A 60948-nucleotide genomic window follows, 5' to 3' on the forward strand; every position below is an offset into this window, starting at 1 on the left:
CATAATAGATCATGAAGAAGGTTGGGACAATGTTGTCTTGTTTATAGACAACAAAAACACACTGACGTATACCTTTCGAGATTCTATCCAACTCGATGCTCTTGTGGTTTTCCTCGAGTATATACCAAAGATTAAGCCAGCAAGTGAGTGTGCAGTAAGAAGGTTGAAAAAATCATGGATAGAGGAAAAGATAGGCTGCACAATATGTTTAGACGAGTTGGCGGTTGGAGCCGAAGCCTCTACTTCACCTTGTCGGCATCAGTTTCACAGGGGATGCATCGTCGAATGGCTGCCCCTTGTGTCGTTTTGCATTACCTGCCCAACCCTAATGTAATAAGTTAGTGGGTTTAACATACGTTTAGTAAGTTTAAAAAATCTCATTTTGGTTTTTTCTTTAATTATGATATCTGATTGACTACATATGTTTTTGTTTTCTGCTGCCCCAAAACTCTTGCACTCTTCTTTTGCATTTAAAGTTTCAGAATTAATAATACTAAACCACTTAGTTTTTTTTTTCTTGTGATTCCTCAACTAAAAATATATTCAAGCATTCTGGTAATAGCTACATAAATCAGCGAGAGTTTGTTAAGTGGGCTACAAAAATGAATCTCGGTAATCTTCTTAATTAGCAAATGAAACAACAAAAGCATATTAGAGAAGAAACATCCAACTGACCCTTAGACAGAATTCATTATCAAGCAAAAAAGAAAAGAAAAGATGTTCTTATACTCCCAAAGAGGAAGTAATTCCAAGGGTGCTCCACAATAGGATTAAAAAGTCTTATGTCAAGGTTGCTTTCTTTACTTTTTTGGTTTTTTGAAATTGTTTTCTTCTATATTTGCCACCCTCTTTTTGCATGGCTGGAGCTCTCTCTCCCAATGTTGAAGCTGTCCCCATGAACAAATGTTGCACCACCAGTAGTGTTCAAGGCAATGGAGGTAATCAAATCTATAATCTTTTTTTTTTTGTCAAATCTGTAATCCTCTGGAGGAAAAAAGAAAACCAAAACAAGACTTAAAAATGTTTAATCTTTACTGGGATGACATAAATTCTATCAATCTTAACATAATGAACATAGGTAATTAATATGTCACCTTTTTATGCTTGAGGAAGCATTGCATCAGATATTCAACTTCAATTGCGTTAGTTCTTTTCCATTGATTCTCTGCTTTTTTTTCCTCTCAAGAACAAAATTTCAATACATTTTGAAAAGTCTCACTAACAAAAACATTTTGAAAAAATGTTCCCAGCTTGTAAACTAACCAATTTTATCTCAGATGCTTCATAGATTTGGTCAAGTTTGGCTTTCGATAAACCAATGACTCCAGAGGGGTTCTACATGCAATCAATCAGAACAGATTCATGCAACGTCCAAACCAAAAACTAAATAGTACTGAACCAACGAATGATGCCAAAATGAAGCTGGTGTATATATATACCTCCGAATATGTTTCATCAGGCAACTAATGTCACGGACCCCAGCATCTTGTAGGCTTCCTACATTTCGAGCGTTTATCAGATCATGGGCAATCACTGGCACAAGATTTAAGTCAGCTAGAGGTTTGTTTATTCAGACGTTTATGCTCATAAGTCAATCTAAAACTGTGCAGACCAGAGTCATGATTCCCAAACTTAGACGTATAAGATCGATATCCAGCAGATTAGAGTAATGATTCCATACCCAAATTCTCAATTCAATAAACGCAAATGCATACTACAATCGTAATTTCAGTTACGATTTAGTAGTAAAGTGTGGATTTAAAGTATAGATTAATGTACATTATTACATTTTTATTTAATTAAAAAAAAATAAAAAAAAATTAGAAATTAAATACTAAATGGACCAATAAGGAGAGAGTGAAACCGTATAAATCATATGAAATGCAATAAAAAATCCCAAATATTAATTTATTTTTTAGTCTTTTTATAATTTAAGCTATATTACTAGGTTAAATTCTAATGATTTCCTCTTTGTAGTAAAATTTTGGAAATGGAATATCAAATTGTTTTATATATATATATATATATATAAAATCATTAAATTTCAAAAAATTTAATTAAATAAACATGATAATGATCTTTATAGAATTATATTTTGGGTCACAAGAACTAAATATAATTATGAGTATACAAATTCTCAAAAAAAAATTGGAGGTAAGAGAGAGTTAAAAAAGTTTATTTAATAATTCTATTATAATAGTTTATTTTGTTAAAATATTGCATACTTTTAAAACTAAAATAAATATACATGAATGAAGATGATTTGTTTAGCTTGATTCTCTCATTGAGCTTTAATCGAAATTAGTATTGTTGAATCTGCATCAATAATTGTTTTTTACAGCCACCAAAATTTTATCATACATATGTAATTACAAATTAAAAATAATAAGAAGAGAAATAAGGAAGGAAGAAATACATAAAAACAAAGAAATAAAATTGAACAAAATATAAGATAAATATAACAAAATATATAATCACACTCTTACCATGAGTTTTGAACTCATACAAGAACATAAACAAAACAAAGAAAATATTTAGAATTTGAGATATGGTGGATGATGATGTGAGAATATTTATTTATAGGATTTCAAGGGATGCAAGTTACATTTCTAAAATATTTTATTATACATATGTAATTGAAAATTAAAAATAATAAGAAGACAAAGAAGGAAAAAAGAAGTATATAAAAACAAAGAAATAAAATTGAACAAAATATAAGATAAATCTAACAAAATGTATAATCATAGAATTTGAGATATGGTGGATGATGATGTGAGAATGGTTATTTATAGGATTTCAAGAGATGGAAGTTACATTTCTAAAATAATTTAATTAGAGGAGTTACAATTATAATTTATAGTGTATTTGAATGAAACTAAATGGAAAAAATAGTCAATTCATAATTCATAATTTATGTAATTTCAGTTATAATATAGTAGTAAAGTGTGGACTTAAAGTATATATTAATGTGATTTTGATTTCTCTCCATCACCATCTTTTGTTTGAGGGGGTGTATAGTAGAATCGAAGTGTCCTTATGATATATAAAGATATTAACATATTTGTATCTATCTAACGAAAAAGTTCCCAGACCCGATTATTGAGAACTTCCTTTCAAACCTCTTTCTCTGGCGCCGGTGAAGCCATGGCTCACCGGCGTCGGGACCTCAACTTTTTCCATAGCTTTGAGTCTAATTTTTCTGCGGTTTCAAGTGTTTATCGAATCTTTTCTCAACCTTTTAAAACTTTGTTCTCCTTCCGAATCCTCTGCAAATCCCAAAGCTTCCATGCTCATTCATTCAATAGTGACAGAAGGTGGAAGAGATGTCTGGTAACCCTTTTCCAGACCCAACCTCTGCTCACAACATTTTTGAAGCAACTTTTACCCCCAAACCCGTCCTTTAGCCTCAGATATGCTTTATGTCGAATATATGCTGAACCTATGCTAAAGATCCGGTGTAACAAGGGCTTGCGGTTGTCGGTTACTCCGGCGACGTTCATTTCACGGCCAAATCTCTGCTCGCCTCTTAGCCGCCGCAGCTACCTAACCAAGGAGACATTAGGGTTTCTTTTGGTGGATCTCTACCCACTTTTGGGCCTAATACCAAATTTTCGGCTCATATACAAAAGCTTTGGCCTAATCTTTTCCTGCCTTTGGTCCCCTTTATTCCTTGTCAAAACCTCTCTTGCTTCAACGATTCCTCTCCTCCAGTGGTCGAAGACTCCACTTGGTTTGGGAATTGATTCCACGAGATTTGTGTTGGCACTATCATACGAAAATCCTGGCATCATGTTTCAATCTTGCCAATCTTTGTGAAAGGTTATTCTTGCTGACCCGTTATCGACGTTGTAATCTGGGACTTTGGTCATCTCTGCCCAAGTTTAGTTTATTTTACTCTCTATCAACCTCAACCCCTTTAATACCCTTTACTTCTGTTTTGGCTGGTCGTTTCCATGCTAGAAGAAGGTTAGTATGTCTAGGGTGTTTTGATGGATCTTATTCTCGAAGGCAGTGGAAATGGTTGACGAGAAACGGCATTATGACCGCACCTCTAAGGAGCGTTGGTTATCGTCTTCTCCATAACCATCTATCTTTGTATCCCTTGGTTGCCGAGTTCACTTATTCAAAAATCATTACTGCCAGGGATACCATTTTGTCACCGGAAAGTTCAACGCTCATGTATGTTCCTACTTTGCTAGTATCCAGCCGAATCCAAACCTTCTGTGGACTCCTTAATCTCCATGGCTGAGGCTTTTATGTGAGAGAGGATCCACCTGGTTTGGTACAGCTCTATACCATCTATTTGCAAATCGTGGCTGTTGCTCTCCCTATGATCTTGAGTGCATCCATTGCCCATCCTCCAACAAGATCTGCTGACGCCATCACCGCCCACAAATGCTTTGGTCTGTCTGAGCCAAACTCCTACTCTTTAGCAACGTTACCAAGCAACCTCAAGCACAAAGGAACCATCACTTTAGTCCAAACCTTTGCCAAAGCACTACCTCGAGTAGTTTCTCTCGTGCCGGCGAGACACCCGTCTTTGGCTCATTCATCAACGCCAAACCGTCATTTGTTTATGACTATGGCCATTTGTTCATCCATTGTTTCGTCTTTGGAAGAATCTTCGATAATCTTTGATCTCACATGTATTAAATTGCCTCCTAACTTTTGGCTCATAGCTTTCAAAATGTCCTTATCGATTAGCTTTATCTACTCAACTTTCTATCTTATGTTGGCTATGGAAACCTTGTATTGTTGTGTTTTAAACCTTGGGATCTCATATTCCTTTTATCCTTTGTATTTGGTTTCTACTTAAGTGAATGAAATCAAGCTTTTGTCCAAAAAAAAATGGTGTATATTAATGTATATTATTATATTTTTCTTTTATTACAAATAAATATTGTTTTTTTAGAAATTAAATGCTAAATGGACTAATAAGGAGAGAGTGAAACTTTACTTCTTATATACTCCCTTTGTTTCATAATATAGGATGTTTAGAGAAGTTTTTTTGTTTCATAGTATAGGATGTTTTCAAGTTTCTATGTAACTTATAGATTAGTTTAATACTTATATTATGCAGTCTTGTTTGTGATTGGTTAAACTTTTGTAAAGTGATTATTTCTTAATCTGCGTGTTTTACTCAAAACATCTTATATTTTGAAATGGAGAGAGTATATGATAGCATATTTCCTAAGTAATTCTAATTTCCCCTTGTTTTTTTAATTCATATGTGGTATAAGTTTTTCCTAGTTAAAAATTTACGTCGATGCAAGTATGTTCGTCGTATCCTCTATATATTATAACTAGCAATTGATCCGCGCTACGCGCGGAAGTTTCATTAGGTTCTTTTTATTTTTGTTGTTTTGTTAGTTTGATATTTTGTATGTTTTTTCTCATTTTTCCGTGTGGTTATGGTGTTTTTATATTGTTCTTTGTTTTTTACTGGTTTTTTTTGGGTCTCTTTTTTTCAAGTTTGTATTTTGTTTTCTATTTTAGAAATCTAAAATTTACTAAAATCATGATGATCTTTTTTTGGATTCATAAAATATAGAATTTGAAGTTAAGTTTTGTATAGTTATTGTTTGTTTTATTGGTTTAGTCTTTCGTTTTGGTTTATTAATTTAATTTCTCATTTTCTCGTTCCATATTTTTTTACTTTTCTTAGATGTTGTTGTAGGTAATGTTTTTTGTTTTTTAAAAGAAAATAATTAACCTGTGGTAGTTGTTTTTTTCAAAATGCTTTTGTTTTTGGAGTAATGTGTTTGTGGTTTTTGATGTCAAATGTTTTACCAGTTCTGTAATTTTAATTTGGTTCTTTTTCTGTTAGACATTGGGCTTTAATTTCTTTAATAATTAGAATTCTGTTGGGCCGTTAAGTTGTTACTGGTTTGTCCTTGATGTGGGAATGGCTTTCTTCCCTTTCAAAACATGAGGTCGTGTGAACGGATAGCGGAGCGGAGAAGTAATTTTCCCGATCTACAGTATTATTAGAGTTTTGAAAGTATTTCCTTCATCATGCTAATCCTTCTTCATTCAGCCCTTTCAGTGATGAATAATTTACCTCTCTGCGCTTTGCATCCGTACGGGTTAATTGGCTCTTCTCTGCTGGTTTTGTTCCAGTTAAGTGTTTGTTGGTCTTCAAATCTGGCGTTTATTGATTTTTTGTTTTTTCGGTTTCATTTCAGAATTAATTTGTGAATTGTAATGCCGATTTTTGTTTTAATTTTGTTTCGTTTGGTCTCCAGAGTCTCTGTTTCGATCGGATGTGAATTGTGTGTTGTTAAATTAATGAATAGAATTTCTAACTTATTTATTTGTGTTTTGTTGTTTACGTTATTAAATTTTATTTTCTTATGTTTGTTTTGTTTGTTTGGCAAGTGATTCCTGCGAGAGGTGGGCAGGATAGAAAGATTCAGTGAAGTATTTCTCACTTAGCCATGGTTGGTTTTGTTTTCCATCTGCAACATGTGATTATTTAAACATATGAAGATCACGGATGTGAAACTTGACACAAGCTTTAACATGTTTTTTTTTATTTACAAGCTTTAACATATTAAGATGAGCATATTAGAGTTTACTTCTCTTGAATTTTGTTCTGTCTTTTACTTTTCTGCATTTCGTTTTCTGCTTCTTGCTTCCTTCACCACTCACTCTTTCTTTCAGGTCAGGTTTTATATTTTTCAGGAATCCTTACTTTGTGAAATGTTTGGCAATGCCGAAGACTGCAGCTGGAAGGTTATCTTACACAATAACATACACGTTTCAGTGTTACGAATGCGTGGATGGTTGTAATAAGAGCATGAGCGTAATAATAAAGTGGATCTTAGTTATAGAATTTGGAAAATGCACATGTGGGTTCGTTCATCAATGTATACATGTTCAATCTTCTGTATACCATGATATGGTTGACCAAATATGGAATATTTGATCTTCAAACTTGGTCAAATAACGGTTCAGAAATCTTCTCCTCTTTTCAGGAAGATCGAACTTGTTTTGTAATTAACATGTCTTTAAATACATTGTAATCTTGATTGTAAAGACTTAGAGAAATACAAAGACTTTCAATGGTTCTGTAGAGTTGAGACCTTTAGCCTGTTTGATAGTCTAATTTTGGGTACGTGTAGACAAAGATTTTAGGAATATGAAAATTAAATGGATTACAAAGAGAGACGGTTATTACATTTCTACAAAGTCCCTTGTTGTCACAAACTCCCCATCAAAATTTAGTCCCTGATGTAACATTAAGTTAAAGTTCACCGGGAGAGAAATGATTGGTAAGTGTGTTGCAAGGTTGACAGATCATAATATTTGAGAAGACCATGCACATAGTATTGACTACACATAATCAAGAATAGGTAGAATATGATCTCCGATTCTCTGAATATCTTGGGGTTGATATTGGTGGGTAAATTATACAACTCCCTCCATCTTTCTCGCTATAAATAACCTCAAGCGTGGTCGCGTGTTTGTTCGTCAAATGCGCTAACTCGAACTCTCTCACCGCTGCTTCTCATTGCAGCAGTAGTATTGAAACATGTGGTGATGTAATATGGGTAAGTCATGGGGGAGGGAGAGTGTATGTTTAATGAAACAACTCTAAACAGACGTGGTTTGCTAAGAACTTAAACCTTTCAAGATGTATAACGACTAACATCCTCTCCAACGTTTGTGTGACTCCATTATGATACGCATGTGTTGAACAAACTTGGCCCATGTGAAGAGAAGGTTAGTTTTTGAAAGTATAAAAATATCGGAACTGTTCAATATATTAGGTTCCAATAAGAAGACGTACCCGAGAGTTTGGAATTTGTGTTTCCAAGAGAGAGTAATTGTTTATAGAGATATAGAAATCAGTGAGTTTAAAACGTGGGTTGCTTCTTGTGACTTCAAGACCAGATATAATGTAGATTTCCCCATGGCCTCCATCGATCAAAGATCTCTCAAAATTTAGAAGGTGGAGAATGTTAATTGACCCCTGCATCATAGTAGTCTGCAACACACATTACTATTAAAATAGGAGGAATAGGTGACTGAGAGTCAAACATGAGGAGCAGGAGAATACCTTTTCGTCAATGAGAGAATGAAGTCAACACCCATGAGTTGGCTGACGCCGGATTTTTAGCATTACGGGCAGGCCAATAAAATGGAGCAATCTACCCACTACATGTTGCTCTAAACAGCGAGGTTTGAGCTATGCAAATGAAATGTAAGGAAATAATCATTAGGCTATAAATTCATGAATAGAATAAAATAACAACACTGTTAATCAACATAATATAGAAAAGTAGAACAAAGACGCCCTGTACATCATATAGAAAATTTGTCTATTTCTTTTTCTAAATTAAACGAAAGCGCTTAATAATGGAAGTTTTACTTTTAAGAGATGAACACAATATAGGAGACGGGCAATATTGAAAGAGTTAAATCCTCGGCTCACCTGGAAGATCTATATTGGTATTGGCAAGAGAAACCAACTGCTGATAAGTAATGAACCTATAAAACTCTTCCGGAGAAATACCGAAAGACTCGTGGACCTGATGAAAAGCAGTGGTTGCTATGAAACGTATGGAGAAAGGGGAATCAGTTAGTTTAAAACGGGTGTTGCTTTTGGTGACTTCAAAATCCGACAGAATATATATTGCCCCATCAGACAGCGACTTTTCGTGTTTTGAAAGATGAGTGACATTGATGGATCCTTGGATGAAACAACTCTGAAAAGAAGAAAGTCAAATTAGAGAAAGAGATTGTAATCGAGTAACTGAAAAATGTAGTTGAGATCGATACAACCTTTTGATCTATTAGCAGGAAATCTACTCCCATTAGTTGGCCTCCTTTTTTGACTTTGCGGGCAGTCCAGTGGCGAAGCAATCTTCCAACGATCTGCTGGTGTAGGCGGCCAGCTTTGAGATTTTCGAATGAAACAACAGTGGAATCCATGTTAGTAAAGAAAAAAATTAGAGAGAAAGAAATTGTGAGAGGCATGAAGTTGGAGGAGAAGGCATTATATAGGACTTGACCTTGCACGCATTGAAGAAAAATTAGTGCGGCTTCAATTGAATGACAGAGCATTGAAAGAACTTGAGTAACAGTTGTAGAGGAAAACTATCCGATGGAGATAGAGAAAGGGTTTGAAAGATAAGCGAGTAAAGAAACAATGAAGAAGATAAGGGACGTGTGAGGTGATAGAAGGGAATCAAGATGGGGGGACGGTTGAGGTCGCACATTAATGGCGGCGGAGTCAAGCTACCAGGAAAAGAGTTTTCTTCGATGAGCAGATTGAACAGATAATAGAGATGGATTCGAAATGGGCTTAGAAATTCAAATTAAAGAATGATATAAGAATTGCTTACTGGATTGTCTCCTAAAATTGGGCTTCAAGAAAATGGCCTAATTTAATTGAGAGAGGTGATGACGTGGCAGCACAACTAGGGGTGGGCATTTCGGTTTAAGTTCGGGTTCGGTTTGGGTTCGGTTCGGTTTGTTTAATTCGGTTTTCATAAAACTCTAACCATATTCAACCATTGTTAGTTTGGTTTGGTTTGGGTTCGGGTCGGTTTATATTCGGTTTGGTTTGGTTCGGTTTGGCTTTAATTCAGTTTTGATTTTATTCAGTTTAAAAATCAATTAATGTAACAAAACAAAATTCATTGCCCTTTGTAAGTTGAATAATTCAAAGCATCCATGAAACTTTTACTTAAAAATGATAACTATATCAGTATTAAATGTTTAGTAATTAGGAAAAAATGAAAATGAAACAAACTAAACAACGTAAGAAGATAAAAAAAATATAATTTCTTGTAAAACTTTTTATAAGTCTTTACAATTTTATTCTTTAAAACCTATGGTCAAAGTTTTAGAAATAATTAAATCTAATCTAACATAAATGAATTCATAAAGAATAAGATTATGAATACATATTATACACCAATTATGTATATTATAAATTATTTAATTAATAAAAAGCATATTGGATTATCGGTTTGGTTTGGATTCAAACCAAATCAAACCGAACCGTTTGGGTTGAGAAGAAACTTAACCAAATGGTTTGAGTGTAGGATTGGGTTTGGTTTGGGTCGGTTTCAGTTCGGTTGGGTCGGTTCGGTTCGGTTAAAATGCCCACTCCTAAAAAAAACTACACTTTATATATATAGAAGATTAGCGCCAAGTTATGAACTTTTTAAAAGCATTAAAATTCGTGAAAGAAATATTAGATCTTAGTTCTTACTTTTTATCTCAGATATCTGAAAATTGACTGACACATCACACATACAACTTCGAGCTTTTTTACCGTTTAATAGATCAATCAAGTGTATCAAAATTTAAATTTTTTAAAAATTCGCATCTTTGATTATTTGACATTTGTAAGGGATACTCTAACTTTAGAAATTAGAACCCAAAACCAGAGACATTTGAACCCTTTCTGAGTTAAAAAGTAAGAAAAATATACATGTCAATGCAAATATGAAGAACGTTTTCTATTTTGAGTTCTCCACGAACACGTGTGTTGTGTCCTTTTGCTTTTACGTGTTCGTGAACCGTGAAGCAATAGTTTTCAAGAATTTTTATAAAATTTTGGTTGAATTATTTTGGTTGAATAGTTTCCAATACGTATCCCTTTCGAAACCTATTTGTGTTTGACTGTATTTTGTATTAGACTATTAGGTTTATGATTGAGCTTTAGTTTGTTGTGCTCCGTTTTCACCTTGTATCTCTCATGTATGTTTTTTTTTTTTGAACGAAGTATCTCTATGTATGTATGTTATCCATATTGGACTTAATTAATGAAAGTTTGCTGACAAAAAAAAAAGAATCAGAGAATAAATATTTAAAGATAGACTCGGATAACTCACAGATGTGTGTCTTTGGGATTTGACATGTAAAACAGGATGCGTATCCTGGAGATTTCGAGCTGGTTATAGCTTCTGCTCTTCGATCTCTTACATGGAGAAATTAAAAGTTTTAATACATAATATAACTTGTCTAAGTCGAAAATCACTTTAATTATAACGTTTATATCTCTTGTTTAATTTTTTTTTTTTTTTTTTTTGTCAAACCTTGTGCCTTCATTCATTCAAATATATAAGAGTCCATTACAAGTACATAGAAGAGGCAAGGAGCAGAGTTTGAAACAACAAAGAAAAAGCATTCCCCAATGCCAACAGGTGATAAACAGAGTGATAAAAGAAAAACATCGATTGTATAGTCCAAGAGAGCTATGAGCCACAGGCTTGAGGGCCTAATGGTACATGTGAGATCATGGTACATCGATAGACCATCTTCGAGGGCTTCAAAGGATGGTTGAATAGTCACTGTCATCCGACATTGTGACGTTAACAAAGGTATCAGTGCCTCAATGTCCACCGGGCGATAGGAACCCACAGTAACAGGACGGCAAAGAAACCGGTGACTATGGTGCTATAGTCGGTTAGGGATTGCTTTGAAACCCAAAGCATAAGGTTCGGATCACTTCGTGAATTCACAGTAAGGACTGGTTGGGACAAGATCCATGTGGTGGAGGTGGTTGAAAGACGATGCTTGTAATCATCAAATAGCCAGCTTAGTTTGTATCCGTCAATGAACAAGATGTGTTCAAAATCGAGATTACCACTTTTACTAGAGCAGTTCAAGGAGCAAATACCATATATCCATATGCTTTTATAACCTAATCTCATTACTCTAGAAGCATCTAAGGCCAGGTTCCGTGAAAAATAGATGAATAACCAAATCAGTACTGTCATTACCTTTCTCCAATGGAGTCTTCGACCAAAGAGTAAAGGGAAACGAAGCAGTACATTGCACTGGAAATCCATAAACGATGAAGTAAAGGGCCTAGGCTTCCTCTTTTGACCAACCTGAGGATAATAAATGGGTTTGACATGTTTTTGTGCTAATGGGCTTTTCTTGAAGCCTAGGTCCACTAAGGGAAACCCTAGGTTTCCAAGAGGTCGCCGCAAGGAATGGTCGGGTTGTCGGCCGCCCGAGATGGACGGAGAGATCTGCGCTGCAGACGGGTTCTCCGTTGAGTGGGGAGCTGGCGGGTTCATGTAGTGGCCGTGGTAGCAGGGATCGTCTTTGGTAACTAGGTCCACTGGGGAAAATCCTAGTGTCATAACCGATTGCCAAAGTGAGAACTGGTTGAGGCGACTATCCGAAAGTAGCAGAGATTTTCCCGAGAGCGGAAGCATCCCTGGTGAAGGTGAGTTCGGCGGAGTCAGTCGGTGGCCTTGGTTAGAAACGACGATTGAAGATAAGTCCACTGGGGAAAATCCTATCTTCATAGTAATTTGCCATGGTGAGGGGTGAGAGAAATGGTTTCCCGAGATTTGGGAAGAGAGTCTCTCCGGAGAAGTGTAGATCGGCGGGAGCATACGGCAATTGTGGTTTGAATCGGTGGAAGATTTTATTAGGGTTGTAATAGGGTTAAAACAAGGGGAAAACAGAGAGAAAAACTTGAAAAAGGAATTACTAGCCAGATCGACTAACAGATAAGCAGGTAAAGTTAAAGATGGATCCCGACACCGGCGAGAAGGAGTCTCACCGGCGCCGAAGAAAATGGTTGAAAGGGTCTCCTCGATATTCGTGTCTGGGAGAAGAAATATTCCAATCTGACGTAATCTATTTTTGGACAGTCAACACATAGCGATGCTCACGAATGTTACTATTATTATATCTCTTGTTTAATTAAAATATGTTTTTAACTTTGAATATATAGGGTGGGATAACCCATCCCCATATATCCGTTTTCAATAAGCTAGGACGAAATATAGCTAAATCGAAGGCCACTAGAGCTTAAACTATGTATGAGTGAAACATGAAAAGTATATATAAGTGCGTATCATCTACTATTCCTTGGGAACCAAAGTACAAAGATGCGTTAGTGTTGACTGCTGAGCTAAACCGAAATTTACTCATCATATATAAATTTCTCACTTTTTAAAAGATTCCATCCTTTTTTGTTAGGGATAATCACGATTCCATCTTCATTAACATTAAGAAATATATATAGACATGACATTATTCTTCCATTGATTTTACACAATAAAATGTAAGATTCTAAAAGTTAAAAAAAGAATGTAATATTTCTCTTATTCTTCCAATCTAACCACAATCAAATTAACATTTGTACTTACAATTCAAAGATTTAAAAAATGAATATTCAATAAAAAAAATAACAAAGTAAAAAAAAATAGAGGAGAGGGCGTGGGAGTTGAGTTTACTAACAATAGTCTATATGTACGTCGTCACTTAATCACTAAATTACGAGGAGATGTGACCGTGAGCATGGTTGTGTGATGTGAGTAAATCCTCGTCATTGTCGTAGCACTGAGGCGCGACCAGCAAAATGACGTTCTTCTTGGACAGGGCATGGCGGACCGTGGCCGCCGGGGATATTTGTGCAGCTAGAAGGATTGGAAGGAGTGACTTCACCTCTTTGTAGAAACTGTAAATTGCCAAGACGCTCTTTTGGTAAAAGCCTAAAAGCTTCGTTTGTCGGAACGTGTAACACCATTAGTAGAAGAAAGTTTAACGAGAGTATCAATGCAACAGATTTTTGCATATTACTTATGTAGAAGTAAAATGGAATAAATAAATGAATGAATAAAATGGAGCTTTTTCTTGTTTTAGTTGTTTTACTCTTGAGAAAAATAGAAGCTGAATCTATAGTTGTGTGATGAGTTATGTGGTGCGCGATTGTTGAATTTATATAGAGGAAAATGTTTGAAAGTAATAACGATTTTTTTTTCTTTCTTATTTGTTGAATATTATCTTGTGGAGAGATCTTGAATGTTGACTTGTTGTATATAGTAGTGTTATACGAAAAAATGCATATTTCTTCATAGACCCAATTTTTAAATTTGTTTAAACAGGTCATAAAAGAAAAACAAAGAGTTAGGCATGGTCAATTTGTTAGACTGTAAGAGCTTGAACATAACATCGGTCCACTTTGTTTACAAGAAATGTCTATTAAGAACTTGGAGTAAATGTTTTCGAAATAAATTAGTATTTTTTGGTCAATATCTACGGATGAGAAGCTGCTTCAAAGTTGTTCAAAGTTTTTTTTGGGGTAAAGGTGGCTTGATGAGTAGTTTCGAGGAAGTGTAGTTTTAGAACTGATTCCTACTTCGTTGATCTTTTTCTTATCCCAAGCTAAACTTGTTTAGAGAAGAAGAATGTTTGGCAAACAAGATGTATATATATATATATATATATATATATATATATATATATATATATATATATTGGCATCTAATCAATATAGGAGAATTCCAAAAATATTGTTAATATCTAAAAAAATTATCTACGTTTTAATTTCACTAACACTAGGTTTTAACCCGCAGTATACCGCAGAAATATATTTTTATAATTAAATATAAAATAAAATTATGTTTTATTTTTTGGTAGTATTTCTTATGCCATATAACAATTATACATTATTAATTATTTTTGGATGAAAATGTAGTTTTATCTAGTTTGGAAATATATATTGGGGTTTGGTTGAAATGTTTAACATTTAAGTTTTGCTATTTTAGTTTTGCAAATAAATTTATTAGAGTCAAGAATACATTATAATATGTATTTCAAGATAAGTATTTGGATGAAAGTATTTAATTATACTTCCTATTTAAACATTCCATTTATTTTTGGTCATTTTTAAAAGTATGTTTATAGTTAGGTATTGTAAATGGACCATAATCTTAATATATGTTAACTTTCAAAGAATCTAATATCAATATTCTTGGATCAAACCAATCCAAGTGAGTTAATAAAATTTTAAATTTATATTAATGTTGATCCAAACCGTCCCGCTATACAATTTGTATATTAATATTTCTTTTTATTTTTAAGTTTTAAAATATTATATAGTATAATTAAACGGTTTGACTAAGAATTGAATTAAACATATACAAATTTGTAAATTTGAATGCTTGTAAATTTTGTTTCACACTCACTTATATATTTACAAATATTTATATAAAACTTTAATACAAATATTTATATTAAATTAGAAATAAAATTTATATAAAACTTTTCCTGCAGTATACCCATGTAGGATAATGATTAAGATTAAGAATTATAATTGTTACAGAAAATAAAATCAAAACCCAATTGAAATCAATGTTACTTAGGATTAAGAATTATAATCCTTACCAAAAAAAAAGATTAAGAATTATTATGATTATTACAAAAAAAAAACAAAAAGAATTAAGTCAAATATAATCAATGAGAATGATAAAAAGAAACATAAGATTGAAGTGACCTTAGTGCAGTGGCAGGAGGTAAGTCCATTTGTAGAAGTCACCATCACACCCGGGATCGAGTCCCGGCTCCTGCGAATGTAGGAATTTGGCTAATGGGCCGGCCAGTTGTGGCCCAATGGTTGACAAAAAAAAAAAAAAACATAAGAATAATAAAAACAAAACCCAAAAAACTATCTATTTTTGCATTCATTATCTTGTGCTCATAGAGTAAACATATATTTCATACAAACTGGACAATGTTTTTCTTAAAAACAAAAATCAAAACTGAGAGAAAGAAAATGTTTTAATGATAATAAAATGTGAACTACTAGGTTTTCACCCGCGGTACACCGTGGTACACCGCGTGACTAAATTATAAATTATTTTATTTTAAATAATAATTTTAAATTTATTTAGTTTTCAAATTCCTAATTAATTAACTTTTATCTAATTAATTTATAATTTTGTTTAGAATATTTTTTTCTCATTCTTACGTTTTATACAGTTTAGAACCTAATTATATTAAATTTGTTAATAGATAGAATATAAAATTCTAAAATACTTAGTTTTGTTTTCAATAATTAAACAGAAGTATATGTCTATATGGTATATTAGTGTATATTTTTATGTGTAAACAATTTTTTTTTGGAATATTAAGAATGTGTAATATTTTGTAGTTCATACACTAAATAATTTATAAGTTAATTTTCCAGACTATGACTACAAATCTATAGTATATGAAATAAACTAATAGTTTTAGTGTTGGTTCTACTATAGTCTAAACTCGTCATGCTAGGCGGATCACACAACATGTTCAAATATTTTTAATCCACAAAAACTCATCATACAAAACCTGTGAAAGTAAAATATAGTATTTGAGGTTAAAAATCACTTTTTATCAAATCAATTTTTCAAAATTTTATCAAGTAAAAAACAATACTTGGGTTCACCCCTAGAGGTGAACCTCTTCATTCACCTCCTTATAAAATAGGGAAATAAAATTTGTATACATTTGCAACTATGTTTGTTACCTTTTAAAACACTTAGTTTCTATAAAAAATGGAATATAGGTAGAGTTAATTTATTTATTAAATAAATTATTAATTGCTAATGGCATGCCTGTAAATAAGTGTCAACTTCAAGATTTATTTTATAAATGTCTCCAAAAATGTATATATAGATGTATTGCTACGATGATAACAATAGTTGTTCTATTTAGAGGTTATTTATAGAGGTAGTCATGATTAGGAGAATAAATCTTGGTGAGCAAGTTAGAAATCTTGAAAAATCTTGATTAGATATTTAATGTTTAATTCAGCTTTCATTTAGTTTTGTATGTTTTAATACCATATTTATTGTTATTGATAGCATTAAAACCTCAAATTTGTTACTTATGTATTGTTTCCTATTTTAATGGATTGTTGATTTAATTTTTGATTTAATGATCTTAAGATTGGTTCTTAATATGGTTTTTAATATGATAATTTCGATTTAAAAAAAAAAAGATTAAAGAAAAACAGAATATTGTTATAAAGATATTTTAGGAATTTTCGGTTTTAGTTATAGTTTTTTGTACATTTTTTTAAGATCAATATTGTAAATAAGTTTTTAAATAAGTAACACTAAAATGGTAGAAACCAAAATATACTTCAAAAATATATATATAGATTAAGTCTATCCTCATGTTAAATACCCAGTTTTGTGAATTGAATGGAATTTTAACCATAAAAGCCTTCATCATATGGATCTAAAATGAATTTATTGTTTTATATCATCCACATCCAAAGCTTTTGGTTGGGACCATGAAATTTTATTAATTTATAGAGGTTTTAATTTATCGATAAATTAATAATTATTAATTTATGAAGAAATTTTTAATTTTTATAATTTTGAAAATTTTATATTACAATAAGATACTTTTGTTATCATTCATATTTTTAAAGAATTTCTTAATTTATAATTTTGGTTATCGTAATTGCTAAGTTTAGAGTTTAGGTAAAAATGATAAATGTTAGAAGTTTAGAATTTAGAAGAAATTGCTACTAGTATCATTCATGGTAATGATGAAGTCATAGAAGATATTGCGGTGATTTTAGAACCAATTACATGTAAAGAAGCAATTATCGCATTTAGGACTCTCCACAATTTTTAGATGCGATTTGAAAAGACGACAATGAAAAATATTAGAGATGAGCTCCAATAAAAATGCAAATTTAAGAATATTCAAACAACAATAGAGTCATATTTCACTAGATTTTCTTAGATATATAAATATATATATATATATATATTATTTGATTATTAATTTATGATATTGATGAGACCATATTTTTACATAGAATTTAAAAAAAATTATTATCTTATTAATTTATCGAAATGTATCATTTTTTACACCGGTCCAACTCGAGACCGGAAGAATTTATTAATTTATAGCGAGTATTAATTTAAAGAATATTAATTTATAGAGGTTTGATATTTTACGAATATGTAACCTACGCATGGAGGCATACAAATATTTTTATTTTTACTTTTCAAAACGACGTATATTACAAGTCATAAGTATAAATCGTTGCCCAAGCACCCTTATTAACACAAAAAAAAAAAAAAAAAAAATACAAGTCATAAATTATAAATTATGATAAGGAATAAAATCTTATAAATTATAGCTGGAAAAGGAAAAAGAATATTTGGAGACTGAACAAAAGAAAAAAGTCAACAAAAAAAACTTAAAAGCGGCGGTCTCATCGTAATCTCAGCCCAAAACCCTAATGTTATGTTCCCCTATATATATCACAAACCAACTTTTTCCTCTTCTTTAGATCTTAAACTCTTCCAAAAAAAAACTTGTACCTCCTCTGTTGGTGACTAAGCACCTTCGCTTGCAGAGAGAAATCACAGTGTGGTCAAAAGCTTTTTAAGTCTTTTTTAAAGTCTCTTTCCTCTGTGATTCTCTGTGCAAGCTAAAGAGCTTGCTCCCCAATCTTATCTCCCCCGATGTTTTAAATTCAAAGCCATGACTATATTTGTTTGAGATCTTCTTTAATCTGATGGTTCTTTGACTTTATGATTTGCTTTTGTACTTTCTTTTTGATTATACTATGTTCATTGGAAAGATATAATGATAATGTTTTATTGATTTGCTAATAAAAGATTTGTGAAATCTTGATTCTAATTTTGAATCTGGCTTGATGTATTGAATTGAAAGATTTGATATTAAAATCTTGGTTGACGGATTTGATATTCACATATGGCTTTGAATTTTGTTTACTGGTTTGGTTGGTAGAGGAATTGAAAACTCAATGAGATGAAATCAAATCGGTAGGTAAAGGTAGGGAGAGAGAGAACACTAGAGGACAACCTTTTCACAAAACTTGGCTTGTGTAATGAAAGTCCAGCCCATTTTGGTGACAATCGCTGAGCCCATTAAACAAAGATGTGTTAATTAAACCCATTTTAAAACTCTTAATTACAATTATATTTAATACAAACTATTATTGCATGATTTTTCTGTTAATTAATTTCAGAATTTTTTTTTTTTATAAATAAAATTAAGATTAGAAGTTCGGATATGTATATTAATACGATAATCTCATCAAACATTGTTCGGATATGTATATTAGAAGTTCTTGCTTTATAGAGTTACTAAAAAATATTAAACTCATGGAAAACTTTTTTTTTGTTGTTTGCATAAAAAAATTAACTTATTGAATCAATTGGGATCATGGGATATCATTGTTTCGGATGAATCATACCTCCTAATCTCTACACTACACGAATGCTAATAATTTCCTCAAAATATCATAAATTTTCTTGTAGCATTCGTGTAGTGTAGAGATTAATGCTGATAGCAGGTTGAAACCTTAACGTTTGTTCAGAAGGAGAAAATCTTGTTCTGGATCAGGTGATCCAACCAATGTTAGTGCTAATGGCTCAAATTGTTAGCAACAAAACCATGTAAGATTGGAAACATGCAAAGAAATCACACAATATGCATTGTTGAGAGTTGAGACAACTCCTAGTATCTCATTTTACAGTCAAATGTTGTTCATTTCAACTTTACTCAGAAGACAAATGTTGTAAAATTAATTAAAAAGCGACGGAGAATTTATATAATCAATTATCAATCACACCAATAGTCTGTTTTTTTTCTTTTAAATTTTACATTCAACTTTAAAAAATTATAAAAATTCGGTTAATTTATAGATTTGATTTTAATTAGGATATCAAATATAAAACCTTAATATTCAGTTCTTTTATTATTATTATTGGTACTGAACCAAATTGAGACATCTATTCGGTTCTACTTCGACCATTGTATGTTTTGTACGACCTTTCTAATTTGTATATAATATATAGTTCCGTTTGACGTCTTTAGGTTTCAACCATACCTAAAAAGAAATACAAAAAAAATTATTTTGCGAATAAAAAATCTTGACGTGATATGTATGACAAGCCCATCACAAGTTTTACTATGAACTATATGTGGAAAATAATAAAAACAAAACCTTCTCGGTTCATAAAAGAAAGTTTCACACTTTTTTGTTTTTAATTTTGAAGAAATTAAACAATAATGAGTCTTATAATAAAGTTTTAAAAGTAGGTTATTTTAGAGAATTAGTGATGATGCAAAAACACGTAGGGAAGGGGCTAGTGCAATAAACAATAAAGTGTTTGAACTACTGCGAGTAAACTCTGCAACTTCGATCAAGGAAGCTATAAGTAAATCGAGGCCCTTTATTCACAAATGGTAAATAAAAGAGAAATTTCAATAATAAAAAAGAGAGGCCACTAGACTTTTAGACCTTCTCTTTCAGCCGTTGGATATGTCATATCGATGATGAGAGATAGATATATATATATATATATATATCATCTTCTAATTTTGGCAGAATCTTTTGTCTAATTCCACTCTCTCTGTCCTAAAATTTCCCATCTTTTTCACTTCATTCACCAGGTAACTAGATCATTTCAGGTTTATATAAAGTTTAGATGATGAAAATAAATGATAGTGAACCGAAAAATATTGGAAATGTACGGTGAACTTTTTTCTTATTGCTAAAGTATTTAAAAAATTGGTGGTGTGACATTTCTTATTAATTAGACGATGTAGAAAGAATCATGCAAATCTTTTTTAAAAATATGTGTTTAAAAAATAGAAAAGCGTCGTACAACACTAATTAACCATCTACATCAAAATATCACAACTAAGTATATGTGTGAATGTGTCAAACAGCCTTAATCCGTCCCACTAGATGTGGCATGTGGACATGCAAACAGGTTACACATGTGAATTACTTTGATATAGAACAATGAATTGAGGGACATTTTGTACAAGCTTAAAGAACTATATTATATTTGTGTGGTTGTAACTTCATAAATTTAAGGATCTTGACATAAACGATATGTAATAAGTACAAAAAAGAACAGTAATTTAATTTCAAGTCAGAGAACCTTAAGAAATCCATTGGTTAATTCCGGTATACTTTGAGTCTAATCATTCTGTATGTGTATGTTATATTACTTTATTTTTTGATACTCTTCCTGACCGGAATAACTAATCAAGGCACTTTTCCTAGGAGGTCAGATTTATAAAAAAAAAATCAATTTATATGGTAAAATATATATTCTGTCTTGAGTAAGCAGATTTTGTAGACAAAATAAGATTTAAGAAAATTATTTATATATATATATTTATATATAATTCAATCGGTGAACTGTTATAACATGTAACAAAAGTTGGAATTCAACGAGAGGAATGAAAAAAAGGAGCGATATGGTTAGATAATTTATCGTGTTTCGACAATTGTGAAATGTGTTCATATTGGGTGGATATATATGTAGCAGTTGGATGTGTATTAAATGAGACTTTCCTCGTTGGTGAATGTTGCACTTTGTAAATTGTACGGTTCCTCCATAGTATTTGCATCGCGTGGCCTTTAAACAATCTCACTTGCTAATCCATTTTTATCTAAAGAGTTCAAACACAAGATTAATCCATTTTATCGACAGTGTTGTAATATATAATTCTTATTTCAGAAGATTAGTCTATATGTATAATATTCCTTCCTACAATGGAATGTTCCAGATATATATTAATCAAACGACTGAAGAAATGAAAATTAAACATCAATACGTACCATAACTAACGATGAAATCAATGTCAAAGTAAGGGGTCACAATTTGAGCAAACACAACACATGTTGAAAGTAATTGGTCCAGAACTCATGGTGGTTTATTAACTATATAAAACAAAGGAAAGGGACAATGTATGGAAAGGCAAAATCTAAAGACCTAAGTCTAATAATAATGTGCGTCGTTTTCTTAGATTTGAGAACAAACAAATGTCAAGATATGGCTCACGAGGAAAGCTTTATAGCAAGGATTAAAAATTATAGATGATAAATGTTTTAAAATTATAAATCAACAAACAAATAGAAAATGGGAGAAAGGAACATCCACTTTTCTATTTTTGGTATAAAGCTTTTGATATAATGTCCTTTTGCTCGCCGAGGTTTTCCATTTTTATACCCTCTCCCGTCTCTCACATATTCACCCATCACTCCTTTAAAAATAATAATATAAGTTCCTACTTTTAGAGAAAATTATGATTAAGAACAGTGTTTTCTCATGATATCTACTGCTGTGATTCTGCGAAATGTCATATATGTTGCAAATAGTAACTATAGTGTTACATAAGTTTGATAATATGTGATTTCATCAGGTTTTGATTGCGATATCATACTAAAAAACGATAACTTGATGTATTAGCCATTTAAATACACTCATTTCTACTTCTTTTTCCCCCATCCCCTTAAATTATTTCATTTTACCCTTTTTGAAAATCATGTTTTATGTTGAGATATCTTTTGTAGTGGATTTACTTTTTCATTTTTGACAAAAATGTTTGAGAATTATATAGGAGGAATGCGAACTGTAGTCGTTAAAACTCTCTATATGAACTTTATCATCCCTCTTGCAAATTTGCTATCTTTACACTATCTTTAGTATTTGCACACACACACACACACAAAAACTCTATCCAATTGCGAATGTGATTTATAGATAAAAGTAATAAAAACTGTGAGCATAAAATAATTAATTACTCCCTCTGTGTCAGAATAGATGATGTTGTAGGATTTTATTTTGTATCAGAATAGATGATTTTCTATATACTTTTATCAATTAATATTAAGAAATTGCAAAGTTCAAGAATCATTAAATGAAAATTTAAGAGTTTGATGAAATATTATTGGTTAATAATTATAAAAATATATTATTAGAAATAAATAATACACTTATTATTAAATAATAAATGTTTTTCTTGATTCATGTAAAAATCCTAAAACATCATCTATTATGATACAGAGGGAGTATATGTCAAGACAAATTGGTAGTTGATTTCACGAAACTCAAAGGTGTGATAATATTTAATGAAACTCTAAATTAGATGTACTTAATAAACTTGTGTCATCTCCATAAATCAAATCATGGAGAAGCTCGCTTAACACATGTTTCCCCACAAACATAAATATGGCGTTTTCTTTTAATTTTAATTTTATTTAATCTAAGATGGGGCTTTGATAATGCGTCCAAGAATCAGTCTCTTTCATAGTCTTAACACCAAAGAGCCCCAACCCTATCATCACATACACCTCTCTCTCATCTCTATCTCTCTATCTTTCTCTCTCTTTTTCTAAGAGACAGACAGACATAGATCTTAGATTTTTTCCCAGGGGAAAAAGTGAGTTCATCTTTTCAGATCTTACAAACACTTTGCTTTATAAAACTGATGTGCCACAAATCATTACTAGTACTATATTAATTATCTTCACAATTTGTGATCTACCATAGCCAACAAGAAAGAGCTCACATATGGAGAGATCAAACAACATAGAGTTGAGGAACAGCTTCTACGGCCGTGCAAGAACTTCACCATGGAGCTATGGTGATTATGATAATTACCAACAGGATCATGAGTATCTTCTAGGGTTTTCATGGCCACCAAGGTCCTATACTTGCAGCTTCTGCAAAAGGGAATTCAGATCAGCTCAAGCACTTGGGGGCCACATGAATGTTCACAGAAGAGACAGAGCGAGGCTCAGATTACAACAGTCTTCATCATCATCTTCAACACCTTCTCCTCCTTACCCTAACCCTAATTACTCTTACTCTTCCATGGCAACCTCTCCTCCTCCTCCTCACTCTCCTCTAACCCTATTTCCAACCCTTTCTCCTCCGTCCTCACCAGGATATAGGGCAGGGTTGGTCCGTTCCTTGAGCCCCAAGTCAAAACATACACCAGAAAACGCTTGTGAGAATGAGAAATCATCTCTTTTAGTGGAGGCTGAAGAGGCTAAAAGGTTGAGCAAGAAAGATGCTTGCAAGTTCTTGAGGAATGATGAAATCATCAGCTTGGAGCTTGAGATTGGTCTGATCAACGAGTCAGAGCAAGATCTGGATCTAGAACTCCGTTTGGGTTTTGCTTAGATGGTTAAGCTGTAGAACATTATCCATAAAGGATTTGAAGTTCTCAATTCTAGAAGATATGCTGCTTCTCTAAGGTTAATTAGTTTCATCTATATGAATTTCTGTAAGCTTGCTAATTAGTACAACGTCATGGTTAATCATAATACTATAATATAAGCTATATAAAACCTTGGGGCGTTAGATGTTATATAATATATGTATGTGCTTAATTACTACCGTTTTATATATGACGAATGGATACAGTTTTGTCTACTAATCGATTATTCTCGTCTTAAAATTTCTACATATTTTACACCTTCCGTTTCATTCATGTAAACTGATGTGTTAGACTTAAACTTGTTTTACCATTTTTAATAAAATTTATGATGAAAAAAGACTAATTTTGTTTTTGTTTATCTGATATAGATGATGTTTTATTGATTTTGTTTTGCAATATTTATTGTCTATTTCTTGGTGAAGCCCTATATGACCATAATTGCACAATATTTAATAATAACAACATAATTAGATATTTAGATGGATATATTACATTTTTTAGTTTCTTGTTAATATGTCTGAAAAAAAGAACTGATCCAAAGCATCAAACTTTATAAAAGAAACGATTATTCCTTTAGTCGAAAACATGCATGGTTGATTTTTCGGAGGGGGCTTGTAAGACTTTCTTTTTATCTACAAGTTCAGTTCATATCTTTCATAGCTAATACGGTACCTAGTGGGGCGTGTAGGTCGGATCGAGTTAAAATCAAACCAGCTAGCTACTTCAGGTTGCATTTCTACACAAAGGCATGCATATAAATGAAAAATAGTAGGGGCGGATCTATGTGTGCACTAGGTGGGGCACGTGCCCCATACTCCTTAATAAAAATTGTTTAAATGATGATTTATTAGTAACAATTTCCTAGCTCATTTGGGAAGAGTGCCCCATGCTAAGTGAAAGGTCAAGGGTTCGAATGCCACAATAAGCACTTGTTTCTCAATGTTTTTTTACTTCTCTATGTTATTTATTACTTGATTTTTTTTTTAAAAGAATAAATATAATTTTTGTGCCCCATATTATTTTTCTTCCTGGATCCGCCACTATTAGTACCTTGGAACGATTCATATATTTTTCAAAGCTTTAAATTCAAACTTCAAAGATAGTGCTATATGTTGATCTTGATCATATTCTCAAGCAAATTGGATATTGTTCTAACCTACTTTTATTAGGTAATAATTACCCCGAGGCAACTTATTAAGATGCAAAATAGATAGTTTCGTGGAACGTATCAAATATAAATTTTCATTTGGTTAGTAAGTTCCTCGTGTAATTAGCGTTTCAATCTTCTTCTTTTTTTTTTCTTTCTTTCTATATAGACACTATTTAAATTTAATAGAATATCACTTAAAACAAAACAAAATACAGTATATATCTTCACATTTTTCGTTAATGGATTATGAGCTTTTGCAACTATGTCTTTTCTGATAAGTAGCTTTTGCAACTATGTCAGAACATAAAATTTTGTTATGTCTGCTTTTCGTCTTTACATTCGAATTTGTAAATGATTTTAAAATTAACAACCCTAATAGAATGTAGTCAGTTTTATTAAACATGGTGATTTTTATCAAACATAAATTTAAACGTCGAAATATATAAAATCAGTGAAGGCTTCTATTGTTTGTGAATACGAAAGGACGGGATTATAATTATAGTTTCTTCAATCTCCAAGTCCGAACGACGATGAACAAAAGTTTTCTCGACGTTCAGAGCCACTTTTGTTAGATTTTGACTTTTGTATGGTTACTAATATCTTTCAAATCTGAATTGGTTTGAATAGAAAACTGCGTTTGCGTGTGATCATGACTAATTGTACAAAAACATATACTGAGTGAATCATTGCACTGAGGGTAACAAATCATTATTTAAAAACAAGTCCCAAAGCATATTTCAGTTTCATGAGTGCAAAAACTGTAAACATGTCATAATTACTCGATCGCTTATTATTTCATTAGATCTTTTTCAATTTTTTTTTTTTTGGTTTGAAAAGGTCAACACGTACGGCATTTATATAAGTCATACTGTACAAAACTATAGAAGGATCAAAGATGATATTAAAATATTTTGAAATAACACAGATACGCAACACGTACATGTGTGCGTATGTGACCATAGTTGGATTTGGACAAGAGGGTATATATGCTGGAAGTTTGGTATTCCCCAAAACCTGAGGGTTTGCATGTTCCCGACAATGTCTGGGTTTTGAATGGCATGATGAGCTTTCCTTTTATAGTAAGTTATGTTTTCGTCAGTTCTAAGCGTTACACATAACTAAACAGTACTAACTCCTCCACCAAATTTACTTTTCTTGAAAAGCATTAAAAGTTTTTTTTTTCTCAACACCTTTTTCACATACTCAAACATGCATCGCCCACTTCAAATGTCTACGCACCGTTACAAAACTTAATTTTCTAGCCATTGTTAAAATCGCAAACCATTAGCACGACTTGAATCCAAAATTTTCTTAATTTTTTAATCCCCTACAAAGAAAAAAACAATTTAGCAATTTCAAGAGCTACAAAGTTGACATTATAGCTTCAGTTGTATGAAAATCGTTTCAAAACGCATATTAGAGAGATAAATTTTGAGAAAAGTATAATCAGATACTAATGAAATTAATAACTTTCAAATGGGGAAAAAAGAACTGTATCTCTAAAGCTATTCGCAAGACTCCGCATCGTGAATTATTTTAGCCTCTTTAAAAACCACATTAGCCACTACATATACTAATATATATATCCTCCATCTCTAGGGACTGGACTGTTTCTGATAAAGCTCTATAGTCCGTATACAATGTCAAGTGATGTCAAGATCTCTTCACATAATGTATGCATGTGTGCATGTCAGTATTAAATTCATGAATAATAATCAAAAGTTTATACCATAGTGTGACATTGTACATACAAGTAGGTATATAAATGAGCAGATGCAAAAGAAGAGCCCAAAAGGGGCACTTAGGGCTGCAACGTGATGAGGCGTCACATTGAATGACTTTGATAATGATGACGTCATAAGAAAATGAAAACACATAGAAAATTGTAAAGACAAATAGGCAAAGGAGAAGCTCATCTTTGTTGTTATTTTTGTGAAAGTGGAGATAGACATGGGCACATAATGGTAATAATAATAAAAGTGATACTTTAATAGGGTATTAAGTAACAAGTTGATGAACAAATTAAGTAACAAGTTAGGCAAATATCACAGTCTATTATTTGGTCATCAAGCACTCTTTATTAATTATTTTGCCGATCATGTATATCAGTATATGTGAATTGCTTTCCCGATTTTATAAAAATTAATCATATCATCAATGTGTATGTATATATATCAATGCTAAATACGTTATACAAATCGTATATATAATACAATAACTTTTCAGCAAGTACCATACTACCATGCATGATCAGAATGTTGAAAATTTGACAAACGAGGATCGATCGACAACAGGTCACACAATTTGGTTCTCTTTCTCTCAGTTTTAGTCGATGATCATGGCGAAGGCACTATCAGTTTAGGTCTTCCACTTCCAATTAATCAAAACTTTTTGATTTTTGGGTTAAGGTATATAATATTGACTTTTGTTCATAAAAATTTCCACGTCTTCCCTATTCATTTTCTTTTTCATTCGATCATTACCACTTTTTCCCCTCATAGTAAATTTCACAAAAAGAAAAATCTGGCCACTATGGAACTTTCAGTGATGATTTGAGGTTGGATTTTCATTATTGATGTTCGTTTGATTTTTAGAATTATTTTCTGAAGTCAAATTATGAGGACTAGTGTTTGTACTGATCTGATCATGGTTTTAGTTATAATTTCACCACATTATCTTCAGATTCAGCGCAGAAGTTGAATGCTATGTACTAATCTGCTAAGATCGGGTGATTCAAGAATAATGGGGTTGGGTTGGAAGAAAAAAAAACCATAAAATGAAGGTATCACATTCTCATGACGCTTGTTATCTCTGTCCATCAGTACATTCAGTTTTGGACTTTAAATTGGGGCTTCAAAGCCCAGCTCTAAAATGTTAGCATAGCCACTCTAGGACCAATTCATTTATTTCATTCTTTGACTTAAGGAACAATTCATTAAATTTCGAACTTTTACATTCATCAATCATCATGTATAAAAAAGAAGAGAAGCCAAGTCCATACCCAAAACGAGACGTGGTTACATTACAAGCAAAATGGAATAGACAATAGAGCATTGAATGTATAAGTGTGAAAACTAACAAAATAGGCTAATAGCCAGTGACATTTTGCAGGCATTCATGAGTTTGTTATTTCTTATTAATGTTTCGATTGCATGTGACTTATCATCAATATCTTTAATTTTATAGACGTTACATATATTGACCAAATTGTTTTTTTTATCCATACACCAATTTAAAATATTTGTTCGTGCGGGGGGTGTTTTTTTTTTTCTGGAGGTTATGGCCTATGGGTGAGAAAAAAAAATACTTAGTGATAAAAAAAGAAATGTATATATAGCTATACGAGACTAGAGTCCACGATGAGCTGTGGTCCAAAAGTGCTGTTTCGTCTCTAGTGAATATTCTCCTAAGTCAGTAGGATTCTCCCATGTTCTCGAAATCCTATAAAAACATTAATGCTCCTGAGCAGCTGAGCTTATAGAAAATGAATGACAACACTTATGTATCCATATACATAATGGTATATCTTGTATCGTAGCTGCAAAACTGATTGTCTGATTAAACTCTGAACCAACCTAATGTATCAATCTTTCACTGTTATATATGCATAATGCATGCATGATCTCTCACTCAACACTTTTCTTTTATGCCATATAATCATTAAACATTGTCCTAAATAAGTAAACCGTAATACATACTATATGTGTTACTTGCTCAAAACTTGACTTATAAAACGTGGTCTCGGTCCACAAAATTGTTGAAGGGCGGTCAAAGAAATAAATATATGCAGGTATATTATTTTTAGCAATCCTAAGAGTAGCAAGGCCATCGTTCATCGGTCATATTTGTGCTTCCTACGTCTTATTTTGTTTTTGTTAAACCAATATAGAAACCATCATAATCATTCTCAGTTATTGGGAAAATTCATAATGAATTTCATAAATGCATTTTAATTCATGAGATATTTCCATTTTTTATATTCTGATTTTTTTTAGCTACTTCAATCCACAACCACAACTCTATAGTGGATCTTTTAATATATTTTGTTTTATTCCTCTATATTTCTTATATGTTCACACTTGATATATAATTTCGTATAGATTAAAATTAAACTAAGTTTTATGTTTGCAGTAGCTTATAGCTAGCCTTCAAATTTTGTTTAAACAACTTTGGTTGGTAATTTTTTACACTCGATGGAAACGTATAACATTTTCTTAATTACTATCTTCAAAGGTGTACAAGATTATTTCTTTGTATCTTTTATGTGTGCATATGTGTATAGTGTACGTATGATCACATTTAAATGTGAAATTAGCTAGTTATTAGCCTAACTAGTCACTCTAAGACTCATGAATAACAACACCTTGAGTAGTTTGTTTCCCAAATCAACTAATCCAACTGATATGATATTATCCTTTTGTTAAAGTACTTTCCCTGAATTTTGTTTTTGTAAAATATACAAATTAATTAAAATAATCGTGCATGGTGGTTTTGTAGTAAATAATAATCAATAATAGCTAGAACTATATGTTGCCACCCACAAACAATTTATTTTAAAACCCCCTATTTTGTCCTCCTTTTGGTGTAACAAGACTCAAAATATATCTTAATTCTCCATAAACCTTAATGCTTATTTTTGTAAGAAATATCCAAACCATTAAAAACATTAGCCCTCCGATCAAACACATGCTCTTTCCTAGCTTATATATACTCTAACATGAGCGTCAGACTCATTTCAAAACATTGAATATTGAGAGAGATAGAGAGAAACCCCAATAGAAGGAGAAGAGAGAGATGAACAACCGGGGAAAACAGATTGATTCCGGCTCAGGCTCCGGCTCCGGCTCTGGAGATAAGCGCCGGACTTATGACTGCAACATCTGCAAGAGAGGTTTCACGAATCCTCAAGCCCTCGGTGGTCACAATAATATCCACAGCAGACGCGAGAGAAACCTCTCTTCCTTTTCTCCTTCCAACTCATTTCCATTTTCTCTTCCTTTACCATCTCAGTCTCCCTCCTCCTCCATAAACTTCACGAACCCTAATGATAACAACAACCCGTCTCCATATCTTCCGACCATCGATTCATACCACCACCAAGTGTCTCAGCCACCGATAAACCCTAGCCACAACACACAATACTTTGGATCATCATCACCAAGAGGAGGAGGGAGATTTGCTCAAGGGGAGTCTCATGGTCTCGATTTGAGCTTAGGGCTCGGATACATGATGAATGAAGATGATGACACTCACCAAAGCCCACAAGAGACCGGAGGTTCTGAGCCTCAAGATGATGATCTTGATCTTGATCTTCGTCTCGGCCGTCATCGTCATCATTAAGCTTGCAGCGGTGGTTTCCCTCACGTTTAATCCACGTAATCATATACAATACTTATAGTTGAAAGTTTAATCACCTTATTATAAGGTCCTTATATATGCATGATATTTGCTTATTGTGATGTTTCATGTTTTTAATATGTATTACATATATGGATCAAAATATGTTTAAGTGGAGTCATGTAGTTATTATGTAACGTCGATCACATTCATACGAAGTGTCGGTTTGTATAATTTAAGACTATATTATTATCAAAGATCAAATAGGTTTGAGTAATGTTAATGTTATATTACGTTGTTATGAAGTTGGGTTTGTATAATTCATATTCTTCTCTACTGCTATCGCTCTTCCATAACTATATATGACTATATGAGTGTAGATCTATAGATCAAATAGGTTAACTTGTGTAATATTCTTATTATCTATGTTGTATGAAATTTGGGTTTATATAATCAAGACTCTCTGCTACATTATTCTCTACATTTTTGCAGACCCATGTGAGCTGATATGAATCAAAAGCCTAATAATTGTAAAACAAATTATGATTATAAAAATACACAAATGGTAAATAATAAAGAGAGCACAAATCTGGGTTTTGTGAACTGACAGTTGAGGTAATTTAGAAGCAGAGATCAAAATTAAAAGGCCCAATATCATTGGAGGTTTGATTTTGGAGCCAGATTCATTATTAATTTACTGGGCTTACAAATCATGGAAATTTGAAATTGATTGTTCACTTAAATCAGATTACTGGTTTGAAAAGATATAAATCAAATATAAAGATCTTAATTGGGTCTTGGCTGGTTTTGTTTTGAACTTGCAAGTGTAAGTTCTTATTTTATTACTAGTTCTGCTCAAGAAAAATATAATGCGATTTTAATACGAAATCTAGCTTGTGGTGACAAGCACTAACCATACATTTCATGCATACTGAATTAATTATGGGCAAGTTAATTTGAATGCTGCTTCTTTTTTATTTACAGGAGAGATATGTATCTTTGGCTTTGACCAAAAATTAATGATATCAAACATGCTAAAAGTTTGTTTTCCTAAATTTAATAAAAATGATAAGGATGTACAGTATAGATATGTTTCTTTGTTAACTATAATAAATTACGTATTTCATAAAATAAAAAATCCTCAAAAATAGATCTTTTTATTTATTTATATATTATTATGATTTGCTCAAAATAGCTCTTTTTATTAAGAAAAATATCAAGAAAAAAAAAATGTTATTTTTCTTTCTTCTCACGTCCGATCCACAAGAGGAAATCTTGTTTATTTTTTTTCTTGTCTTTTCCACATATGTTTTTAATTTTAACAGATTACAAATTAATTAATATTAATCTATTTTTGGGTCAACAATAATTAAATATTGGTCTGTTGAGATAAGCTTGAAAGAAACTTGAAGAGCAAGATAATCATAATCTCACCGAGTTATGGTTTGTAAAGAGATTAGGATTAGGATGGAAATATTTAGGAGTTATCTAGTTTGATTAGGAATTAACTCTTGATCTTAGGTGTTTAAATTTAATATGGTCTACTCTAAATCTTCATATTACAAGTAATTCCATTTTTTAATTTGTCTGAAAAGTTGAATTAAGAATTTTTATATCAGAGGAAGACGTCGTCGAAGGTATAGAAACCTAAATTTTGGTGGGGGATAGTGCTCTGTTTCCGCCATGGAAGACGTCTGCGAAGGAAAGGAATTTTCTTTCCCACGGGAAGAAGAAAAAGTTCTCTCCTTTTGGACTCAAATCGATGCTTTCAAGACACAGCTCCAACGAACAGAGGATTGCGAAGAGTACGTCTTCTACGACGGTCCTCCTTTCGCCACCGGTCTTCCTCACTACGGACACATACTCGCCGGTACGATTAAGGACATCGTGACTCGGTACCAGTCCATGAACGGCAAACACGTCACGCGGCGGTTCGGTTGGGACTGTCATGGTCTCCCTGTAGAGAACGAGATTGATCGTAAGTTGAACATTAAGAGGAGAGACCAAGTGCTTGAGATGGGTATTGATAAGTATAATGAGGAGTGTAGGAGTATTGTGACGCGTTATGTTGAGGAGTGGGAGAAGGTTATTACCAGGACTGGTCGTTGGATTGATTTTAGTAATGACTATAAGACTATGGACTTGTCGTTTATGGAGAGTGTTTGGTGGGGTTTTGCTCAGCTTTATAATAAGGGTCTTGTTTACAAATTCGTCAAGGTTTGGCCTTTTTTTCTTGGGTTTGAATTGGTCTTAGGTTTGAAATCTTGTTGACTCAAGTCTCGTTTGTTTGCAGGTTATGCCTTATAGTACTGGTTGTAAGACACCTCTGTCTAATTTTGAAGCTGGTCAGAACTATAAGGTATGTATGTTGTTTCCCTTAGTTTATTACTTTATATTGTTGCGTATTTGAATGATGTTTTGACGATTTCGTACAACAGGATGTGGATGATCCAGAGATCATGGTTACATTCCCAGTGATTGGGGATGAAGATGATGCGGCTTTTGTGGCATGGACTACTACTCCATGGACTCTTCCAAGCAATCTTGCTTTGTGTGTCAATGCAAAGTTTGTCTATCTCAAGGTTCGAAACAACAACACTGGAAAAGTCTATGTGGTTGCTGAATCTCGGTTGTCATCTCTTCCCAGTGATAAGCCTAAGGCTGCTGGTGATACCAAGAAGGCTAAAGGTGCTAAGCCTGACAGTGCAGAGGATTCTTATCAAGTTTTGGAAAAATTTGATGGAGCTTCCCTGGTTGGGAAGAAGTACGAACCTTTGTTTGATTATTTTAACGATTTCTCTACTGTGGCCTTTCGAGTAGTAGCAGATGATTATGTCACTGATGACTGTGGTACTGGTATTGTCCATTGTGCTCCTGCCTTTGGTGAAGATGACCACCGTGTTTGTCTTGACAACAAGATAATTAAGAAGGTTAGATTTTACTACATTCTCCTTATCATCACCTCATTAACATCAGAAGACATTAGCCATTGTTAAGGGTTCATGGATTTCGTAGGGGGTTTAAGGGATTTATTGTTTAGGACGAGAAACGAGATGCTCATTTGTGGTTTATTTTCTTTCTTGTTTAGTCTTACAATATCTTCAAGAAACCATGCTCATATACTCTACTATACTCTCTCTTTATCTCATTATGTTAAATGTTGTATATGGTTTTATCCTCTCTTGCAGGAGGAGAATCTAGTTGTGGCTGTTGATGATGATGGGGTGTTTACTGAGAGAATCACCCAATTCAGTGGCAGTTATGTCAAAGATGCAGATAACGATATAATTAAAGCCGTGAAGGTGATTACTGATGCCTAATGTTTGTAAATAGACTACATGAGTCAGTTAAGATCATAATGATCTGTCATGTCTCTTAGAGGATGTTAGTGTACTTTTGGACTATCAAATTGTTTTATAGTAAGTAACCCCTTTTTTTTGCAGGAAAAAGGCAGGCTTGTTAAATCGGGGAGGTTTACTCACTCATATCCATTTTGTTGGCGATCAGACACCCCTCTCATATATAGAGCAGTTCCGAGTTGGTATGTTTCATGTTTTATATGAGTTTTAGCTATTTATTTGTTAATTTAGTGCTAGGTGAGACACACACTCTCTGTCTCTTTGGTCCTTATTTCGAGTTTGGCTTAAAAGATGTAAGCTTTTGTCCTATTCCTGTCCTGTTGACGCAAATGATGATCATATATTATAATTATTCATTTCATTATATCTGGCAGCCTCTTTCCGGAGAAATCTTTGTTTAAGATATTTTGATTTTCCATGTTTTGACTTTATCTATTTTATATTTTGAAATTATATGTACTGAATATCTGACCTAATGAAGCTTATTCTTCATTTTCATGAGTGGGTCAAGAGTCAAGAATTTAAAGTTTGTAAGTGTTTGACTTGTTAGGTTTGTGAATGTGGAGCAGTTGAAAGAAAAATTGTTAGAAAACAATGAAAGAACAAAATGGGTACCTAAATATGTGAAGGTCAGTGGAAGAAAGGATCAGTACTCTTTGAGTATTTTTTACAAGTTCACTTTCGTTTGGATGAGTTACTAATATGATTATATTTTCTTGCAGGAAAAACGTTTTCACAATTGGCTTGAAAATGCAAAGGATTGGGCAGTCAGCCGAAGTAGATTTTGGGGAACGCCTCTTCCAATATGGATCAGTGATGATGGGAAGGATGTCGAGGTCATGGATTCAGTTGAGAAGCTTGAAAAGTTCTCTGGTGTCAAGGTATCTGATTGATTGTTTCTAGAAGTCTTATTAGTATGTTCTGTTCAAGTTTATGACATCCTACGAGTGTTTTTTTTTTTCCTCACTGGAGCATATTGGAAATAAGAAAATCTGATGCTCATTTGCTTTTCTGATGACTTATGGTGCAGGTCTTTGATCTGCATCGTCACCATGTTGATCAAATTACAATCCCATCTACTCCTACTCGTGGCGTGCTCCGTCGTGTAGAAGACGTAAGATGCATTCATTTATTTTTAATCTGTGATTGTCCGTGGTATTGTCCCATAGTTATGTTTATATCATGCTTTTTCAGGTTTTTGATTGTTGGTTTGAGAGTGGTTCAATGCCTTATGCATATATCCATTATCCATTTGAAAACAAGGAGCTATTTGAGCAGAACTTTCCGGGTGATTTTGTGGCTGAAGGGCTTGATCAAACTCGTGGATGGTATGTCATTCCAAATCTTGGCCCTTTACTGTATGAACTGATTTGGATAGTAAGTCTTGTCTATGAATGTACTTTACTAAGTAATGAGTCTAGGCTAATGGAAGGTGTGATCATTATACAATATAAAATGTGATTCTAGAACTATTTTGAAAGAATCAAGGCAATTAATATCTAAACTTGTAATTTGGAATGTATCTACAGGTTTTATACTCTTATGGTGTTGTCTACAGCATTATTTGATAAACCAGCTTTTAAAAATCTGATTTGCAATGGTCTCGTGCTTGCTGAGGATGGCAAAAAAATGTCTAAGAAATTACAGAATTATCCACCACCTTTGGATATCATAAATGAGTACGGGGCTGTAAGTTTTCTCCCTATGATATGCTTTTATGCTGTGTTTTCAGTACGAAAATCTTGGTTGCGTGTAGATTTTTTTCTCTTAGTGACTTTGCGTGAACCTTGACAGGACGCTGTGCGATTATACCTGATCAAGTCTCCGGCTGTACGTGCTGAGCCACTGCGCTTCAAGAAAGAAGGAGTACATGGTGTTGTGAGTGATCTTAGCAGTTGATTTTATTGCTTTCTTATTTTAGTAGATTTGTTTTTTTATCTGAACTATTGGGTTTTGCTAGGTCAAAGATGTACTCCTTCCATGGTACAATGCATACCGGTTCCTTATTCAGAATGTAAAGAGACTTGAGACTGAAATTTCTGGGCCTTTTGTTCCTATTAATCTGGCAACTTTACAGTCATCAAACGTTCTCGATCAGTGGATTCACTCAGCCACACAAAGTCTTGTCAATTCTGTCCACAAGGAGATGGATGCATATGAGCTTGACAATGTAAGCTTTTTACATGCCATTATCTAGTGTTTTAGAAAGGAAAAAAGTTATCGCTATCTTGCGGTATTTTACGGTTACCACATCTTTGTTTTTCCTTTTTGCAGGTGGTTACTGAACTCGTGGAGTTCCTTGAAGATCTCACTAACATATATGTTAGATTCAACCGCAAGAGGTTAAAAGGCCGTACAGGAAAAGATGATTGTCACACTGCTCTTTCAACTCTATATAATGTATGGTAAATACTTTTTTTTTACATGGTCACCATCATTTGAACACTTTGTAATAACTAAAAATTGTGTCTGGAATTTTAGGTACTTCTTACTTCTTGCAAAGTGATGGCTCCTTTTACACCGTTCTTCACTGAGACATTATACCAAAATCTGCGGAAAGTGTGTGAAGGTTCTGAGGAAAGCATTCACTACTGCAGGTTTCCTCAAAAGGAAGAAGCGGTAATAGTTCCCATTACTCTATATCCAAGTATAGAATAGAAATTGTCTGATTTTTGCCCACTTATACCTTCTTCTCGTGTTTAAACAGAGAGAGGGGGAGAGGATTGAGAAAAGTGTTACAGAGATGAAGAAAATCATTGAACTTGCTCGGAAGATTCGTAATCGTAAGAGTGATAAGCGTCAAGAACAACTACCCTTGAAAACTCCTCTAAAGTGAGCATTGTACTTAATAATTTTTCAGTTCCTCTTTGTTAGCCTTAAATTGAAAAAGAAGTTGATACATGCTTACCCATGTTGAATCAGGGAAATGATTGTAGTCCATCCAGATAAAGAATTCTTGAATGACATAACTGGAAAACTAAAACAGGTCAGTGATGTTACAGTAATTTGTTAATCTTTGAGTGTGTATCTTTATTTTATTTTTGGAGTTTGTTCTTTAGGACTGCTTGAAACCAGCAAAACATATCTCTACAGTTGTGTTGGATAAGAAACACACAAAAAATAACACATAGCTATGTGGAAGTGAAAATCTTAAGGCTCCAAGAGTCCTGAGTTCATGCTAGGCTTAGCACTTCGAATTTATTTTGCTTGATTTTTCATTGCAGTATGTCTTGGACGAAGTTAATGTAAGATCTCTTGTCCCATGCAATGATACTTCGAAATATGCATCACAAAAAGCAGAACCAAAGTACAGGTTAGTGTGGTTTTCTTCCTGCGTTTTACTTTTAACCCTTGAGCTCAATGTGCTTTAGCCTCTCCAAAAGAATGTAGAATTCAGTTTTACTTGTTAATTTCTCCAGTGTGTTGGGAGAGCGACTTGGAAAATCTATGGGGCTTGTTGCAAAGGAAGTTAGAAAAATGTCTCACCAAGATATCTTAAGATTTAAGGTTACTAAGGAAGTTACTATTGCTGGACACTCGCTCAAGATAGAGGATATTAAGGTCTCACATGCTATAGGTTTTTTTTGTTTTCTTGTGAGATAGAATGAAGAATATGCCTTAAAGAGCTGAATTCATGTCTGACACGTTTTGTTCATGTGTTGTTCAGACTTTCAGTGAGTTCAAACGCCCAGATGGTTTCAAAGATACAGAGATTGATGCAGCTGGAGAAGGTACAAACTTCTCTATGCTCAATTTATGTTAATCTTGATTGATTATCGGTGCTCTGTTGTTAAGGAAACATATGCTATTTGTATTTGTTTATGGTGCAGGTGATGTTCTGGTGATTCTGGATCTACGAGAAGATGAATCTCTGAAAACTGAAGGTGTTGCTCGTGAGGTAAATAGACGTAACCGAAGTCGATACATTTTCTTATATGTTCTATTTTCTATGGGATTCCTTTTCTATATATAAGCAGAGGTTTTGCTCATGAGCTTATTTTTCCTTGTATTGTAGATTGTCAATAGGATCCAGAAACTACGGAAAAAGTCATGTCTGGAACCAACAGACTTTGTTGAAGTGTACTTTGAATCGTTAGATATGGATGAATCTGTTGTGCAACAAGTTCTATATTCTCAGGTAACTAACTAACTGCTTTTGGTTTGTTACTCACTTCATGTTTGCTCAAGTTGTACTTGAGTTTTACCAATGTTTCATCATTCTTGTTTGTTGGACAGGAACAATACATTAGGGAAAAAATTGGCTCCCTTTGCTTATGTCTACTTTGATGCCACCAGATGTAGTAAGTCACTCACCCTTCTTCTCTCACATATATGCTTTAGTTTTTTCACCGTAGAAACTTAAATGTGTTGTCTGTTATTTTTGGCAGGTCATTGTATCTGATGAGAATTTTGAATTGAAAGAATCTAAATTGTCATTTAAGATAAGTTTGGCTAGACCATCTTTAAAGTTCAATGAAGAAGCTATTCTCGCTTTGTACTCAGGTGAGCCATTCACCATCTCATCAGAGTGGATCGCTACTTCATTTCTCGCTCTTCTTAAACAAGTCTATTGATTGTTCCAGGGAATGAAAAATTTGCAACCAGGCTCCAGAATTACTTGAGGGCTTATTCAAATTTTAAGTCAGAGATCCAAGCTGGAGATGGGAAGGTTTGTTTGACCCCCTAAACCACAAAAATATATATACTCTCACAAATCATGTCAAGTCTAAACCAATTCTATGCTTATCAAGTTCATAATAACATTAATTGTTTACATGTCTACCCGTTTTGTATGGCAGATAACTGTAAGCTGCATTGAAAACCAACCTCCTGTGACTGTGGTTCTAGGAGAACATTTGCATTTGACAGTGGGCGACTACTTGTTGAGCAAGAAGAATGCATAAGAGCCTTTTAAGTTGTTTTATTTGTAGATTGTTGCAAGAAGTTAATTATGTGTGTTTGAGACTTTGTACTCTTTCTATTTGTACAATACTAGACTTTTGAAGATGGTAGGACAGATAAGTACGTCCAGTGACTAAAACTGAAGTCTGATTACATAGTCGCAGTTACAACAACCTATGATATAAACAGTTTCAACTGGGTGTTTATAATAGTCTTTGAAAAGCGACCTATCAATACGTTACTTGGCCATACATGAACATTTAGAAAAGAGTCATAGACTATAGACAAAACCAAAACTTTGGTTAAAATCGTTATTTGGTTTAGTCAAAAAGCATAGCAAAATCTTTTACTTAACATACATACGATTTAACCCAAAAACTTAGGTAACGTGTCGTCTCAAAACTTCTAGGTTCATTTAAATAAAAATATATATATATATATATATATACTTGTAGAAACCCTTTAAATAAAAACAATGATGTTTTCGAAATTGATAGATATGTGAATAGAGAGGATAGTACATTATTCTGTGGTCTAATTTCGATTACTAGAGTCAAACCACCAAAACTAAAAGTTAAGAAAGGTAATAATAGTAACGACAATGTGGTTTCAATTATATACTCATTACTCTTTAGATTCATGTATGGTGAAAGGAAACATTAAAAAGATCTAAGTTTTCGTAGGTCCCCCCCCCCCCTCATATATGATTAATCAAAAACATCTTAAGCGTTACATTTTTATATATTTCCTTTTTGTAAAAAATATTTTGATTAGACTAATCTCATCAATTATCCTCTTACTACTAGTGTCAGTTTTCAAAACACAGTGATTAGCGTTAGATTTTATGCTCTTTTGTTTATTACTACTATTAAGCTAATTTAAGAAATATCTACTAGCTAGTCTCCTTGGTCTTTATAATTCTATATGCCTTTCTTGGACTTTAGGTTCCTAGATTCATGTCATGTGGCTTGATTGTTTCCAATACTATTTTATACTGTATCAAATATTTTACTCATTTAATACAAAACAATAAAAAAATGGTTTTATTCTATTCTTCTCCATTCTCATGATATACGGGATTTTGATAAAATTTAGATTATAATAATTTTACAGCTTGTAATAAGTTAGATATAATACAAGTTGTGGAAATAACAAAAAAGTTTAATATACATTAGTGAACAAAAAGAAAAACAACTCAGAGAAAAATCAAAAGAGCGTCCAAGTTCGGTTCATGTAAGAAACCAAGTGGGTCCTTTTTTTTTATTTTAAGATTTTCTAAATCAGAGAGAGAGAGAATAAAGAAATCTCCAAAACCTTCTTCCTTTGTAAAACCAACGGCTCCGAGAACCTTTTTAACACACTTCTCCTTTTTGTTCTCCAACGGCGGCGGCTTATGGCGGTTTTACGAAGTTCCCGGTGACATAATCAGTTTTTCGGGCACATATATAATACGAAACGTACTTGCACGTTTTATTTTATTTGAGTTCAAAGTAGTTTCAGATTTGTCGCTATCTCTTCACTTTTTTAGACAGTCTTCTTCTGGTTTTTGTTTTTTTGGTCATCAATCACCAACTCTTTTGTTCTCTCTCTCTCTCTCTCTCTGTCTGAGTTTCTAGTCTTTTGTTTTCGACTCTCTTTTCCTCGTCGTTGTTAATTATTTTTAATGAGAGGAGGAAGATCGGAATGCCGAAGAGGATTAGAAGATTCTCGTACGTCGCTGCGTTGGAATTTCACAGGTCGATGAGATCTGAGAACTGTTTCACTTTTATCCAAATCCAAACTCATCTCTTTCAGGTATTCTGATTTTTGTGTGCATGTTTTTTATACTGTTAGTAGTGCTACTCAAATTAAAGTTTCGATTTTTTTACTTCTAACTGTTGAATCCAATTGTCTCAAATTTTAATGGTTTTTTGTTGTTGTAAATCTCCCTTTTTTCACATTTGCAAAAAGTTAAAAGTTTTGATTTTTTACACCTTGTTTAGTGTCTAATTGTTAAATTGGAATGTCTTAATCTAAATGCGATTTTGTAAATCTCTCTTTTATACATTTGCAGAATTTAGAATTTTTATTAAGTTAAAGTTTTGATTTCTACACTCTGTTTAGTTCCTTAATCGTTGAATCAAGTTTTGTTTTTTCACTCTGTTTCTTGTTTTACAGTTGCAGAGTTAAATGGAATAAGCATTTTTCTCCAAAGATGGTTAAAGGAATAGCTTCTGGGTTCTTGATACTGTCAATGGTGATCTTCATTTCGCCGGCGATAGCCATAAACGGCGGTGGTTATCCACGGTGTAACTGCGAAGACGAAGGAACTAGTTTCTGGAGTACAGAGAACATTCTAGAGACTCAAAGAGTAAGCGATTTCTTAATCGCAGTAGCTTACTTCTCAATCCCAATTGAGTTACTCTACTTCGTAAGCTGTTCAAACGTTCCATTCAAATGGGTACTCTTTGAGTTCATCGCCTTCATAGTTCTCTGTGGCATGACTCATCTCCTCCATGGTTGGACTTACTCTCCTCACCCTTTTAGATTGATGGTGGCGTTGACTGTTTTCAAGATGTTGACTGCTTTGGTCTCTTGCGCTACTGCGATTACGCTTATCACTCTGATTCCTCTGCTTTTGAAAGTTAAAGTTAGGGAATTTATGCTTAAGAAGAAGGCTCATGAGCTTGGACGTGAAGTTGGTTTGATTATGATTAAGAAAGAGACTGGCTTTCATGTTCGTATGCTTACTCAAGAGATTCGTAAGTCGTTGGATCGTCATACGATTCTTTACACTACTTTGGTTGAGCTTTCCAAGACTCTTGAGCTTCAGAACTGCGCGGTGTGGATGCCGAACGAGGCTAAAACAGAGCTGAACTTGACTCATGAGTTGAGAGGGAGGGGTGGTTGTTCTGTGTCTATGGATGATTTGGATGTTGTGAGTATTAGGGAGAGTGATGAAGTTAATATATTGAGTGTGGACTCGAACATTGCTCGAGCTAGCGGTGGGGATGTTAGTGAGATTGGTCCCGTGGCTGCCATTAGAATGCCGATGCTTCGTGTGTCGGATTGTAACGGAGAGCCAAGTTATGCGATACTTGTCTGTGTGTTACCTAGCGGGCAGCCTCGGGATTGGACTTATCAGGATATTGAGATTGTTAAAGTTGTGGCTGATCAAGTAACGGTTGCGTTAGATCATGCAGCGGTTCTTGAAGAGTCTCAGCTTATGAGGGAGAAGCTTGCGGAACAGAACAGGGCGTTGCAGATGGCTAAAAGAGACGCGTTGAGGGCGAGCCAAGCGAGGAATACGTTTCAGAAGACAATGAGCGAAGGGATGAGGCGTCCGATGCATTCGATACTCGGACTACTGTCGATGATTCAGGACGAGAAGTTGAGTGATGAGCAGAAGGTTATTGTTGACACGATGGTGAAAACGGGGAATGTGATATCGAACTTGGTTGGGGACTCGATGGATGTGTCTGATGGTAGATTTGGTACGGAGATGAAACCGTTTAGTCTGCATCGTACCATCCATGAAGCAGCTTGTATGACGAGATGTTTGTGTCTATACAACGGGTTCAGGTTCTTGATTGACGCGGAGAAGTCTTTGCCGGATAATGTAGTAGGAGACGAGAGAAGGGTCTTTCAAGTGATACTTCATATGGTTGGTAGTTTAGTAAAGCCTAGAAAACGTCAAGAAAGGTCTTCATTGATGTTTAAGGTTTTGAAAGAAAGAGGAAGCTTGGACCGGAGTGATCAAAGATGGGCTGCGTGGAGATCACCGGCCTCGTCAGCAGATGGAGATGTGTATATAAGATTTGAAATGAATGTAGAGGTTGATGATTCGAGTTCTCAATCTTTTGTTTCTGTTTCGTCAAGAGATCAAGATGTTGGTGATATGAGATTCTCCAGCGGCTATGGGTTAGGACAAGATCTAAGCTTTGGTGTTTGTAAGAAAGTTGTGCAGGTGAGTTTTCCGTCGTCCATATCTCTTTCTAAAGTTCTCAAACATTAGGAGTACTTATTATGAGTTCTTTGATAATGTGTGCAGTTGATTCATGGGAACATCTCGGTGGTCCCTGGCTTGGACGGTTCACCAGAGACCATGTCGTTGCTCCTCCGGTTTCGACGCAGACCCATTTCAGTCCATGGATCCAGCGAGCTACCCGCTCCTGACCACCACGCTCACCCTCATTCAAATTCTATATTACGTGGCTTGCAAGTTTTATTGGTAGACACCAATGATTCGAACCGAGCGGTTACGCGTAAACTCTTAGAAAAACTTGGATGCGATGTAACCGCGGTATCCTCTGGATTCGATTGCCTCAACGCTATTGCTCCTAGCTCATCCTCCTCTTCTACTTCGTTCCAAGTTGTGGTGCTTGATCTTCAAATGGCAGAGATGGACGGCTATGAAGTGGCCATGAGGATCAGGAGCCGATCTTGGCCATTGATTGTGGCGACGACAGTGAGCTTAGACCAAGAAATGTGGGACAAGTGTGCACAGATTGGAATCAATGGAGTTGTGAGAAAGCCAGTGGTGTTAAGAGCTATGGAGAGTGAACTCCGAAGAGTATTGTTACAAGCTGACCAACTTCTCTAAGTTGGTCACAACTTCTTCTACATTCAAAAATTTCACAACATTGTTTTTAGTTTTTACACCATAGATTTTATGTCAAATATATCAAAACGAAATTGTTATTATATACCACCCATATCTCAATGATTTATGTCTTTTCTAGTTTTTGTTCTTTTTCTCATTAGGACCCCACAAAATTGAATCTTAGTATTTCGTAGGGTCTCAAGAACACAGCTTAAAATATTAAAAGCAGAAACGTTATCAAAGGTAATGGAGATGGACAAACAAATTATACGGTTTTTAACTTACATATAAAGAATCAATTGTGCTAATAAATTTACGTATACAGAATCACGGTTTTATGATTAAATCAAAATATATCTTTTTTAAATAGTTTCTTGATTCTTATTTAGTTATTAATTTATTATGCTTTTTATGTGTTTTTTACTTTTTTTTCGTCATATTATTTTGTTAATTTTTGTTTGGATCAACTTTTTCCCCTTACAATCTTTTTGGAAAGAAAGTTTAACACTTAACAAAGAGGAATACATAAATTGAGAATAAGTATTGTAAGCATGTGACATGTTGTCAATTTTTAAGAAAGAACAAATTCAGTAAGTGGCTCCAACCTTTATTAGAATACAAAAAATTACGAAAATTGAATATGATATTATAGATTTGTGTATTTCTTACTTATGAACTATAACCGGAGTTATTATTTTAAGATTAATAGACAATTTTATATTTACGTATATTGTTAATATTGAAATATTTCCTATCTAATTTATTTTCCATTTTAAAAGTTTTGATATCTCAAAAAATTAAGCATTAATTGGATGCGTAATTTACCTTTTCAGAAGAGCTTGATTAATGTCGTCTGCCACTATGTAAACTTTTCAAAAGAAAGAATTATTGGAATAGAAATGTGTGACTTTATTAAGTTACCAGTTGAAGTTGAAATCGGAATATATATTAGAAATTGTTTTAGATACATGCCCCCTGGACTAGTGAAGATCTATATACTATTACTAAACAGCACATTCCTCGAGCCTATTAAACTAAACGATAAAGTAGAAATGGATTGGATTTGCAGAAAGTGAATCTAGAGGGGAGGGGGGAGATCAGAGATGGGTTAACATAACTTGCCATTTATATAATCAACAAACCCACTTGTGCTTATATATTTGTTTCTTCGAACCCGACAACCTTTACAGAATAGTAATAAATCATTAGTGAAAAAAATAGTACTCCCTCCGTTTCAAAATATAGGATGTTTTAAACAAAACACGCAGATTAAGAAGTCTTTACTTTTAATAAGTTCAACCAATCAGAAACAATACTACATAATATAAAATACTAAAGTAATCTAAAAGTTGCATTGAAATTTGAAAGCATCCTATATTATGAAACAACAAACTTCTCCAAAACATCCTATATTTTGAAACGGAGGGAGTACTAATTATCTGACAACTACAGTAAAAACAATCATATCCAAATAGATCATACCCTTTATTTTACTTTCTAATATCTAAATATAAAAAGTTACCCCGTACTACACACGGGTTTTTCTTCATATTTGTTCTATTGGCAAAATGATAATTGGGGAAGAGTATGTATCTTAAGTAACTAAACTACACACTCATGTATAATGGATTTTATTAATCATGTTTACTTTTTTGAATAACAAATTTTTTAAAAGCTTAGACTCATTCTCTTTTAGGACATATTCTTTTGCGATGTAACAATTTTGCAATATATTCATGGTGAATTTTGTGATTACAAAATAGATGATTTATGTAATGTATTTGTAAACATTGAAATGATATTTAACATTAAAATGGTCAATCAATATTTAAACAACTTCATGCTTGATGTAAGCTGTATGGGCAAATGATCATCGTCTTTGTATTTTCTGCTTGGTCAAGACGTAATTTGTCAACTAAAGATTATAAACTCATATAGTCATATTAATACATGTCACTTTCAAACTACGACAATAACTTGTTTGGACGTTGTTTCCGTTGTGGCCTTACAGATATAGCCGAGAGCTACCATCATTTTTGAGTTTTGAATTTATCCATGAGTATTCCTTTATTAAAGATGATGAGGTTTAGAGATATAAAATATATATTATATTCCTTAATGTCGCATATTTTTCATCTTCAGATTCAGATAATGTGTGATTTATTTCCTTTTTAACTGTTGGTAACCCCTAACATCAGAAACACCTTTTTGTCCTGTCAACACAAGATGGAAAATGATAAGAATCCTTCAAGCTTCAACGCCTATTCAGTGGCTTTAAACCAAAAATAAAATAAAATAAAGATCACCTTTTAGTGGTTTTATTCACCTCGACATTGTTTAAGGCAAATCCTCATCATCTTTATTTTGTTGTTACGTGAAGACATAAGCGAAAGTTGAAATTGAAGTCCTATATCACAAGTTAACTGAAATCAATTACAAATCACCTCGTCTAACGTTGTTTCTTCTAATGTCTTCCTTCGACATATATATAATAGATATCTGATCATCTATTTTAAGCTTTAGGTCAACCTATCTGTAGTAATCTTAACAAATATTCAAGTTTGAATAATATATAAAATAAAAGAATCTATAATTAAAATTTTAAACTCAAAAAATCATTTTCTAACACAATTATACCGTTGTGTGATATATATATCTTAGGCTAAGTTGCATTGTTTTAACTTTATGAATATGTCGTAGTGTACATGCACGTAGGCTCATGGTGTCTCCATACCGTAATTAACCTTTATAACTCGTTGAGAGAAAACAGAAAATGTTATTACACCTTACTCAATATGGCAATAAAAAAAGCTAAAAGGAGAAAAAAGAGTAACTAAATTTTTTATTTGATTATTTGGTCATTCCGTAAAGGTTTTCTCCTCCACCTAACCACCAGTCCAGACTACTACTTTACATGCTTGCATAAACTTTAGTTCCTTGTCTAACATCTTTAATCCTCCATTTTCATTTAAAAATGAATTGTGCAATGGGCAAATCATTTATGTGATCTAAAGGAAAAATGCTTCAGAGACATTAGAACTTTTCTCGAATCATAACAATAGTTTGAGTACAAAATAGAAACAATCACATGAAAAATAGATATTAAAGACCAACCAGTCAGCCATTATAGTAGCAGAATTTGGCCTTTTAAAATTAATGGTACAATACAGAATTTTAGATGAAGAGAAATAAGAGATTGGAATATAAATTTATGACTCAACATTGAAATTGATTTTTTGATATAAATGTGAGCTAATTTATTGGGATTTAAAGGCGATAATGGGACGTTACTAAAACAATATTTAGCTTTCCACGGTTTATTGAATTGACGATGAAGAACATCAAATCTTAAGCAGTATTAACCATGCTCTAATTTTGAAATTGTCAAGAATACATATGGCCCATTGTTAGCATTATATTCATTCATAGGCCCATATAAATTGGTCTTAGGTTGTAGAACAATAAAACGTTAACCAATTAATATTTAATAGAAAGTAGGATATTAAAAACAAAACACTTAAGCCCAACTTTCCATGGGTTTACATGGGTTGCAAAGACAACAAATGTTTCATCTTTTAGGGTTAAAAGTTTGGCATGGGCATCGACCGCAAGTTCTCTCCAAAGAGATATATATACGTTGTCACAACTACAACAAACACCTGAAATGTTGCACATTTACAGACTTACAAAGAATAGAACGAATCTGAAAAAAAAAAAAAAAACAAATCCAATACCTTTCTTAAATGCAAGTCAGTATTAAATTGAAAGTTGTCTTCGAAGGGTGGTTCTGATCTTTGTTTTCAAATGTTTGAGACGAGGATATTTGGCCAACAACATCTGGTGAGTGGGTAAATGTAGATATAAATCATATACTGAATAACAAAGTGGAAGCTAGGAGACCAGAAATACGATTAGTGCAAAATAGGTTGTTACCTGGAAGCTCCTCACCCTTGTCTACCATATCAAGCAAGTCTAAAAAAGTAGAGAACCTAAAATAATCAAAACCAATAGAGCATTGTCTTTTTTTTAATAGTCCCCAAAGACATTTTCTCCGTGAAAACAATTCTCCACTTGTGGTTGGTGCGACGATAACGGTTGGAGGATGCAACAACATCGAAATAATTGATGCTGTACAACTGGCCTTTAACCAACTGATCTTGAAACATAGGCACACGATTATGAAGGACTGAAGCTTGTATAACACAATCCTGAAACAAAGGCGAAATGAATGTGTTAAAACGGAGGTAAATCAGGGGTCAAGAGGAACAATAACAGAGATAATATACATTTTCATCGGGAAGGAGACATTTTCATCAGGAACAATAAGTTAGATATTGTTCTTCGAGAGTCTCAAACTTCCCAAATATGGATGACCCGAACAACAATCCTATTGATACCAGTGTTGTGTGTTTCGTTGGAGGTTGAATCAAGGGTAGAGTATTGTTTTAGGTTTACCCATGGTGTGAGAGAGAGAAGGTAAGTGTTGTCAAAGGTTGTTATTTAAAAAGAAAACTTAATGCAATGGTTGAGGGAGAGTAATCAGGGATTGGAATGAAATGTTAATGACCATGAAATCATAGGTTTTTAATATTATTTTCATTGCGTTATAATTAGGTAGTAAACATAAAGATGAAAATGAAGGATATACTTCAATGAAATTCTTTAATTACCTTAAAGATTGTAATAAATAATACAAATAACGTGATCATAATAATGGTTCATATGATTCTAATTGCTAGTGAAGATCTAAACCCCTTTTAAAAAAAAAAAATTGATTCAAACAATTTGAAAACCTTTAAACAATGGCTTTTAAGAATAAGAGATGACATGTGTCAGTTATATAATAAGCCAGATATGTTCTAAGCAGAAGTTGAGAAAAACCTTATCTTATTATATAAAATTTTATTATCCGACCGTCTACTAAATTATTTCGAATAAAACAATTTTCAGAAATAAAGAAGTAAGAAATGTTAATGTGTTAATCTACTTACATTATGTGTTAAACTTATGTGCTAATGTGTTAATCTACTTATATTATGTGTTAAACTTATGTGGCAACATTAACAAGTTATTAGTATACTCATACAAAGTTAATTGTTATAACTTGTTGTTTTGTTTTATATATGAAGTATCGGACCTTAGAAACTTTGTGTTAGTAAGATATTGTTGTTAGTTATTTTTTCATAAATAATAAGTGACTGTTTTTTTATAATAATGATTATGTATCTAGACGAATATCTAATAGGCTAGTATTATTTGACCAAACAAAAAATTTCTATCATGAAGGAGAAATGATAATGGCTTGAGCTACTTGAGCTACAAGATGAAGACTAATGTTGTCGTCCCTAGTCAAAATAGCTGACCAAGTGATTCAAATGATTTGCAAAGCGTGGAAAAGTCTTTCAAGATTCCGGAATATGAATATCATCTCACCATCAACTTATATATACACACACTCACAAATAGAAACATGTTCGGTGTAAATGAATTCATTCCTTCGAATTCGAACAAAATACCAAAAGGAATCGAGACATGTGTTAATCGTGTCTCTTTTAGGTAGGTATAAACTTAATCAAACAAAATTTTTGTCAACAATATTAATGAACTAAACAAATGAAAATAATTTATTTAAATTCTTATATATTTAATAATTTTATTGAATTTTAACATTGTAATTTGGCAAATAAACTATAATTCATAAAAAGGTAGATATTTCAAGATTTATCAAGCATAAAAACATCCTCAACGGTAAAAAGCTAAACTGAATTTTCTAAAACTTAAATAATTAATATTTTAATAGTAAAATAAAGTTAATCTATAAAAATGAAAACATATAAGCCCTGTTTGGGAGGCAGTCACTGCGACAGCAGCCGGCAATCAAAACTTTTACCTACAGATCTCCTTTATCTCTTGTTCATCTCTTTTCCATCCCTCAAAATCTCTGTTGCAGCGATCAGAATTTTAAAAATTTGGAGTCGCTGGATTAAACAGCTACATAACTCATCCCTTTAATTTGAAGCAGCGACTGTCGCTGTTTTTTTTCTTTTCTTTCAGATCTGTAAACCAAAATCAAATTACTATTACCAGAAATTTATAGGTCTGTACTATTCCATATTCTTCTGCCATTAACGACACAACCCAACTAAAAAAAAGAAAAATTCAAAACTCTTGTCATTGGAAACCAGTCGCTACTAAGAGTCGCCGCGACAGCCTTCTGAACAGGGCCGTAAGCAATGTTTCTAATACATGCACAAAAAATTCTAAAACATCTAATTTAAGATACTTTTTAAACTATTTCTTCTGATTTTTTATATATTTCTTTTAATATTAAGAAATTTTTTGAATCACCTATGTTGGAGATGACTAGCCCATTAGCCAAATATAAAACTTTTTTATCATATAATTTTTTTTGTTAACATTGGTCCCAATAGGCCAGTCCATTAGCCAAATCATATAAAATATAATGGGCATACTTACGTTGACAAGAGTTTTGAATTTTTTTGAACATATTCTTTTTTAAAAAAGAATAATTCTTTTTAATATGGGAGATTCTCAAAAATAGCACTCATTTAAGTTTTTAGTCCAAAACTAGCACATATTCTTAAATGTTCCAAAATTAGCACAAAATTATATATACAAAATCAAATATTTTTTCTTCACAAAATAGCTTCTCCTTTCTCTTCATACGCTTCATCTCCGCCGGAATCATCCACATATCAACTCCGGCGTTTCACCTCCACGCCGAATCAATCTGCTGAGTCTCCAATAAGAATATTATTGCGAGTCTCTATTTCCAGGTAGAGTCGAAGTAGCGATGGATCTCGCGACGATGAACACTGGAATCGATGAGAGTAAGGAGAAACATGTGGGATAGACGGCGTAGGTCCAGTGAAAGGCTGACGGAAGGGGTGGTGGTGGTGAGAGCAGAGAATAGCATGATGATTCAATTGAAGAAGATTATGGCTTATCTCATTCTCAATGCTACAGATCCGATTCACCACCGAAGAAACTTGGTTGAGATGGATTGATAAACTCGGTTCATGATTAGGAATATGTATATACTCTTATCATTGGCAGATTTCATTTGCTTGTAAATTTTTATGAACATTTGCTAAAACTGTGTGCGTCATATTGGGAGGTTCATCAGGAGGATCTGCAACAGTTGTTGCAGCAATACAATGTATGATATTCAGGAATGACTCTTTACGATTCAGGAAGGTCTTCATGAAAATAATGTATAGTACTCCTACAGCCTACACCTAGGCTTCTATCGTAGTATTCACGACGTACACAAAAACAAATCATTACCCCACATTGATGAGAAAATCTGTGATACATTGAGGCAAACATAAAAATGAAAAGATTTTAAACACATTTTTTAGATTCAAGACATTCAAGAAAGATTACATAATATTCATAAACGTGAATTCACACCAACCATGTTTTGAACACATTAGCTTAGGGATTATGTTAAATTACATTGTCTTACATTTAGGCAAATCATAAGATATGTAGCCTAAGTATAATTTAGGAAGAACTACTTGAAATTTAGGAAGGAGTCATTGACGTTTAGGAAGGTCTTCCTATAATATCATGCTGGATATTCATATTTGCTACATTTATTATATCACTAATGGAGTAATATGTGATACAATAAGGTAAAACACATATGAAGATATTTAAAAACATATTTTTAAAAATTTAGGAAGAATTTCATAGTTTTTAGGAAGACATTCTTGAATTTTAGAAAGACATTCTCGAATTTTAGGAAGGCTTTCCATAATGACCTGTACTCAAACTTCATCATCATCTTCATCAGCAACTCTCTGCTCTCTTTTCTTCCCCTCTATCTCAAGACATTACACAAATCAAAAACACAACAAAGATCAAGTATCAATCAATCTCAAGAACATCAGCAAGTTTCTAATGTAAAGAAAATTTCCCTCCTAAGTGTTCTAATTATATAGCATAAACATCACCTTATCAAGATATATCTAAAAGAATATATTTGTAGTTACATCTGTATCAAATCCTTCTACTCCTTTGACTGAAGCAACACCTCCTAAAAACATGGTTTCAGTTCTGCATTGCCCAACCCAAGAAATCAATGAAATCAATCTAAACACACATTAACATGAAAACAGATTCATAAATTGATTTGCCAAAGCTTTTTTACCTTTCCCGTAAGAGGAATGAAATCATCCACAATGACCCATCTCAGCAAAAACATCAACGACAACACGTCTAAAAAACTTCTCACTGTTACAAAGGACACCATACATATCAAACAGAACCACCGATACTTTCCCCCAATCATCCGCTGTAATTTTAGCCGGAAGACTCTCCTCCGCCACACTCACTATCGTCGACGACGGAAGCACCGTTTAGCTTAATTAAACTCTGATCTTTGATCAAAATCCGGTGAATAAAGATGCTTTTGATGTGGATTTTATTGTATTGGAATCAATCGATCGATTTGGCAATTAATTGAAAAGATCTGAGATCTAAAATGAATATCTCAGTTCAGAATCTTCACCGCAAGCTTCGTCGGAACTTTGAAATCCAAAATTCGTGAGTTTAATTTTAGAAAAAAAATGAATTTTGTTATTTAAATTAAATAATAATCTCACTATATAAATGCTAGTTTTGGAAAATTTGAACATGTGTGCTAATGTTGGAAGAAAAACTTAAAAGAGTGCTATTATAGGGTATTTCTCTTTAATTATTTAGTTTAAAAATATAACTTTGTTTACTAGGTTAATTTTATAAATAAGTTTACACAAAAAATCATTTGGTAATTTTAGTTATGAACCTATCTGAATAAAAGTTAACTAATTTGTCATTAATTTTTTCTTAACTAATTTATTATATAATTATTATGGAAACTAATAAAAATTATGAAATTGTGATTTCTAATATATAAGTATTCATATAATTTATTAAAAACATAATAATGATAAAATCATTATTAATATTAAAATATTTTGTATCCAAATGATGTGACAAAAAGTCATCAAATATTCATGGGTGTAAATGATGTGACCAAAGAAAAAATTCCTCAACTTTTTCTCGATAATTCCTCAAATTAGTGTCACCATTTAGACCCTCCTGAGACTCTGAAGCTGTAGTTTACTAAAATGTTGGTTTTGACCTTATTAATAAACGAAATCATGTAGCCATTTGAATTATTAAACTATCTTTCTTAAACATGTTGCTTGGACACTTAGTGCCAAAAACGTTGTTAGATAATCTGATATCAAATTTTCTCGGTATAGTGGTTTTGATGAAATGACTTAAGTTAAATCCTTTTTATAATTAGGCCTTAGCCCGAGAAAACAAATATGGTGTTGACAGTGGTGATCCAAAAGATATCCCTAAGCTGAAATTCGAGAAATTTATGGGAATATCTAAGCAATGCCAGAATCTGGTTCTATGGAGATGATGAACCTGCTCATCGCCTCCGTGTCCTGAGAGGTAAGGAGTGATATCTCCTTGTTTTCTTACTAGAAACAGTGCTTTTATTATCTTGAGTTTGTTGTCTATGTCAGATTTTGAAATACATCTTAATTATCGCGTATATGTGCAGTGCAGAAATACTTGGACATGTTTGAAGCAAGTCCATCTCCTGATGGTACAGTATCCATTCTCTAAGCCATCTCGCGATAGTCCGAATATTAAACCATTCTCTAAGCCTATCAAACTGGTTGAGAAATATCCTGCTGAGATTTTACTGATGCCATCGCCCCAAAAGATGGAGCTCAAATTTATTAGTTGGCGCCGGGGAGCACTCAGGCAATTAGCTTGCGTAAATCCTTCTGGGGCATAGGCGGTTCTCCCTCTAGTAGCCTATCCCAAAACCATGCTTCATGTACGATGTTTTCGAGCCGATACTAAGAAAACAGTGAAGTCCATAACAACAGACAAGCTTTCAAGAATATAAATAATACAAAGTGTCTTCATCGGGAGTGTCTTCATCGGGGATGTCGTTGTCGTTGGCGATTACCATCAAAACAATTGGATTATAATAAGAGGCGTCGCGATTTCTACATGCCCACAAACCAATGTCGGCAAACATGAGAGAAAGTCTCAAATATTTATCACTTTTGTGTACGTAGGTGATCCCTGCATTGTATAACGACGCACCACTTCATCCGTTTTCTCCTCCTCACCATAAGCCCTAATTGACACATCACCACGACGCATACCCATTTTCGTGAGACGTTCTTTGAGAAGCTGACGAAACCAACGCAAATCGCGATTAGCAGGGAGTGGGTAATCTTCCACGTCCCAGAACACGCTTGTGTTTGCATCTGCGAGGGTTTCACAAATAAAACAACGCATAACTGATTAGAGATCCGCTTGTTTCCTTTAGCATAACAGATCGATCGGATATTAAACAAATAATTTTTGAGCAAAAGATATAGAGTTCTTACCGGAAAAATCTTGAGCCATCGTTCAGACAGGGAGAATATTAGAGTGGTTTTTTTCTCTGGATGAGGCGGCGGCAGTAGGTTTATAACATATGAATCCAACAACAAAAACAGTAAGATTAACAACAAAAAAATGGACCAATAAGAATCGATGTCGAGGATCGCCACGTAATCCTTAATAAAATCTGGACCGTCGAACATTGTCTATCATCAAACTAGTCCGTCCTTCATTAATCTCCCAAAATTAACCGACCTAATTTCACCTTTCCCTCTCTCACTATATAAATATTTCATCTCCACCAAAGTTCAAAACACACAATTCAGAGACTCCTCTTGCGATTCCTCTCTCTCTCTCTCTCTCTCTGAATTCAAATCGTTCTCAGATCTTTTTCTTGATCATGGCTCGTACGAAGCAAACCGCGAGAAAATCACATGGAGGAAAAGCTCCGAGGAAGCAGCTCGCCACCAAGGTTCGTTTCTTTTAGTTTTGGTATTTGTAAAATTTGAATATCTAGGGTTTCGAATTTGGCTGTAACTGATTGTGTAACCTTAATTTAGGCGGCGAGGAAATCTGCGCCGACAAGCGGAGGTGTCAAGAAGCCTCACCGTTACCGTCCTGGAACCGTCGCTCTTCGGTAAGTAAATTTCACGATTTCTTCTTCTCTTTATCTCAAATCGCAATCGTTGTTTTCAATGTTCTAAAATCGATGGTTTTGTGTGTGTTTGTGGAAATCAATCAACAGTGAGATTCGTAAGTACCAGAAGAGCACAGAGCTGTTGATCCGTAAGCTTCCCTTTCAGCGTCTTGTTCGTGAAATCGCCCAAGATTTCAAGGTATATATAGATCAAAAACCCTAGAATTATGTATTCGTGATTCCTTAAGTTGATGAATCTTGATCCTAATAGAAGTTGTTTAATTGGGTTGTATGTAGACGGATCTGAGATTCCAGAGCCATGCTGTGTTAGCACTTCAAGAAGCGGCGGAGGCGTATTTGGTGGGTTTGTTTGAAGACACTAACCTTTGTGCCATTCACGCCAAGAGGGTTACGATTATGCCTAAAGACATTCAGCTCGCAAGAAGGATTCGTGGGGAGCGTGCTTAAGAGATTTGTTCTATGATCCTATATATATCTAGGGTTTTCTTATTCTTTCGTTTTGATTTGGTGTTGTCTTCTTCTTTTTATAACTAAGGTACAAATGATCTTTTAAGAGCTTTTTCTGAGATATTATGAAGTTGGTTATTGATGATATGCTTTTTGTACTGTTTGCTTCTCTAGATTGAATTGATGATCATTGTTCTTGGAGATGTATTCATCATGTTGCAAAGAAAAAATTATTATTAATCCACTTTTTGTTTCTTCTCTCATTCAACAAGAAGTTTGTGTTGCTCAGTCGGTTTAGCCGTTTTTAGGATTCATAATGTAGATATTTTAAGATTCATAAACACATAAATTTAGAATATATTATAATGATTTCAACATTTTAAAATCTGTGCGTATGCACGGGATTAAAAATATTTAGTTGTTTATAAAAAAAAAAGACAGCTAATATAATTAAGGTGGATCCGTGGATGAGGAGAATAAATACACGTGTAAAAGTAAAATTGTTAACCAATCTCACTCTCAATTCTTCTTTTCGATAATAGTCAATAGTCACCAAGTGTCTTGGCATTATCTAAGCTTTCCCGGTAAAGTTTTTTGTTTTCTTCCGAAAACTTCAGTTTTGGACTTCTTCAGTTCTCCCATGTTAATACTACCCACGAATCTTGGAGTCATGTAGAATTAGATATCAAACTGACTTGCTTTATTGATTAACCATAATGTGATATTTATACACGAGGGACTCAATACATGATAAGTTCAATGTGCTAATATATCAGAACCTAAACCTTATCATACTAGGACGATAAGTACAACACAAATATTTGATACTATCCGTAATACTTCCTCTCATGTTGGAGAGTGAGGATCTTGAACACCCAACCTGGACATAATGTAGAGAAACTGTAGACGATCAAGAGCTTTCGTTAATATGTCAGCAAGCTGTTCGCGGGACACAACATGCTGTGTAACAAGAACACCATCACGGATCGCATCAAGGACAACATCACAGTCATTTTCGATATGTTTTGTGCGATCATGGAACACAGGATTTTGTGCGACATGGAGAGTAGCCTTATTGTCACAAAACAAACGAGCAGGCTGAGACTGTTCGATACCTAACTCTTTTAACAACTTACAAAGCCATTGTATCTCACGAAGTGCGACGGACATGGCATGATACTCTGCTTCAGCGAAAGAATGAGAGACAGACTTTTGTTTCTTGGTTTTCCAAGCAATTGGGCAACCACCAAGAAGCACAAGAAACGCACTAATGGACCGACAAGTGATGGGACAAGACGACCAGTCCGAGTCGCAATACACTGTAAGAGACAAATCAGAGTCCGCTTTAAGAAGGATCCCTTGTCCCGGCGAACCTTTTAAAAACTGCACCACATGCAAAGCTGCACTCCAATGAGCCTCCCGTGGATGTTGCATAAACTGAGACAGAACATGGACTGAGTATCTCAACTCAGGCCGCGTATGAAAAAGATACAACAACCGTCCAACCAAACGATGATAAGGAGTTGGATCAGTTAACAACAGACCATCATCATCGGCCAAATGGTGATTCTGCTCGAGTGGAGTGACGACTTGACGAGAAGCAAGACTGCCAATATCAACAACATTATCCAAAATATACTTACGTTGAGACAAGAAAATACCTTCTAACCCGCGAGACACCTCGATGCCGAGAAAATATTTCAATCTCCCCAAATCCTTCATAGAGAAACATTTCCCTAAGTAGTCTTTAAATTTTTGCACCATATAACCATCATTGCCACAAATAACAAAATCATCAACATAGATCAACACCCAGATTTCAATGTTCCCACGAGTATAGGAGAAAAGAGAATAATCATCATACGCTTGCTTGAAACCAAAACGAAGCAACGCATCAGAAAGTTTCTTGAACCAACACAGAGGAGCCTGTTTCTGCCCATACAACGACTTCTTCAGACGACAAACCTTGCCAGGATGAGAGTGTCGGAAACCCGGTGGTAATTTCATATGAACCTCCTCCTCAATATCACCATGAAGAAATGTGTTATTAACGTCCATCTGAAACACCTCCCAATTATTCACATCAACAAGCCGAAGGAGGGTCTGTATTGTGGTCATTTTCACAACAGGGACAAATGTTTCATGATAGTCTTCACCTTCAACCTGTTTATTCCCGCATACAACGAGACAGGCCTTGTAACGTTCGAGAGAACCATCAGCCCAATACTTAGTCTTGTACACCCATTGGGAGTCAATCGCAACCTTACCAGGTGGAAGATCCGTGACATCCCATGTCTTCTTGAATTCAAGAGCATCCACCTCTGTAGTCATTGCATCGTTCCACACTTTAATACGTACCACTTCTTTGAAATTTCGAGGTTCAGGAGCGGTGGATATGGCAGCCAAATAAGCATGATGGCCTGTGGAAAAGGAAGCATCTGGTATATAATCCGTCAGAGGGGACAAAGGATTACCTTGGACCGAATACGAGGACTGAGAAACAGAGGACGAAAGAGCGTGATGGGTGTCGAGATCGGCAGTAGTGTTATACAACACATAATCATTGAGACGAACTGACTGTCGAACTTGACGCTTGCCAGGGCGAGGCGGTGGCTGAACTACTGCAGGCGACGGTGCGGAAACCGGAACCATCGGTGTGGGGACAACACAAGAACCTGGAATGGACGACTCCGGAACTGCCGGAGTTGGAACCCAAGCACCAGGTGATACATAAGGAACGACAGATTCCACAACCGGCTTGCTTGGTGAAGAAGCAACCGGCGCACTCGATGGTAAAACAGAGGAGTTATTATGATCTTCACATGCAACAGGAGTAGGAGTCACAATACTCCCCCTGTCTGGTACAGCCATAGGGAGACACCAATCAGAATCAGTCACGAGAGGAGCGGAAAGAGCCGGAGAAAAAGATACCTCTGTAATTTTCTCCGCAAAGGAAAACACATCCTCTCGAAAAATCACATCACGTGAATTCATAAACTTGTTTTCCTCCATATCAAAAACCTTCCAACCTTTTTTGCCAAAAGGATAACCAACAAACACGCAAAGACGATTGTTATGAAGAGGCGTGGGAGTGCGATTAATTAAATATGCAGCGGTCATAACAGCCTCTCCCCAAAACTTAATCGGTAAGATGCCTGGAATAACAACGCGTGGGCGACATTAAGGATGTGTTGGTGTTTCCGCTCAACACGTCCATTTTGCTGCGGAGTACCAACACAAGAGGTTTGATGAACAATGCCTTGCTGCCGGAAATAGGAGGAAAGACACATAAATTATGTCCCATTGTAACTACGAACTGTCTTGACTGTCTTGCCAAAATGTTTTTTGGTGTAAGCTAGAAAATTAGTAAGAACAGTACGCACTTTCGATTTCTCAAGCAATAGATATGTCCATACTGATCTTGAGAATTGTCAACAATGAACAAGAAATAAATTTCATTGCAGGAAGAAGGAACACAATACGGTCCCTACACATCACAATGAATAAAAGAAAAACAATCTGAAGCTTTATTGATACTATCAGGAAAAATTTCTCTAGTTTTCTTAGCTCGAAAACACACGACAAAGAGCTATTAGAAGAACCAGAAACAGAAACCATAGGCAAAACCAAAAGCACCGAAGAACTTGGATGACCCAACCGTTGATGCCACAAAGCTTGATCAGAAGAGACATTAACTGTGTGAATCTTTGCAGTTGCAACATCCGTCAGATAGTAAACCCCATCACGCTCTTCACCTCTTCCAATCAAAATCCTCGAAAAACGGTCCTACAAAACACAAATAGTATCTGGTAAAGGTGGCCATGCACTTAGTTTGCTTCACAATTTTAGAGACAGAGATCAAAGTGCAGTTTAAGGTTGGGACATAGAGAACATTAGTCAAAGAAATTTTCTCCGAAAGAGGAAATTCTCCCATACTCAAGGCAATTGTTTTGCTACCATCCGCAAAACCCACCGAACAAGGTGAAATAGGACCAACGTTAGTCAAAAGAGTAAGGTTCCCAGTCATATGATGGGAAGCCCTTGTATCAAGGATAACATCGCCAAACTTTGGCTTACCAGATAATTTATCAGAACTATTAGTAGAGGTTCTTTCTTGAAGTAGTTGAGACAGGGCATGAAGCTGGTCTGGTGTGAATTCTGGAAGCGCTGAAGGATTGGAACTTGTTGCATGAGCCGTAGCTATCTTTCCTCTGCCACGTCCAGCGCCTCGACCACCGCGACCACGACCACCAGAGCCGCGACCAACACCATTACGATCCGTCCACCAGTCAGGGAAACCAACTAGAGACCAACAGTCCTTCTTTTCATAGACCGTACGACCACAGTGTGAGCACAGCACAGGATGAGACCTGACAATAGAGGACTCCACACGATTCACAGGTTGATTCTCAGCGGCCATGGATGGAGAAACCAACTCGCGACGTGCGACAAAACCCACAGCCTCCTGCCGTTGTTCCTGATGTCGTGACGAAGCAAGTCTCTGTTCTTCGCGTATTTTTTTGGAGTAGGCAACACGAGAGACGAGAGTGGATCCATATTAATCAGACTTGTACAAATCCCACCAAAACGTGAGTCATCGAGTCCCATGACAAATTTGACTAGTGCAGACATGAGTGAACCATGAGGACATACTGCACTTGCTTGATAATTTTTCAGCTCATCCCAAAGGTTACACAGCTTGCCATAATAGTCGATCACCGCCTGTCCCTCTTGACGGCATGAGGCAAGCTGAGCCTTGATTTGATGAACATGAACGTTGTTACTGACTGAAAAACGTTGTCGCAGTTCATCCCACAAAAGATTAGCATCGGAGATAAACGTAACAGTTGATTTCACCTTGGGCTCGATCAAGGCTGGAATCCAACCTACAGTCATTGAATTCACCGTCTTCCAATTGTCGAAGTTGGGATCATCTTTTGCAGGTTTCGTGATAGACCCATCAATGAAACCAGTTTTTCGCTTGGCTTGGAGAGCATTCAATATCTCTTCAGACCACTCATTGTATTCTTCTCTGTTCAACAGAACATAGGACGTCACCGTATCCCGGTTGTCAGAACTGGACAGAGTGTATGGTGACACCGTCGTTGATGACGACGTTGACACAAGAGCTCCAGACAAACTAGACTGATGTTCTCCGGTGGTAGACATCGTTTTCTTGGCACACAAGAGAAGTTGAAACTATCGACACTTTTAGAACAAGGAAAAGATTTTGTTAAAAATTCAGCTCTGATACCATGTAGAATTAGATATCAAACTGACTTGCTTTATTGATTAACTATAATGTGGTATTTATACATGAGGACTCAATACATGATAAGCTCAATGTGCTAATATATCGGAACCTAAACCTTATCATACTAGGATGATAAGTACAACACAAATATTTGACACTATTCGTAATAAGTAAGAAAAGAAACAATTGTGTCTGTGATCGGAAACATGGTGGATGGTCTAGATATTTCATACTTCGAACCAGATTCAACGGTTTGATAAAAATATGTTTGAGAAGTAGATCTTATGCACAATTCTTCTGTTTTGTTGTTTCTTCTCATGTAACTTTCTCCAAAGTTCTTATGTCTAACTTTGTTGATGCCCAAAAAAAAACAAATATATAAAAGTAAAGATAATGAGATATACAAAAGAGAAAGAGATGTATCTGTTTGCAACAGAGAATAGAATAAAGAGATTTGAAATTTATAAGTGTAGATCGAGTAATCTACAAAAGAGATGTATAAAACAAAGGAAGAAATAAATTCATATGCTTCTTAAAGGAACTTATAAATGTGATTATAAGTCGTGGGAATGGGAAAGTGGTGTATTCAAGTAAATGTGATTATAAGTCGTGGGAATGGGAAAGTGGTGTATTCAAGGCAAAAGGTATGATATGTGCAAATGGACTGATTTCTTCAAAAACTTTTTTTTTTTGGGCAACTAGAAGACTTGTATTAGTCAAACCGACGGTTCACATACAAGAAAGAGACAGAGTAAGAGCATTCTTTGCTAGTTCATCTGCGATATGATTCTGGGTTCTAGAGATAAATCAAAAATTTCAGGTAGAGAAACGATTTGATAGATCTAAGATATCATGGAGAATACCGTGAAAGTCCTTAGAGTGGAGCTTCAAATTCAAAGCCTTGACTAACGTCTGAGAGTCTGACTTAAACAATCAATAATAGACCACTTGATCAAATATGTGATCATGGATAAGTAAACCAAAGGAAAATTAAATGACAGTTACCTTGAGTTCATCACGATTGCTCCATTGAAGTAATTCATATGTTCTTCAGCCGAAAATGTTTCC

General features: G+C 34.1%; 6 protein-coding genes and 1 pseudogene across 7 annotated transcripts; 5 read left to right on the forward strand and 2 right to left on the reverse strand.

Moving 5' to 3' along the window:
• Positions 1-11342: 11342 nt before the first annotated feature.
• Positions 11343-12278, reverse strand: LOC147926613 (uncharacterized). The gene has a single exon (XM_087487119.1). It carries the CDS (start codon positions 12276-12278, stop codon positions 11343-11345), a length of 936 nt encoding a protein of 311 aa, XP_087343245.1.
• Positions 12279-13051: 773 nt separating this feature from the next.
• Positions 13052-13668, reverse strand: LOC109129258 (uncharacterized). The gene has a single exon (XM_019237085.2). The coding sequence runs from the start codon at positions 13556-13558 to the stop codon at positions 13310-13312; it is 249 nt and encodes an 82-aa protein (XP_019092630.1). The 5' UTR covers positions 13559-13668; the 3' UTR covers positions 13052-13309.
• A 9174-nt stretch (positions 13669-22842) lies between these two features.
• On the forward strand, positions 22843-23982 carry LOC104748463 (transcriptional regulator SUPERMAN). The gene is made up of 2 exons (XM_087489470.1): positions 22843-22980; positions 23091-23982. Exon 2 carries the CDS (start codon positions 23112-23114, stop codon positions 23724-23726), a length of 615 nt encoding a protein of 204 aa, XP_087345596.1. The 5' UTR covers positions 22843-22980; positions 23091-23111; the 3' UTR covers positions 23727-23982.
• Positions 23983-29707: 5725 nt separating this feature from the next.
• LOC104746795 (uncharacterized) lies at positions 29708-30253 on the forward strand. The gene has a single exon (XM_010468323.1). It carries the CDS (start codon positions 29708-29710, stop codon positions 30251-30253), a length of 546 nt encoding a protein of 181 aa, XP_010466625.1.
• A 1327-nt stretch (positions 30254-31580) lies between these two features.
• Positions 31581-38720, forward strand: LOC104748464 (isoleucine--tRNA ligase, cytoplasmic-like; annotated as a pseudogene). The gene is made up of 25 exons (XR_015582980.1): positions 31581-32467; positions 32544-32609; positions 32689-33180; positions 33439-33552; positions 33694-33791; positions 34160-34238; positions 34332-34490; positions 34640-34723; positions 34804-34937; positions 35139-35298; positions 35404-35487; positions 35570-35779; positions 35884-36009; positions 36091-36228; positions 36317-36441; positions 36532-36595; positions 36834-36922; positions 37029-37170; positions 37277-37340; positions 37440-37507; positions 37625-37747; positions 37846-37910; positions 37998-38112; positions 38193-38278; positions 38409-38720. The product of XR_015582980.1 is annotated as an isoleucine--tRNA ligase, cytoplasmic-like (transcript).
• Positions 38721-39674: 954 nt separating this feature from the next.
• Positions 39675-43234, forward strand: LOC104746796 (ethylene receptor 2). The gene is made up of 3 exons (XM_010468325.3): positions 39675-40305; positions 40669-42457; positions 42542-43234. The coding sequence occupies exons 2-3, from the start codon at positions 40706-40708 to the stop codon at positions 43091-43093; spliced, it is 2304 nt and encodes a 767-aa protein (XP_010466627.2). The 5' UTR covers positions 39675-40305; positions 40669-40705; the 3' UTR covers positions 43094-43234.
• A 10603-nt stretch (positions 43235-53837) lies between these two features.
• On the forward strand, positions 53838-54889 carry LOC104746798 (histone H3.3-like). Its single transcript, XM_010468326.2, has 4 exons — positions 53838-53993; positions 54082-54158; positions 54267-54357; positions 54456-54889. Exons 1-4 carry the CDS (start codon positions 53922-53924, stop codon positions 54624-54626), a joined length of 411 nt encoding a protein of 136 aa, XP_010466628.1. The 5' UTR covers positions 53838-53921; the 3' UTR covers positions 54627-54889.
• Positions 54890-60948: the final 6059 nt, after the last annotated feature.

The sequence above is a fragment of the Camelina sativa genome, chromosome 15 (assembly GCF_030686135.1).
Source record: "Camelina sativa cultivar CO46 ecotype springtype chromosome 15, ASM3068613v1".
Lineage (NCBI taxonomy): Eukaryota > Viridiplantae > Streptophyta > Magnoliopsida > Brassicales > Brassicaceae > Camelina > Camelina sativa.

Excerpts from the sequence above, each read along its gene's own strand:
- LOC104748463 (XM_087489470.1), top strand. The coding sequence starts at position 23,112 with ATGGAGAGATCAAACAACATAGAGTTGAGGAACAGCTTCTACGGCCGT.
- LOC104746795 (XM_010468323.1), top strand. The coding sequence starts at position 29,708 with ATGAACAACCGGGGAAAACAGATTGATTCCGGCTCAGGCTCCGGCTCC.
- LOC109129258 (XM_019237085.2), bottom strand. The coding sequence starts at position 13,558 with ATGCAAAAATCTGTTGCATTGATACTCTCGTTAAACTTTCTTCTACTA.
- LOC104746796 (XM_010468325.3), top strand. The coding sequence starts at position 40,706 with ATGGTTAAAGGAATAGCTTCTGGGTTCTTGATACTGTCAATGGTGATC. Across the intron at positions 42,458-42,541 it reads TTTGTAAGAAAGTTGTGCAG|TTGATTCATGGGAACATCTC; the intron begins GTGAGTTTTCCG and ends TAATGTGTGCAG.
- LOC104746798 (XM_010468326.2), top strand. The coding sequence starts at position 53,922 with ATGGCTCGTACGAAGCAAACCGCGAGAAAATCACATGGAGGAAAAGCT. Across the intron at positions 53,994-54,081 it reads GGAAGCAGCTCGCCACCAAG|GCGGCGAGGAAATCTGCGCC; the intron begins GTTCGTTTCTTT and ends ACCTTAATTTAG. Across the intron at positions 54,159-54,266 it reads CCTGGAACCGTCGCTCTTCG|TGAGATTCGTAAGTACCAGA; the intron begins GTAAGTAAATTT and ends ATCAATCAACAG.
- LOC147926613 (XM_087487119.1), bottom strand. The coding sequence starts at position 12,278 with ATGAAGATAGGATTTTCCCCAGTGGACTTATCTTCAATCGTCGTTTCT.